The following is a 71,149-nucleotide window of genomic DNA, read 5'->3' on the forward strand; positions in this document are numbered from 1 at the left end:
ACTATTTAACTAACACGGGCCCCGCGTTGGGGGCCTAAAATGTCAAAAAATAAAAGTGCATAACCACTGAGAAGCATCTGCATTTGCTGGCGTTTTCATTTTTCTCCATCAAGATCCATGTGATCACTGTTTTGATGCCTCGTCCATTTTATCCAGAAAAATTTTATGCTTTCTCAGAGTAATACAATTTCCTACTAAATTCAAACTGCAACACAAAGTCCAGAGGAAGTACGGTGATAGGAATTGTTGAAAATACATAATATCAATAAAAAGTAAATTTGGATCCATAAAAATCTAATTCCAGTATATGCATATATTATTTTCAATAACTTAATTTTAAAAAATGGATACATTTTTATAGCATTATAAGTGATTCAGATAATGGATGGATTATCATCTCTTTGAATAACAAAAAATATTTTTAAGAATTTCAGTAAAATACAGTATGTTTTTAGTACATACTTAATATTTAACACAGAGTATGGATTACAATAGATTAAATCTATAAAAACATAGAAAAGAGTATAAAAAATATATATACATTATGACAACTGTACTCAACCACAACCAATGTCTGTTGGAAGCAGGGTGATTTATGAGACTAAAGAATTTATTTTTCAATCTCAAACTGTATCCTGTTCATAAAAGGTGCATTTACAGCACATTTTAGAATAGATTTTGATGATAAACATACAATAAATATTTTTTTAATTGATCTGTTTGTTTTTCGGATAATGAAATTAAATACAGTACTTACAAAAATTGGAGACTGAAACTTTTCATCTCATAGTGATTGACTAATTCTTTTCAACACCTACTTTAAAGTTAATACAGAGTGCAGCCAAACAATTGTGTTAGTGTTGTCAAGATACCTGAATCCTGACTTCAACTAGGCCTATTATTAGTATTAGATACCACAATACTGCCAGATACTGATACTACCGAAACTGCTACTACACACCCGTCGCCCTGGGCGGGCCATAGGAGCCCGTGCCCGCCCACCAAGATGATTGTGCCCCCCCCCAATTTGAGGCATGGATCTCTAAAATGGTTCTCCTTTTTTATTATTATATTTTTCATTAATTGTTTGGCTCTCTTATGTCCGAGTGTCATTAAACGCAACACAGGTGTCGCGGACGGTGGAGGAGGTACTTTACGTTAGTGTTGGCTGGCTGCATGTGTTCATTGCTGCTATACAGTTTTTTCTTTGTTACGCTGGCTTATACGCGACGGATACGTCAATGTTGGTGTGCAAGAGTCATGTACATTGGCAACTAAAGAGCCACTTAAAAAAAGAAACCACGGGAGCCGCATATCGTTTGGGCATCTAAAATGAGGTTGGATTTTGCTATCTTTTCTTTTTTTTAATTTTGTTATCTTTTCTTCTTTTTAATTTTGCTACAGACACCGTTCAAACAGGTGGCCTGTTTGAAGCGATATATCCGCCATATTGGATGTGGCAATTGTATTCGCCATTAAATCGGCAAATAATTAGTTATATTGAGTTAGAATGGGATAATACAATCAAAGGTAATGGTTCCTTATCAACACAATGAGTTGTGGCTTGATGATACATCTCCAAGGAAAAACAGAACGAGGAATCTTTACAAATAGCTTCACTTTGCCTCATCCAATATGGCTGCGGCATCAACATACGACGGCGTTGCCGTTTACTGTATGTGTATGTACTGTAAATGCTGTCTATGATAATACTGTCAGCGTACGCCATTTAATGGATAGATGGACGGCAGTGCTACGTGAATTTAATGCTGTCTGTAGGGTATTCATAATAATAGGGCCCTCCATGCATTTCATGTGACCCTGCCATAAATTCATAAAAAAAAAGGCAAGAGGCGATTCCAATTTTTTATTGTAATTAATCGCATGACTTCACTATTAGTCACGATTAATCACAATTTTACATCTGTTCTAAATGTACAATAAAAAAATTCTAGGTTTTCATACTCTTGTTAACAAAAGTGGGAAAAAATGTTAAACAAATAGAAATAGTTCAAATGAATTTTTGGCGTTTATAGCCGTCAATGGCAGTGAATGAATAAAAAAAGAAAAAGAAAAGATTATTAAAAATTCGGGGCGTCAGGCGATTAAAGTTTTTAATCGTAATTAATCACATGACTTCACTAGTTAACTCTGTTAAACTAATAGAAATAGTTGAAATAAATATTTGACGTTTATAGCCGTCAATGGCAGTGAATGAGTTAAGCCTGGGCTCTGTCGATAGGTCTGTACTACTACCGATACTGAAACAATATGATATCGATAAAAGCAGTGTAATCATAGCATCATAATGGTCAAATTTGGAACTTCAAATAATTTCTACTTTTAAAGTTCACAATAGTGTTGTAATGGGGGCTATTAAATGAAAATGAGTATTAAATAACTAATGGTGTGACATGCATTTGTTGCATGCTGAAGAGCTTTACGTTTTTACGTAAAAAAAAATGAATCAAATAAAACGGTTCTAAAAAGACGTGCCATTTTTAACAATAAACTATTGCTGCCACCTCTCTCAGGCTTTCAAAGAGAGTTTTCCTGCTATGGTGGTTGGCGCCTTAACATATTTCCCATATGAGAGCATTTTGAAGATGAAAACATTTGAACTCAAGCGGGAATGTTAACTCAGGGCTCTGATGTGGGAGGTCTGATCTTGCCCTGCGTCCTCAAAACCGCCTCCTCGTGTGGCGCGCACCCGCGGTCCCCCTTGTTCCACGGCGGCGAGCATGAGAACACGCATCGTTGCAACAGCAAACTTTGGTCTACCGCCGAAGACTAGTAATTATCTTTAAAAGCGGCCTGCTGCGCACATGTGACAGGCGGCTGTGTGGGAAGGATGCCGGGGGATTATTGTACAAATATCCTTCAGTTCATGAACTGGACACTGTAGTCTGGAGGAAACACCGGAGGGGCGGGGGGGAATAGCATTTTTCCATCAATGGAAAAGATCAAACTACATCTAGTTGCACATTTAACACTTGCCAATCTCATAACCCTCAAGGTTAAAAGTCACAAGCGTGTGCCCGATGCTCCCATGAGGGAAGAATTAAACGCTCGCTTCCTCGAAGCCACAAAGTAGCACGAGGACGCTTTCGTCGTGGCATAAAACAACTCACCCGTCAAGCGGCCGGGAGAATTTACAGCTAGCGTGTCAGAAATGATGTCTGCGTTAGACAAGACAAAAAGACTCCCGCGTTATCCACATTCCGCATTCCCTGCAAGGCAAAACGATTATGATTTGTGGTGGGAATGTTTGCGCCGCTCTAATGTTCTTCCATGCCTGAGTTTATTTTTACTGACTCATTCATTTCCTCTTTAGTACAAAGAAAGCTCACATCTACAGTAAAAATTCATGTCTGTGTGACTGCTGGGGATTTAAATGATATAAACAGCATGAAGTAGCATCGTTGTCTCTCAGTTGACTAAGCACAAAACATGCTTTTCACGACAGGTGAGCGATTGTTTTTCTTAGTCCAGAAAGATTTTTACCATTTCCAACATCTTGGGCATGTGGTACAATGCTACAATGCTAAAAGCTCATTCAAAGCCCGAACCATGGAGAGTGTGTTTTATTTAGTGCCATCTAGTGCTGTGCTATTAGCATGCAACGATTTTGAAGCACATACACTACGGTACCTCACAGAGACCACACTTAACAAGCCTACCACCAAACAATTATTTTTGGCATGAGCGAGCCAGCGAGCAGCCCAGCAAGCAAGAGTGGCTGGCAAGAATTCGCTGGAGTGGAGTGAACAAGAGCAGCTACCCAGAACTAGCTAGAGCCGCTAGCAAAAGCTAGTGAGAGCAAAGCAGAGAAGACAAGCGGCGGAACCCGAATTACGGGACTCAGCGACGAGGCCCCAGCTGTGGAAAGTAAGCGGTGGTCGATCGTTGGGTCTGACATGAGCTGTAACTACCACCAGAGGCTAACTACATTTGTGAAGTTCTTCTCCTTCGGGGAGGGCTGGGCGATTTTCCCTAAAAATAAAATCTAAGATTTTTTACCAATCACCCCCCCCCCCCCAGGTTTTATATTATTATTATTTTTTATTTTATTTATTTTTTTTACATAAACCAAGAACTTAAAAAGTTTTGCTTTTATTTGATCGGTAAGTAACCATATTTCTTTCTTTCCAAACCTCTACCTTGAATCAAATACTTCTGAAAATGTAAATATTTGTGTTGATAAAGAAGAAAATTAGATATTTTTTGGTCAACTTTGTTTTAAAAGCTAAACAGTGCTACTTGTGTCCCTCAATATGACACAAATAAACATCACATTTTGGCTTTAATGTAGGAACCGAGGTCTAAGCTTGTCATCGCCTCCAACTGTCTGCTGATTTTACAAGTACAACCACAAGTACTGTTATGTAAATTGAGTAGGCGTGGGAATCTTTAAATGTCTCACGATTCGATTGGATTATACGATTTTTTAATCAAAATGATTTGATTGACAGTGATTTTCAGTCTGACTCGCTAATGCTAATTAGTGCTCTACTCGCGGCACTTTTATCACGCAAAAGAATGGCTCCACGCTGCAAAAAAATACTTTTATTGGAATAACTTGACTTTTTCCTTCTACTCTCTAATGTGGCTACAACTTAACAGTGTATCAGACCGCGTGGAACCACACTGCCCCTAAGTGGCCAAATCCGGTACAACATGAACAGCGCTCCCAATAAAGGCGCACACAAACAAAGGGAAGACAGTATGAAATAATTTAAATAAAATCCATTTTGGGACATTTAAAATAGATTCTGAATCGTACTAAATGAGAATCGATTTTTTGGCACACCCCTAAAATTTGATCGGCCAGTCCCCGGAGTAAGAATGTCTTGGCATGCTGTACATCAGCTATTTTATTGTGATTAGTCCGCTTCACCAAGTTCACCCCCTTCTATAGATCTCCTTTCACTTTTCAATTTGTTTTGTCACTGAAAATAGGCTGTTATAAGCATTACCAGCCCACTTTTCATAAGGATTTTATGTCGCAGACGACGCAGAGGCTGATAAGCGTCAAGCGCACGGCGAGTGAAAGTAAGCTTGTCTTTCATACCGGTAAGTGCTTGCAAGGCGAGTCCGTCTTGACGAGATAGTGTACATGTTGCGACCACGCAGCGCCATCAATGTGCACATTTGTTCTAGTCACACAAGCTTGTAAATGTCTATAAGCAATCAGGATAAAATATCTCGTTTACAACAGGCTAAAGATTTCCTCGCTCCGGCGATTGACCAATATTGGAGCCGTTCAGAGCAAAAATATCGCTAGCATTTGAGTTGCCAGTCACGGCAAAATAACCACTGCCTAAACAAATGGCGTGGGGCAGCTTGAGCAATATTGTATACTTGCGGCTAGGTAGCAGTAGCACATACATGGCTTCTCCCTTTTCCAGCAAGTGGTGAATTTGAGTCTTATTAGCGTGGTGCAACGTGGTGATCGCTCTTATTGTGCACCTTTCTTGTCATACGCGCGTCCTTGTGCAAATGACTCCTGCACGGTACCATAGTAAACTAAAATATATTTTTTTTAGCGGGAGCTTGTTTGCTGTTGTTGAGTTCCTCCCATATGGAGTGTGTGAGGACACGACTGGCAGAGCTAAAGCTACGGAAGTCCAAGGCGCAAAAAAAGGGGGAAAAAAATTCGATGTTCTAATTTTTTTAATCGTCCACAACAAAACACTCAAATTAATTTAAAAAAAAATCAATTTATCGCCCATCCCTACCTTCGGGTATCCATAACAGAAAGATAGCAGTGTATGTAAGGTGTGGCGCGACTTATGTAATGTAATTAGCAATGACTACACCTACAATTACATATTTCTTAAAAATGTACATATTATAGATCCCATAAGGAGCTGCTAATCAAGAAGGAGAATGCTATTCTTCACGTGACATGCCTTCAGTTTATTTTGAAAGTCCAACACTTGATTGTTATCTTAAAAGCTCCAAATATGGAAAGACAACTGAACGCGAGTGTTATCACTTTGCACCTCGTTGATGGCAACGCAATCACGTAGGCGTGCTTCCTCGCACCTCCCATTCAGCAACCGCAAGGTACCTGTGAAGTTTGTCAGCTTTTTAACGGCACATTTACAACCGAATCAAAGAGCAAAAACTGTGGAGGTCATTTGGAGGGAGGGAGGTCGAACTTGTCAACAATGAGGGACATTCCTGCTATCGCAGGGGATTACGCCCATGGCGGTCGCTCGCTCCTCGTCTTTATGGCTTCCCTCCATGGCGTCCAAATGAGCGGCCGCATTGTCCGCCCGATCAGGCCGGGTGTCGGCCCTCGGCAGACATCGCACAGCAACTGGCAGAGGCCTTGATCCCTCTCGACAGGCAGCTCCACACACACACACAAGAGAGCATAATCCCCCGATCACGTGTCACCCCTGGAACTTGAACTTTGGAGAGGACACGCTCCAGCAGCAGCTTGGAGAGTGCTTGAAGCAAGAGTCGTTCTTCACGTTCAAATCAACTCCTGCTGGAAAGTTGTATGATGCACATTTTTTTTCATTTGGCCCATATCTGAATCCTCTTTTGAGATGGATGAGATACACTGTAGGCCATTTTTACTACTGCCTTATGTTCTTGTTGTAATGCCAATTGTGTGGGCTCGGACAATGCAAGTCAACTGGTGTGAAGCATCCGAGTGAACTGGAGATTCTCACTTTCTCTTTCTGGGGTAAGTGGACAGCGCCATAAATCCTTCATCGGACGATTGTGCTGTCTGACTGGTGTGGCTGACGGGTATAAAGGAGGAGCTGGGCTGTGAATAACGTGACACTCCCCAACCCCCTTTCCCAAAAAGTCATCCAGGACACAGCTGCTTCCTTGAGAACACACACCACACACTGCTACACTGAAGAAACAAAGCAGCAGGACTTAAATGTTACAATTACATTGACCTAATTGATTTTAGCCCGTCTATCACTTCCAACAAACATTAGTTGGGTTTACATCCACCTATTTTTATTCGAATTTTCAAGAATTACGAAAAAGAAACTGAATGGAAACGCCAGAAATTCGAAAAAAGGCCCAAAATTCGCGAAAAAGTTCATACGCCTGGAGGGGGGGATTGTTTAAGTGTATCGAAAAAAGGAAAATGTGCATTTTGGCGATGGAAACAGGTTTTGCGAATAAGCGACTACAAGACCGGATACGTTGCACAATTTGATCGATACTACGTCACACGCAGGTTTGTAGTCACAATAAATGGCGGATGATAAAGTAAGATATGTTTGGGGAGACGAAGAAACACGATTCTTTTTATAATCAATTAAAGAAAAAAAACATGAATGGAATTTCAGATGGCTTTATTAACTCTTTGACTGCCAGACGTTTTCAAAAACGGGTTGTCGCCAGTGCCAGCCGATTTAAGCATTTTGAGTGATCTTTCAAGGTCCACAGAAAATGTTGTGTTTGGACTATGGAAACACACATACTACCAAATGAAAGATTGGACTCTCAGCTTTCATCAGAAAAAAAAAGTTTGTTTCTACCTTATTCCGTTCTTCAGTAATCAACAATAGAAAATGGTTACTTTCACCGAAATTCTCTCTTTTGAAACAAAAAACGGAGAAAAAGAGCTTTTTGTGAAACGATGTTATTTCATGCACTCTAGTGAATTGTACACTTCTTTTTGTCCATGAATGATGCCACAAACACCTAAATAGTGCTTTACTTCTGTAAAACGCTTTCACCAACAATGAAAAAGTGTTTTTTGATTGCAAAATACGTTTATTTCCATTCAACAGTGTAACAATTTGACAAAACAATTTCGCAAACTATTTACAAATGTGTGCAACTGTGGTACTACTTACAATTATGTGGATGTTTCAAATACAGTTTTTCTTTTTGTAACGCTCTCCTGCGTACAAAGAGACGCCAGGACTCGCACACAGTTTACTTTCACTTTCACATTGGTCCGTTTTGCGTGCAAACGTTACACTTTCTTGACGGGCTTTTTTTCCGGGGAATAAAAAGCAAGTAGCAGACTGTACACACTTCCTCCGATGAATATGCATTGGACTCGGGGCACTCTCCGTCGTCCGATCGAACGTCCGCCTGTGCGTGCTCGGTTGCGCTCCGCGTTACGACACCGTCATAGCCGCCGCGTCAGCGGTTCCAATTTCGCCGTCAAGCTCGGATTCACCTTCATCATCATCGTCATCAATGTACTATTTTAGCGTTGGTCGATGCCTTTTGTCTTGTAAGTGTAGAGCTGCTTGCAAACGCTCGCCATTGCCCGTTCCCTCCTCCATCTAGCTCCATCTAACGTCTTCTACTGCCGCGTCAATGCTTTCCAACCACGGAGTCACCATCATCTTCATCATCGATGATGATTATCGTCATCAACAATGTGCTTTTTTAGCGATGCTTTTGGTCTTTGAAAAAAACGGCTCTGGCGTTAGCTCCTCGCGACCGGCCGCCATTTTTCCTTTGTTTTCCATTCTGATCTCCTGCTCAACGCTCTAGCTCCGCCTCTACTGACGCCCACCCGATCTTGTCAAAAGAGAGTCATCGCTGCCCTCTAGGGGCCAAAAATAGTCATTAGGCTCAAAAAACCTGCTTAAAACTTTCAGGAGAGCTCCGCAAGCCTTCACAGCACCCGTTTCAAAAAAAAATTAAAAAAAATGGGAGGACGTCTTTTAACGTCTTTGGCGCTCCTCCGTAGGTTTTTGCAGAACGTCATTTAACGTCTTTGGCAGTAAAAGAGTTAACATCAGCTCTCAACGTAACGACACACTTCACTTACATGCGGGAGGGAAGCCAACAAGACAAACTACTTCCGTTCAGTCCGTCAAAACCAACATTCCCACCTGGAACATTATCCCAAAGTTCCGTCACTACAACGTCATCTCGCGGCGCATATTCGCAAAAGAAGAGCGGATGGAAACGGGCATAAGTCGCATTTTCACAAAATATGCATAAAAATTTCAAAACATTTGGATGGAATAATTCTATAATTGGACGTCTACTTGCTTGCTTGACGAAAAAGCAATTGCCAGATTGATAATTGTGATTTCTCCACAATATCAATCTGGGACTGCTCCACCGTATTTTGCTCGGGAAAGGCGCGGCATTCTGTACAATACTTCCAGCTGATTGGACGATGCGGCACGTTTGTTTTGACCAATCACAGCCACCGATGAAAACGTCGTCTTCGTTCATGTCGAAAGGGGGGGAGCACAAAGCGCCTCTCGCTGTTCAACATTGAACGAGGAAACGGTGAGTAATTCTACTTGAACAGAATTAATTGTAGCATCCATTCGTCTATGCTAGGTTTGTTTGTTTGCTCCGGCGTCGGCGCTGGCTTCCTGGTTTTCTCACAGCTGCTCTGTGATTGGTCCAAACCAACAGTGGTTTGGATCGGTGGAAATCAACAGGCTCGGTACAAGATGTATTCTCCGGAGTTTGTGAACTCACAAATACCGCGAGAATTCTGCTTGCAGAGGTTAGAAAGATGGTACTGTAGTAAAAACAAAATGGTAGTTTGTGAGTGCATATTAACAACAACAAAAACACAGACTAAGGAAGAAAGTTCAAGAAACCGTTATTTTTGGTGGATAAAATATACTTTTTGTTGCCGCCTCAAACAAGTCAAGTAGGGCACTAAGGGCAGTGACACACCAGGTCAGTAGATGGCGCTGCGGTGGTTACAAATCAAATAAATTAGTAGGATTATGCACAATACAAACAACAACACAAGGTCAAATGAATAAGTCATTAAATGGTGTTGCAGTTTATACATTTGTGGATAGAGGATGATATATATATATATATTTTTTTTTTTGTCGTTACAGTCAACTCACATAGGGGCTTTTCCACCGCTGGAACTTTTGGAGAACTTTCCAATATACCTTGGTAAAATTCCGTTGACGCATTTTTCCACCACCAACAATTTCCGGGGTAATTAAATTCCCCAGGGGGCATCGGAGTACTATTTTAGCAGCGGGGTCTTGCTGAGCCAGGCTGGCACTGACCAAGGCTGATTGGTTGGTCACATTTGTGTGTGCGTTGTTTTTACAGCGGCTGGGCTCATCAAATTCATTTGAATAAATTACAAAGAACTCTAAGACGCTGTGGAAACACAATAACAAATTCCCTGCGGCACTTTTACAACCAAGAACTCCCTTTATTCAAAGATCCTGGGCTTGTTGGTGTAAAAGCAGCTATAGACCTTTTTCACAAAACCTGGAAGTTAAGTGATCGTTGTGCGCATCAATTTCCGGTGTCGTTCACAGTGACTGGAACAATTAGATTAAGAGATTTTTTTATATTTTCAGAGGTTGAACGGGACATACGACTCTAATTTAGGCCTACATTTATCTCTTAAAATAGCAATATGATCGGTTTGTTTACGATTGGTCGTAGTTTTCTGAATTTCTGAAATTCCCCCCACCGTCTCTATTAAGGTACGAAGGTAACCGCTAACTCTGTTGGCCTAATTCATAGTAAGGATTTAGTGGATCGTATTGAAGTATTAGTCTGTTCTCAATGATGATGATGGCAACGTGTGACGTGTGTTTGTGTTTTTGTACGTGTGTCATAATCCCAGTGTGTACTGACCAAGTTTCCGGTGAGGGCTCGTTTACTTGCAACAGCATCGATCAAAAACACAGATTCCCTCGTTGGAGGCGGCGTAAAGTTAATCCAAGGGAAAAGGCTTGGAACAGTGAAGAGGGATCTTAAAAATTATAAACTTTTACGTGTCCAATAAATCAAATGATGAGATTTCCGTGAACAGGGTTCCTTGCAAGGACATTTATTCAGGAGGCCTCCAGCCACATCATTGAATAGAACCAGAATCAGTTTCATTTAAGAGTGCCCCTCCTCCTTTGAGAGAGAGCTCTTTATTACAATCGAGTTTGAAAGCAAAACGCCTTTTTCTCCTCCCCTCATGAATAAGTAAAACAGATTGGTTCTCACACAATATGTTACATAACAGAAGAAAAACAGAGAACAAAACAGAATTTTCAGTACACAGTTCACACCTGTTTTCATCTTTTAGACAAAATCTACTCTCAGTGTACTTTTCGTACTTTTTCCCAAAACAAAATCTCACAAACAAATTGAACTTGACAGCTCCTAATGTAGTATAGTGGTGGGAACTGTGTGTGTGCTTTCTCTCTCACGAACAGAATATGTTTTCACGCAGGACACTGAGAAGGAATTTTAGACAAAACAAGGTACCAGCTAGGTTAAGGTCAAGTTATACTGAGTTCAACACTATTTCACTTGCTCTACACATCTATAACTAAATTCAACATAGTTAAAATATGAAATAAAGAATTAAAAATGTTAATAATGTTAACAACAGCCTCGGGTTTCGGGCATCTGACACTTTACACGAAATCCTCGGAGGTGAATGCCTTCTGCAGATGTGTGCTGCTTTTTCCTGATAATAAAATGTGGTCCTTTCTCCCGCCGAATCGCTCAAATCTATTTTTCTTTTAGTTCCGTGTCGCAGGGAAACGAATGAAATGAGGCTGCTTTAGCTCATTGAAACCCAAAAATGTATAAATAAGTTTTTTTTTTATACTTTGTCCTGTACTCCCAAAAACGTATTTATACTTTTAAAAAAATTGTTTTTATATGCTAGAGCATACAAAAGGCCTTGATACAGATTTTGACATGAATAGGTGGTTTAAAGCAATGTTAGTTATTACAAAAACTGCCAGCAGGTGGCAGCAGAGTATAAGAGATCAGCCTGGGCCACGTTGCAACAAGCTTTTTTTGCCAGTGTTTTCAACAGATTTGTAAATAATGATGAAACTTAGCTATATTCTAATGCTAATTGCTGCAAAACGTTAACAGATACAAATACACTTTTTTTTCTGATGAAAGAAGAGACTCTAATCTTTATTTTGGTAGGTTCCATGTTTTTATAGCAATAGAACACAATATTCTGTAGGCCTTGCAAAATCTGTCAAAATCCAGTAAAACAGCCAGGAGCGAAGGGGGTTGCTTCAGTGAAAATGACTGGGAGTCAATGAGTTAATAAAGTTTAAAACACAGGAAGAGGATCCCAGTAAGATACAGCGGCTTTTATTTTTCGTCTGTTAGCTTCCGCTTCGTCTGTTAGCTTCCGAGTTTTGTGAAAAAGGTCTATCGGAGACCGATGGGTCAGTGACCACCAGATCATGAACTTTATATTGTGCATTACACCACCTACTGGACTAGAGCGGAACGGCCTTGCATTGCTTGTCATGACAATAGATTCCTTTAGTACGCTTGTGCACAAAAATAAATAAATAAAACAGCAATACTTTGAGAAACCATTACATTTAAATTGGCAAATCCAGCATTTTTTTTTTTTTTAAACATTTCACCGCTACAGTCTGCTCGCATTGGGGTTTTGTGGGGTAGTGAGCAGATGGAGCTGATGGACCAAATTATCGCCCGATTTAATCAGCTAATAATTTTTTTTCTTATTAATCAGAGAAATTTGTTTCCCCCCCCACCTGATTTTTTTTTACACATTAAAACACTCTCTTTTTTTGCCTGTACTCCGTACTGTATCATTAGCATGTAAGTACTTTAGTAAAAATTAATCGGCCGATTAATTGCATATCATAATTTCATTCTGCCATATCTCAAGATAGGCCTAAAAAATAATCTTCCGGGCCAGTAGTCATGAATCAAATTTGAGTTGCTTATCAAAGACGACTCATCTTTAACTTTTCTCTGTTACAGTCCACTGGTACTTGGGACCGATGCTGGACTGGAGTGTCATGACTTGCCCAATAAAACAAGTTTCATACTGTCAGACTTTTATTCCACTTTGAATGGTGACGCTGCACTATGCAAAAGGGGGTCATGACCAGAGAGCTCAATTAGGATGAAACGGGGGTGATTTGACGCTCCAGAGGCAGTAGGACGGCGGCCATGTTGAATAGAAATAGACGCTGCCTTGTGTGTCTCAATGCTTTTCATGATGCAGCTGTCCAGTGTGGCGTCAGTCACAAGGAGCTCTGTGCTCCAAGCAGCTGGCAGAGAGCCCCAACAGACCAAGGAAGTGTCCGTGGGGGTGGGATGGGGGGTGGCAGTGGAGTGCTGGTGTCTACAACGCCCCCCACCCCTTCAAGCCATTCAGCGCCTCGCCTCAAAGCGATTAGTGACGCATTCCTCCAGTCAGGCAACAAGCAAAGTAATTTAATTTCTTCGATGGAGAGACCGTGTGAAATTTCATTTGCATCCCGACTCTCTGATAATAACCTCCCTCCCACCGTTTCACCCCCCACCGGCCCCCCTCCTCTTCCACCGCCATGCTTTGTTTGTTTACAGCCTTGTTGGGCACAACCAGAACAAGCAACAGCAGGGGAGATGATGTCATCGCTACTTCATGGCTTTCTTTCTCTTGGAGAGAAAACCATAAAAATGATTAGGCTTAAAAGGGGCGTGGAGAACAAATGAAAGCAAACATATTGTATGAGAAATTTGAAGTAAGTCAGTGTTAAGCTTTGGGTGAACAACAGTGCCTTCATTTGGTATTTTTTAGTTTTGTTTTTTTTTCATGCCAAATTGTATTTACGTAATTGGGGAGGCCTTTAAAAGTTTAAGTCACAGCAGTACCCTGATCAATCGGGTATAATTTGATGTGCTATGAATGTAAAGTACATAAAAATTTACTTGTGTGAGAAATTTTAAGTCAATTGGACAGAGAGGTTTGGCCTTGAACAAAATTCAATGTAATCATTTTTGTCAAATTGGACTTACTTTGTGAGGCGTAAAAAGGCGTGTTTGTGGCTTAACAGCACCCTCATCTGGCCAAATGGGCCTTACGCACGGCAGCTCATGACGTATCACGGAGGAATATACGGTTATATACTAGGGGTGGGAATCTTTTTCTTTTATCGCACAGTTCCTTAGACATCAATATTAGATTTGGCAGAGGCATTTTGTGCTGAATTACAGTTATAATTCTTTAATACAAACTATACAAGCTTCCTCCTGTAAACATCAGCAAGCAGATAATATATACATGTAGGCAAGTCGTAAAATGTCTGAAGTCTTCTTGTTTATGTTTAACAAATTTAAAACATCATAAATTATGCTGTTTCTACTAAGTACTGTCTCAAATGTTCTCCAATTTCAGTGATTCTAAGCACCGATCTGTATATATTACTGGATAGCCGATAGGCCAAGACTTTTGAAGCCGCGAGGCCGCCATATTACCACTCCCAAGAAACATTTCTGAACTGCGATTCTATACATTTACAGTATCAAGATTGGAGAACATTTGAGACAGTACTTAGTAGAAACATCATGACTTATGAATGTTTTAAATTTGTTAAACATAAGTAAGAGGACTTTTACAACCTGCCTTAAATACAAAGCAGCACAAGCCGTCCACTTGTTATACATAGTGATATGATTCTATAGTTAGTACTTTATACTTGTCATTTTTTTATTGGTTGTCTCTTATGTTTTCATAAGCTCAATTTTGTTGCATCCGCGCCATAGAATGTGACAATTAAGGCTTTCTATTCTATTTTGTGATTGTTTTTGTGCTCTATTTGACCTGCATGTACTGTGAAACAGCAAATAGACGACATGTAGCTCATCAGATATGGTGCTTTGATCGCTTCGCTAACATTTGGATAACTTGGAAAACTAAATAAAGCAGTGCGTTACTTACGGTAGCTTGATATTATTTCAGCGACTGTGAGTATATTTTAAAGAGTTTGATATCTCTGTGTGTTAGAATAGCAATCGGAAGTTAGCATGCCTCAGGCTGCAGGTCCGGCCAATCCCCTTTATTCCTATGCCCCATGAGCCTTTGCGTGGATTATGCCAAATTACAAATAACATTTACAACAGTGTAGCTGCTCGGGGGCTTTTCCGGTCTTTGTTGTAAATTTCACATTTATGTTGGCCGTTGATTTATCTGAAACCAGAGTACAGTACTCACACATACACTTTCCAAAAGAAGCCTGTCGATACAAAGCAGCGGTGTTCTGCTGCTACCTAGTGTCTAACAATGAATGAAAACACCAAGGAGAACAACAGTTTAAAAGTTGGTTTAATTATTTTTTCTTTTTTTTTAACACGGCAAACTCAATAGAACCACACAGTTCTTGTCTATTTTCTCCCATGTACATGTTGAAGATTTTATATAAAACAATTTGAGAGGATGAACCTGATTAAAAATGAAAATAGCTACCATATTCACATGAATGAAGCAGCACTACGCGTTGGCTTCACATTCTAAAAATAAAAAAGAAATCAAAGAGAAAATGTAAAAGTAAGCAATTTTTAAAAGCATTGTATGTTTTTCCTTTTACAATAAATGTTCATCATCCAACAAGGACACTCAAAGCGTTAAGAACATGACAGCCAAAGGAAAACAGTGTACATAGCATAAAACATGATGGGTGGGAAGAAAAAAAAAAAAAATCAAGCTCATTTAAGACATTTAAAAAGTTTGATTGGCACCCGCCTGGAAGTTCTCCTGCAAACAAAAAACGCTGAACAATGGGCGTAAACTCATCACCTGTATCTAATTGTTAGAAATGCTAAAACACATTTGAGAGACGCTGCATTGCCAACGCAAAAATGTTGGAAGGTGTACAAAAAAAAAAGAAGAAAAAAAAAGCATATTTTATTTCACATCAACTGTTAACGGCTGCATTGTGATGATAGCTGCCTTAGCTGTTGCCGGGCAGATTTGGAGAAGTCACAGTGGTGTTTTGTGTGACAGCTGAGAATCCAAAGTCCGGAGTGAAAAGTTTACCAGTAGTACGTTAACGTCTCAAGTATTTAATAATTTTCTCCCTTCTTTGACTGGCAGCAGCTTTTCCAGACGCCGTTTTGCCAGATCATGGAATCCTCCAAATTCACAGCTTGGCAGCTCACGAGTGCCGTAGGACTATTTCCAACAATATCAAATGCGCTGCTGTAAGCTCGCAAGACATGCAGTTGTGCATGACAACTGGTCCCAAACGCCAGTTAAGACAAAAGTAGCAAAGACACTATAGATAATGTAGTCTGTCAACATCGCCTGGGGTCAAGTATGAAACTGAGGCAGTGCTTAGTCTAAGGTGTTCACTTCAGGTAGGAAGAAGAAAAGAAAAGAAAAAAACCTTCTTCTGTTAGGTTTCCACAGTTTCAATGTGGGATTGTTTACACATGTCCAGTCTTCATCACGTCCAGTAAAATGATTCCTTATTTTGCAAGAACTTGGAATAACAGGTGAGCGCTAAGTGAGAGACTGAGTGATCCCAAAATCTTCCTGCAGGAAGCAACTAAAGGAAAGGAACAAAAAAAAGGTGGAATGACTTTAAAGATGCGGTGGCCATTTGGTTTCGCTTCTGGCTAATTCGACGCAGGGGTGTTGGGCTCTGGTGGCCTGTTGGCAAGGTACTTCGCCCGCATGCTGGAGGTGTACTGTTCAGGAGAAGCAGATAGAAAAACATCACCAATCGAACAGAACAGTAATCTGAAAGATGTTCCCAAGTATCACAGCTCTTTAAAATGAGTAGAAGTTATTCGATCGTGGGGTTAGGGTGGGGACACGGAGGTTGCACATGCACCGCCCATCATGGCTGCAAACTGCTCACTTTTCAAGCTAAACACCCGGGAGTGCAGTCGGCCAGTGATTCCCAACCAAGGTGACAGATCGTCAGGAAATGATCCAATTTCAAATCATGTTATTTCTTCATTTAAACAAGTTCATTCATTTACACCACTACGTTACAATAAACTTGTGTTACCATTCCTACCAAAAAAAAAGGCGTTATGGATTTCTGCTAGTAGATTAGACACAGATTTCACATGGTTTAAATTGATTTGGGAGTAAAGTGAGAGGAGATTGTCATTATTTCAGCATTCACTTTTTGGTGACATTTTAGTTGGGTGGAGTTTTTATATGTACAGAAAATGGAGGCCTGGCTCAATAAAGGTTGGGAAACACTGCAGGAAGTTACAGATCCAAACACAGAAGCGGCACAATTTAGGAAAAGGAAGTGCGTACAGTACATTCATTTTAAGGAGACATAATATGGCTTGCTTGCATCTCTGGTCTCGGTATGGTCCATCAATTGTGATATTAAACAAACGCGTTCATCTTGTTTTAAACACAGGAAAAAAAAAATCACAGTATGTCTCCTTTAACTCATTCACTGCCATTGACGGCTATAGACGTCAAATATTTATTTGAACTATTTCTATTAGTTTAACATTTTTTTCCATTCTTGTTAACAAGAGTGTGAAACCTAGATTTTTTTTATTGTTCATTTAGAACAGATATAACATTTGTGATTAATCGTGAGTTAACTAGTGAAGTCATGCGATTAATTTCAATTTAAAAAAATGTATCGCTTCTTGCCCCTAATTTTTAATAATATTTTTTAATGACTTTATGGCAGTGAATAAGTTAATAAAGCCATCTAAAATGTCATTCATGTTTTTTTCTTCAATGAATTATAAAAAGAATCGTGTTAATTACAATAAAAAAAATTAATCACCTGACATTCCTAATTTTTAAAAAATCTCTTCTTTTCTTTAATCACGTCAGGTGATTACATTTTTTAAAATTGTAATTAATCGTATGACTTCGTTAACTCACGATTAATCATAAATTTTATATCTGTTCTAAAGGTACAATAAAAATTTGAATAGGTTTTCATACTCTTGTTAACAAAAGTGGAAAAAATGTTAAACTAATTGAAATAGTAAAAATGAATTTTTGACGTTAATAGCCGTTTATGGCAGTGAATGAGTTAAAGATTATATTTTCATGTAAATCTTGGTACAGGATGTGTCATTCCTGAACAATTAGGATGCAAACATTCTTTAACGCCTAAATTCAGAGATACCCCAATTTACCTAAAGATGCATCTCAATCTCAAGACTTTTTTTTTTTGTCGCTCAATTCAAAAAGGGAAATTCAGATGCATGTAGATTCAGTTCATTTAGATTTTTAGCTATAAAATGGGCTTCACTATATAAATTGAACAACTGAGGTGAATTCACTTTTCACGGATGGTCTAAGATAGAGATGCACCCGATATACATAAGGAGTAAAAAAAAAAAAAAACAGGAAAAAAAACAAACAAACATATTTCAAGTCAGGTTTTAACTAGTGTTTTTTGGCCTCCAATACCGATTCCGATATCCAGTTTTGCAGTATCGGCCGATGCCGATACCTAGTTGTTTTTTTTTGCCAACATGTAAAAGCTGCCCCATGGTTCAGAGCATTCAGTGAAGACACAAGATGCTGCATCCAAAGTTGTATATTAGTGTTGGAAATAATGGTATCGGGTACTGTTTTGATGCAGTATCAGCGCCTCTCCCAAAACCGATATCGGTACAACACTAGTTTTAACGGTTCAGAAGAAATTAAGAGTGCGGTCATCTCCTACTGCATAACCTCAGTATGGATTCTATTGACTCCATTTTGTGACTTTCCTTCTCTGCCGAAATTTTGAAGTAACTTTATTGACGACATCTAGAATGTGGATAAAGAGATAATCCACAGAGACATTCCTCACATTGGGGAGGGAAAACATGCAGCCTGGGGGTCAGGGGCCACAGGCAACAAACATCAGGTGGGACACTGGAGTGGAGTTGGGTTCGGGGGTCAGGGCAGGGTTGTCCATGTGGGGTAGGGTTGGGGGTTGGCATATTGTGTACCTGTTCGCATAGCAGACGAGGTTACCAAAACGATCTGGAGCTGTCCGAAGGCTTTAGCTGCCAGCTGTGGCCACTGTTAGTGTGGGCGGGAGTCAAATACAACTGGACGGATTGACGAGGGTGGTGGGAGAAAAGATGACAAGAGTGTAGAGAAAAAATGTGAAGCGGTGTCCAGACCAGACACAGAGACATCGAGGGGAGGGGAGTGAGGACTTTTAGAGGTTTTAGATTGGATGTGCTGTTAGAAGGCGGATCACCTCACAGCTGCTTGAAATAATTCAGAATGACTGACGCTTCTTTTAGGTTGAGGTACTAAAAAGCCACATAAAGACCAAACAATATTGCTTAGGTCAGTATTTCTCCTACAAATATGTAAAAGGTAGCAAAATAAAAGACCTATCTGCCTTGAACCGGAGCACTTAGTGGAAACGTGGCTAAAGGTGCATCGGTATCAAGAGTCTATTTGCCGGTTCGAACTCACCGTGGGTGGAGGAGACTCTCGTCCGATCAAGGGTGTATTTTCAGCACGGGAGTTGGGGAAGTTGGCGTTCTGAGCCCTGTGGGAGGAAAAGTCAAAAGTGAGGAAGGATGCACTGTTGTGTAATCTACAGCCAAAGATTCATTTTCAGCATTTTTACGCAGAGATTAGTGTTAAGATCCCGCCCACTGACCCCGTCACTCAGAGTATTGGCTTTCACAGCAACAGCTGCATGTATTATTTTCACTCATGTGCATTTGCTTTGAACAAGGGATATTCAAACGACCAAAATGAGAAACGTTCGCAATCAAAACAACTAAATGCTGGAGGGACCCACAATTTTTCCACAACGCTCGCCGGGGGCCACATAGGACCATGGGCGGCTCAAATGCTTAACAGTAAAACAACATGAAATGCAAGAACTTATTTTGTGCATTAAAAATATAAACTCACTTAAACATTGATGATTGAGGTACTGTTTGTCCAGCATATCATTCCAAATCGGTCTACTCACATGTACAAGACGCTGTGTCAGTGCAACTAGACATGTCTGCCATCTAGTGGCGAATGGTGACATTACAACTTCAACTACCATTTTCTTAACCGCTTTTCCTCACAAGGGTCGCGGGGGGAGCTGGAGCCTATCCCAGCTAGCTTCAGGCAGTAGTAATATAGTGTATATATATATGTGTGTGTGTGTGTGTGAGTGCAAAATGTTAAATATATATATAACATTTTGCACACATAGAAAGATGGTGTCCCAGGCGGTAAGTGAACCCTCGCCAACCTGCATCGTAGGCAAGTGACGGTACCACTCCGCCACCTGGTGCCCCTTATCTATATTTTGGTTTGTTTCCCTATTACGTGTGTGTATGTGTTAATTGTTAAGTAAATTTTTTAAATCTATTTTGATTTCTTGGCATACAAGAAAAAAAAATTGACACCCATGCTTTCAACCCAAAGCACCACATACATGTATTCTGTCACAGGCGCGTTGCTGACGGTATGCGCGGCGGCGGGGATGGACGTCTCGCTGCCGTAGCTGCTGCCACAGCTGTACAGGCTGGGCATGTGAACGCGGTACAGGTTGTCTTGGTTCTGCCTCCCGCCCCGGCCCAGTGAGTCGCACTCGCTGTCCTCGTAGGCCCTGCCAAGACACGCCACCGACAATGTGAGTCACCACCAGAGGGAGCCGCTGCCCCATTTAAAAAAAATGACAAAGGAAACCAGAGAGGTGCCACGTGCTCACATTTGTTGTGTTTGGTGTTAAAAGTTTAACAGCATATGATTTGCACTTACTAGATTACAACACAAACAATTAGAATGTACAAGTGGGAGAAGCACAAGACTGTATTGAAGACAAAAAACTAAAGCTTAATTAAAAAGCTCCAATATAGAAGACCAATTTTCTACTACCTTAACAGGGACTACTGGGGAGAACAGGCTGCCTGTGCTCAAACAGGAAGCTCCAGCTGCGATCACACAGATGGACCCTCCATTGCTCGGAAGGGGTCTGTTAATTACATGGCCGACAGCTGTGCTTGTGAGAACGCTTTCCGGTGAAACGCGACTGCTAGGACAGAGACGTCAGAGTCTTTCCACCTTCCTGCTGTGGAAGATGACATCAACTCTGGCAGTGGCGGCGACAGATTTAGGCAGAGTCTTCACAATTTCAGAGTAGGGGGGAGTCGACTTCTTGAGGATGCAGCTGGCATATATTGGATGCTTGAAGGGTAAATTGTACACAAAAATATTCATGGTTCTCTTCGTTTATGTATCTGAGTGCTTCCCTGTGGCCACGCCAAACCAAGACCTTGGAATAAATGTTGTGAAGCCATGTTTAATTGATGGGCCCGTCCTCATAAATCATCCCTAAGTGTACACAGGAGCGTGCAGCCATAAAACCTCCGCTCAAAAGCTTTTATGTTATTTTGACAAACGCCGTTTTAGAGGTGTTGTTGGGAGGAGTTTTACCGCGTCTTGCGCCAGGTGTGAGGCAGGCTGCAAAGGATGGAGCTGAACATGAGCGCCGTCACGAAGGAGAAGAGCAGCAGGTAGATGACGCCCTCCAGTCCGTCGTAGCACAATCCCGTCAAACCCAGCACGTAGTCCTGCGGAGATTGAGCCACAGCCGTTTCACCAGAACGCAATCAAGACAACAACAAAAATCAGCTAATAATACGGATTGCTGCCGTTTGCTTTCAGACGTTGCATTTAAACTAGGTCAAAGCACTGAGCTCACAGTTGGCGCGCACGCACACACGGGAAGCAGTGCGTTTATGGATGGCTTGCTAATGTGGCAGGAGCGTGGAATGTCTGACTGTACGTGTGCGACTCATCATCGGGCTGCTTTCAGTTGGATTGTAAGTCCAGTGCAAAGAGACTTATTGGCACAAGGACAATCGTGATCAGCTGTGCAAGCATGGAAGAAAGGTGGCTCGATGTGACTTTAGCTGCCCTCCACTGATGTCACAAGTTAGCGCCGGCTGGGCCGCCATCCACAAGCAAGCAACCACCCACGCATGTCTGCAAGTCTCCGTTTTGCGCCTCCCTCACTCACTCACTCACTCACCAAATGCAGGCTGCGGCAGTCCACCAAAGCAGTGAGCTGATGAAGGTTGACTTCTGTGGTGTTCAGTACCCCTTGGATCTGCTCCAAATCTTTCTGGAAATGAATAAGGAAGGCGGGGAAACTCTAAATATGCAGCAATGGGCTTAAATGTGACTCACAACATACCGAATGCTCTGCCTACATCCAGCAGAATGTCATGCAGTTTGAGATAGTTTCATTTTTTTTTTTAAATCACCTTTAACTCTTTGACTGCCAGACGTTTTCAAAAACGGGTTGTCCCCAGTGCCAGCCGATTTAAGCATTTTGACTGATCTTTCAAGGTCCACAGAAAATGTTGTGTTTGGACTATGGAAACACACATACTACCAAATGAAAGATTGGACTCTCATCTTTCATCAGAAAAAAAAGTTTGTTTCTACCTTATTCCATTTTTCAGTAATCAACAATAGAAAATTAAAAAAAAAATTTGTTTCACCTCTGTTTTGAAACAAACGTCTTTTAACGTCTTTGGCACTCCTCCATAGGATTTTACTAAACGTTATTTAACGTTTTTGGCAGTCAAAGAGTTAACCATTTTGTGTTATTTTATACAGTGGTAAATGTTTAATTTATTCCTTGATCACACCTATAATATACTTTCTAATAACAAAGTAATGACATAATTAAATAGAATAAAAAATGATTTGTCACTTTTTCAAATTCCATTCAAGGCTCACTGTGCTGCTCATTCAGGTATGTAAACTTTGGCCACCTGGGGGCAGTATGAGACAACCACCCATCATCATGAGGGGCTCGGGAGTATTGGAGCCTAATCCAGCTGTTTATGGGTAGTGGGCGGGGTACAAATTGAACTGGTTGCCAGCCTATCACCGGGCAACAGATAAAGGCGGACGATATACAGTACATGGACGGCTATAAACGTCAAAAATTAATTTGAACCATTTCTATTAGTTTAACATTTTTTCCCCACTTTTGTTAACAAGAGTATGAAATTTGTTTTATTGTATATTTAGAACAGATACAAAATTTGTGATTAATCGTGAGTTAACTAGTGAAGTCATGCGATTCAAAATTTTAATCGCCTGACTAGATGATTGTTAAAAATTAGGGGCGTCGGGCGATAATTTTTTTTAAATCGTAATTAATTGCATGACTTCACTAGTTAACTCACGATTAATCACACATTTTATATCTGTTCTAAATATACAATAAAACAAATTCTAGGTTTTCTGTACAGTAAAAAAAATCTGTTTTCATACTCTTGTTAACAAAAGTACAACATTTTTTAAACTAATAGAAATAGTTAATGATTTTTTGACGTTTATAACCGTCAATGGCAGTAAATGAGTTAATATTAGACATTCTTCGCAGAAGATAAATAATACATGACTGCATACTGGTTCCTTTTGTCTGTGTACATGTCTTGCTTCAAATATCTCTTGTTTTTAAGGGTATCACATAATGCTAATGTCCTTGGTTGTTTCCTGTTATGTGCTAGCATCAACAGTAAGATAGACTAAAAGACAAAATCTGTGGTTGTTTTCGATACACATTGTGTAATTCTTTGTTTCAGTTTTTTTTTTTTAACAATTAAGTTCAACTAAGAGTCGCAAGTAACAGCTTGAAGGCTCTTTTTTTGATGAATATTTAGTAATTCTATCTGAAAAAAATGCCACTACTTAAATGAGTTGAGCCTCTGGCAAAATAAAGCACTCGTATCTCAAAGCACCACTCTACTTCTATTTTATTTACACATCTCACTGTCCTCGCCACTGTTCTAGTATAAATTATGTCCGTTTGCCTCACAAATGCCTCTACAAGCTCAGCACATTTCCATATGTGGGAATGCAGAGTGAAATGAGCTCCACTTTGTGCCCGTCAACACACAGACGGGACAATAACATGGCGTTGTATTGATCGAATGGCTAATGTAGCTAAATGGACATAATGCGAGGCCCCCAGGTGGGCAGGGCAGTCAGCAAGTGCACTGCACTCCACCGCCCGTCATCACAACTGACAACAATGAGCCACTGCTGTACAGCCAGGAGTACGACTGAGACGTACCCGACGTTGGATGGAATCACTGCTGGTCCGCTGCAGAAGCTTCAGCACGTTGTCCTGCATCCCAACAAGCGCTTTGTGGCTCCCGGAAAGCTTCTGAAAGAGAACATTAGTTTCATATTTATACTTTTACGCTTATGTGCTGCCTCCAATTTATAGTCATGTGAAAGCATGCCGAAACACACTATAGGCAATATAGCATTTTTTTCTTTGTTAACAATAGATGCTTACAAGCACTCAAAAGGCTTTCATTTATTCATGCAGTCAAGCTAGATTTGTGGCAGAACGGACGTCCAATTTTAGTCGATTCATCTTTGGCTTCCAACACAAACCCAGTGAAGCAAGTCTCAGGAAATGCTGCTGGGCAGGATTATTGTACTCATGCATCATGTCTGAGGCACTGGGAGTGACTCAATGTGCCCCTTTGCACCAAATTCCCACTTTGTGCAGAAAAATGTGTTTTTGAATAACGTCAGCAAAAAACATGGTACAAGATAGTGAGAAGCTTAAAAGCAACGTTTACTTGTGAGAAACAACAAACCTGCTGGAAGGGGTTTGTTTGCTCCAAACTGCAATTAAGGAAGTACTTGAGGGCTCCTGTGGATAAAACAGACAGATGAAACAGATCAGCATACTTAAAACTGATTCAGGCCACAAGTATGTGATAGTGCTTCAGATTCTTCCGTCGGTATAACAATTGAGGTCACTGTATGGTTTCATGCGCATCTTACACTGTGGCTCCTTAACTCATTCACTGCCACTGACACCTAATTTCTAATAATCTTTTGTTGTTTTTAATTGTGAATTAACGAGTGAAGTCACGCGATTAATTACAATTAATTTTAATCACCCGACGGCCCTAATTTTAAATCTTTTCTTCTTCTTTAAAAAAAAAAAAGAAAAGAAAAGAAAATACGTCAGGCGATTAGAATTTGTAATCGTAATTAATCGCATGACTTAAATAGTTAACGCACGATTATTCACAAATTGTATATCTATTCTAAATGTAACATAAAACAATTCTAGGTTTTCATACTCTTGTTAACAAAAATGAAAAAACTAATAGAAAGAGTTCAAATTAATTGTTGACGTCTATAGCCATCAATGGCAGTCAATGAGTTAAATTTGATGTCCCACCAAACCAAGATAGTCAAACACACGCTATCGTTAGAAGAGCTTGTTTCGTCTTGGAGGCTTGTTTTAGAACGCAACCACCTACAGTTGCAAAGACACTGAGCTATCACTCATAAGGACTGACTGGCACGACTGCACAGTGGGATTAAAGAAGAAGAGATAGGAGTGATCCTTAGCTCTATGTAATAAAGCCATCAAAAATAACGCACAATAAGTCAGTCAAAGTCACGGCAGAGAAAAAGATTACCGTTTGTCAGTCAAGTGTAGCCGTCGAAGGCCAAAGAGAAAAATACATGAATTTTTTCCCTAGTGTTGTTCTCATGGTAATCAACTATGACAATCCCTTCCGCAACACCATTCATCTTACTTGCCTCATTCACACTCTATAAAAATCACCTTTTTTTTTTTTACAACCATGCCATCATTTAGGCAATTACTAAAACGAGCTGTAGTATAAAAGCTTCCATTCAGCCTAAAACGGCAGCCCATTGCCCTGTGACACTGCAGGCAGACACTTTTAGAGGCTTTTTATACACGGCGAACAAGGCCTGCTCGTTAGAACAATGCCGTCTCACTGCTGCACAATAATCACAGCATTGAGAGCGGCGTAGGGGGCCGAGACTTGGCTCCACACTCACGTGAGCGTCCCCATTTAAAATCCGGGAGAGGGAACCAGTGAGTGACTAATACCTTTAGTGGTGTCTCCATACTTGTCGATCATTTGGATGAAGTATATGTTAGGAGCAACGCAGAAGTCGCTGGTGGCCTAAGGGAGAGATAGAATGTGTGTGTGTGTGTGTGTGTGTGTTAGGGGATTGTCAGACCAGTAGAAAACACGACGACACCATGTGATATTGACTTCATAGGCGGACGCTTACCACAGAGGCGGCCACCTCCAGACCCAGTGAGCCCCAGCTGACCACCACAGCCACAAGAGCAAACAAGCAGACCCTACGGAGTGCAAGGTCAACCAAAGCATTAATTATACTTGATCATGTAACAAACTGATTGTATAAAATATTTATTCCTATACAACTCTGTATAAATGTTGCAAGTAAGATTCATGTATTATTTCGTGGAAAATTTGAAGAAAAAAAAATGCAAAACAGACAACCCAAGTACTTTTTGATCTGCATTTGACTGAATGCATTAGAATGAATCGAATCATGGTCATTATTATAGCTGTAGTTTGTAGGGGTGCACCGATCACAATTTTCTGGCCGATCCCCGATCTCTTTAAAAGTCTGACCTGCCAATCCCGATTTTTCCCGATCTGGATTTTTTTCATAACAAGCAGCATACTCCTTCAGAGTCCAATCTTATTTTATTAGAAAACATTGAACAATATCTGTGAAATAATACAAACTGATTGTTTTAACTGCAAACTAAGTATTTCTCTGAAATAAAAATGAAAAGCTTATTAGTCATCTCAGCAGAAGAGGACAGTGGCTGGCTTTTTCAGACCTCTGTGGAGGGAGATGAGATTGGTGGAAAAGATCGGTTTATATTTAAGGGATTGGCCGATCCCCAAAACTAAGGAAATCGGGGCCGATCGATCGGTGCACCCCGAGTAGTGTGCAGTGGTGTAGATTGACTGCATTATATCGGAAACATCTTAACAGTTTAATCATGTGCAAATCAAAAATACTGCAAACAAGAACCACAAAACTAAATATGTTTATTAATTGACTGCCAAAAACGTTAAATAACGTTTAGTAAAATCCTATGGAGGAGTGCCAAAGACGTTAAAAGACGTTTGTTTCAAAACAGAGGTGAAACTAACCATTTTCTATTGTTGATTACTGAAAAACGGAATAAGGTACAAACAAACTTTTGAAAACTGATGAAAGATGAGAGTCCAATCTTTCATTTGGTAGTATGTGTGTTTCCATAGTCCAAACACATAATTTTCTATGGACCTTGAAAGATCAGTCAAAATGCTTAAAATCGGCTGGCACCCACGGCATCCCTTTTCTGAAAACGTCTGTCAGTCAAAGAGTTAATAGCACTTTGTCAGTGTCAGCCAAAACAAAGCATTTTTATCTTTGTGAGAGGACAGAATTTGTGCGGTGTATTTATACCTAATATTGTGGCCAATGAGTGAAATGGACAGAGCAATAAGTACCTTCAATGTTTCAATAAATCAGTGAGTTCATAATTACACAGCTGTTCAAAATATCAAAAGTGGCAGTGGAGTATGTGCGCCACAAAGTAACTCGGTTTACCAGCTGGTAACATCAAGGAAGGAAGGCGGCATCAAGTTTATAGAGCATTAAATCATCTGGTCTTTGCTAAATTGACATGGTGAGTCGGCTACTTTTATGTAGCGTCGTTACAAGTCTTTCTGTGCCAGTGGCTACAAATCACTTGCAGTGACATACTCGTTGTGTCTCTTGTGCACTTCAGCTTGCGACTCGACTCACCCGATGAGCGTCCCCTTGGAGTTGCGAATGAGGCCGAACAGCACCAGCAGACAAATGAGGACGTCAAACAGCAGCAGACCGAGATAGCCCAGCCACCTGTAAGGACAAAACAAATAAAGGGCATGCTAATACGGTTTGTCAACAACCAGAAAAAACAGGCCCCTTGACCCTTCAGTTCGTCTCACACAAATTTTGTTTCCCGCCCCCTAACAATGTTGTTAACAAATGGAACACACGGCCATAAGGTAAACTAACGTTCTAATTTGGCTTGATACTCATCTGCCATTGTTGCCCCTTTCCTTCATCAGTGTCAAAGGAAAGATAATACCTACGCAAACGAGAAAATGGGATGAACAGATGTGAATGACGATTTGCCGAGTGACCGTTGGGGTGAAAAGGCAAGAGAGAACGAGACCGAGATAAACTTCTCTGCTCATTACCTCGAGCGCCATAACAGCTTGACACTCACACAAGTTAAGCTAATTAGATCCTATATAAGAGAGACCTTTCCAGTGTTGGGAAATTAACTTGTGCCATACTGAGAGATGGGTTAATATCACTATAGAGTGCCTTAGATATCCTTATCAGAATCAATCAGTCTTCAACAAAGCCCTGAGAAAAGATTGTGCTGTCCACCCTGTCACGACAGGGTAACCGCTGGTTTAAGAAACTCTCGTGTTTTCAGGTATTATTACTGACAGCATTTTGTCAGTCTCCAATGGGGCTGAAGAGTTGCACAATATTTTTTACACTTATGTTTTTATAACTGCAATCGTGTGTAGTCAGATGTCAAGCTTCACATGTCCACTGTGTCACAGTGAAATACCAAATGATATTTAAAAAAAAAAAAACTTTTCAAATATTTGTTAAACAGCATACAGTTAATTCACTAACAGAATCGTGTTGCTAAATGAAGGTTTACCAAGAGCGTATTAAATTTTTAATATTTAACTCATTCGCTGCCATTGACGGCTATAGACGTCACAAATTCATTTTAACTATTTCTATTAGTTGAACTTTTTTCCCCCCATTTTGTTAACAAGAGAATGAAAACCTAGAATTTTTTTTAGAACAGACGTAAAATTTGTGATTAATCGTGAGTTAACAAGTGAAGTCAAATTTTAATCGCCTGATGCCCCTAATTTACCCCAATTTTTTTTTAAAGAAAATATTTTTTATTTATTTATCGTAAATCGTAATTAATCATATGACTTCCCTAGTTAACTCACAATTAATCCCAATTTTTATATCTGTTCTAATACAATTTAAAAAAATCTTAAGTTTTCAAACTCGTTAACACAAGTGGAAACATATGTTTTACTTCAAATGAATTTTGGACGTTTATTGCCGTCAATGGCAGTGAATGAGTTAAAAACAAAGTCTACCCTGTCATTGCCGACTGATATTTAATGGTAAATCTCAACTTTTTGGGTGTTGAAATGGGAGAAAATACCTGTTCTAACTACATAAAGTCACACCACAGTATGATGCCGTATAATAATAGTATAAAGGATGCCGTAATGCAGACCTCTCAATAATCTTTGAAAATGCAGATTTGTTTATTGAATCTCGTTGGCTGCAAGTGTCTATTGCGTCATACGTGTACTGTACAGTGTGTACACTGGAGTATTGTTTTCCATAATGTGTGGTCCCCTTTGTTACTGATGGGCTCACCTGTACCAATCATACAGCTCGACCTTAACAGCCACCTCCTCCAGAGAGACGTCGTGTTTTTCCCAGAAGGGGATCGACGCCATCTGTCTGACCAGCTCGCCCAGCTGATTCTGTAGCTTTTGGATGACGGGCAGGGAGCCACCGATGGTTGAGGCCTGATCCTTAAGTTTCTTCAGAGTGCTATCTACCGCCCCGGTCAGTGAGGACGTGCTGTCAGAAACCTGCAGCCGACCAGGGGACAATCAAGGGAATGAGGGAATATTCGCACAACATGTCTTGTGGCAGAAGCGGGAAAACAACGATGGATGAATATTGTTAATATTCCGTCTCACCAGACTCTCCACACCAGTGATTGTGCGATTTGCGTGGCGCAGGGAATAAGACACCCGGTTCACTCCGTCGCAGGTCTCGCCGTTCCCATAGAAACCCACAGCAATGCCGGTGCTGACAAAGGGAATGAGAAAAGGGAGGAGAAATGTGGTGGTGAGAAAGGCTCAGCGTGGGGATTCAACTTAAAAAGACAAACGGAGGTGACGAGCCAGGAAGGTGGCGAGGCAGTGAGAGGTGGCGTGTGAACTCCACATTAACCCTGTCAGTTCAGACGCCTGAAACACCTCCCACACAACCATGGCAACATGGCAGAAAAGACACCTTATGGATGGGAGCCCTGAAGGCCCGAGTCCTGACAAAGGCGGCACTCCGGCTGCGTTATCAGATGGTATTTGGAATGAGAGGCCTCGGGTTGAAGAAAAGCAGCTCTGGAGGATGGACTGGGATGCGATTTTCTGTATTTGAATGTTCGTTTATGGGTGGATTTGCTGGAGTCAAAGAGGCGGGCAGAATCTCTTAAGTTAATGATAAGTAGTAGGGGTGTGCCAAAAAAGTAACCCATTCTCATAAGAATCCCGATTCTCATTTAGTACGATTCAGAATCGATTTTAAATGTCCCCAAATCAATTTTATTTAAATTATTTTAGACTGTCTTGCCTTTGTTTATTTGGAGCGCTGTTTGTTGTACCCGGTTTGGCCAATGAGGGGCAGTGTGGTTCCACACAGTCTAATACACTGTTAAGTTGTGGCCACATTAGAGAGTAGAAGGAAAAAGTCATGATCAAGTTATTCCAATAAAAGTTTTTTTTTTTTTTTTTTTCAGCGTGGAGCCGTTCTTTTCAGTGATAAAAGTGCCGCGAGTAGCGCTAATTAGAATTAGCGTGTCAGACTGGAGTAGATCATTTCAATTCCTTGCACATCTATAGATTGGAGCAAAAATCATTGTCATTCAAATCATTTTGAATCAAAAATCGGTTTTAATCGAATCGCAGACCCAAAAATCGGAATCCAATCGTGAGACATTCAAATATTCCCACCCCTAATAAGTAGCCTCAACAAGGGATGGTGAGCGTTTAATTGTTTTATGCTCCAATATCGTTAGCCGAATAGCATCATGGACCAAGTCATTTTTTCACTCGCTGCCACAAAATACCAATAAAAATTTTAAATGTGCTTGTTAAAAAAATGTTTTTTTCTTCATGGTTGTGTAGATTTCTTAGTCATCCAGGGATAGAATCCAGCTCACCTGTGACCCCAAAGAGTACAAGTGCAATGGTATTGTGGTTAACACTGCTAAAAATTTAAAAGCATTTATAATGACGGTGACAATTTGACTTTAGAAAAGGGTACTTCTATTACCATATTTCAAGTCAAAAATAAATGTTTAGGAATCAACATATCGAAGGTGGACAAAAAGAAAAAAAAATCTTGACCACAGAGGAGCAGTTTAAAGAGCTTGCAATTATATCCCAATTCCGACATTTTAGTGACACCCATCCAGAGCATAGTGGGTTTTCTAATCAAAAGGGGTGATGACATGAGCACCGTTTCATGCTGCAGTCAGAATAGTCTAGTAGTGTTCAGCCGACAGTGCATCACTGTGTTTTTCCCTCTTCCTGGGCCGCTAATCTCTTCCTCTCATGCTCTGCGGTGTGAAAAGGCTGGACAAGAGACATGTCAAAGCAAAAACAAACAACTGGGATGGAAGTATGGAAAATATACATAGCTTTTCTAATTTGGGGGTAAGCTGTGTTTCTAAAATAGTCCCTAACTGTCGGCTTTGACAGGCAAGCACAAATGCTTCCTCTGTGCATCTTGTTTACTATTAATGAGAAGAAGAAAAAAACGCCTTTGGTAGCAAGCGGACGCAGAGACCGAATGATTGTGATGCAGTTGATGTCCTCATCAGGGCCCTGCAGCTCCGAATCAACTGCAATGAGTCTCTAGCGGCCCATCAACATATGGAGGAAAACAGGAAACAAATGCTCAATAACAAGTCCAGATGGTCAGGCCCACAATTTGGCCAAAATGAAATGAAATGCAGCAGAAAAAAATAATTGGAATCCATTGTGCGTGTCATATAACAACACAGGTTACGCTTCACTGATTTGTGTGACGTGACAAAAGGGCGTCCTGTGCTCACCTGCACACAAGCGTTGCGATGATGACGCACCACACGGTGCAGCAGCAGTCGGCCGAGGGTTGCTCCGGGTTTTTGTTGCGCCGGCAGCACAGCCAAATGGAGTAGAAGAGCAGGAACAGCAGGTCCAGAGCCAGACAGACCAGCGCCACACCTCCCAGTAACAGGATGGACTAAAGTGAAGAGAGTAATGGAGCTTTAATGGATATCGACAATGTGAGGATAACGGACTAGCTAAAAGATCGGGAGAGAAGACGACGCCACTTAGCCTGTTTGAATTGCCCCAAAGTCCGAAAATGTTGTGCTGTTAATGGCACATGCCACATACTAAAAATAATTTTGGAGTTTCCCTTTACCAAATAATTACTAAAGAAAGGATAGGTATTAAAAATAAAAAAAACTACTCTCAAACTAAGTAACTGGGAATTTTCTTTTTTTCCAGTCAGAATGAAAGTCAAAATAGAAAAAAACAAATATGGCACAAGAATATGCAAATACAGACACAGCCCAACATGATTCTACTGTAACAAAAAATAATAGAATCTTACGAAGGGTGATTGAGCCACAAGAAATGGTTTTCAACTTCCTTTTACACTTGTGAAACAGCACAATTTGTTCACCAAAAAGATTAGCGAGCGGTTGTGTGGGGTGGCAGAGACTTTGTCAATGTAATGGAATAAAAGTTATGTTCCTTATTTAAAAAAAATAATCAAGTCCTGCACATGTAAAATATATGTTGCATTAAAACTAAACCACAAGTACAACCTAAGTAAATGTAACAGAAACAAAAGTAAATGTAGCTATTACTACTTATCCCAACATTTAGGATGCTAAACTGGCAATGATTTAATTTAAATGACGCCTCGGGAGTTGGACAATGAAGACAAAAGGTGCCAACGCAGGAAAATGTGACTTCAAACACTACTTCCCGTTTGAAACTGGCAAAAGTGCGAAGCTACACAAAAGCTTTCAGTGTACTCTTCTTTTTAGTATGCCTCTGAGATTACTTACTTTATGATTGTCAATACAAAGACAAGAAGATGACGCATGTGTGCGTAGTGGTTTCCTGTTTCAAACAAATTGGAATCAAGATCTGAATCACACTTAAAAAAAAAAAAATAGACGGGAAGCATGGTCATGGGCAAAGGAAGACTAAATGTTAAGAAACAAAATAGGATAGTGCTCCTAAATATCTTCTTTAAATGCCTGAATGTTGTCGAAATATTATTCCCTAAAAAGTACCTAATTGTCCATATTGTTGAAAATCTAAACATTCTTTTTCTACTCAAAATTGTACAAAAAATGTTTATCAGGGAAAATGTGGAGAAGGAAAAGGAACGGTCTGTGACCCTTTGGTTTTGTCTGCTACTCGGGGAAGTCCTTCGCTGATTGACTGACATATTTCAGTTAAAAATATTTACCAATAATACATTCATGAGAGATCTCTAACTTCTCCAAGTACTTGTCTAGTGAATAGAGATGGGCGATATCACCATATTAAACCATGTTCAGTAGGGGTGGGAATCTTTGAATGTCTTACGATTCGATTCCGACTTTTGGGTCTGCGATGCGATTCAGAATTGATTTTTGATTAAAAAACATTTTTGATTGACAATGATTTTTGCTTCAATCTATAGATGTGCAAGGAATTGTAATGATCTACTCCAGTCTGACTCGCTAATGCTAATTAGCGCGCAACTCGCGGCACTTTTATCACTCAAAAGAACGGCTCCACGCTGAAAAAAAAACAAACTTTTATTGGAATAACTTGATCGTGACTTTTTCCTTCTACTCTCTAAAGTGGCTACAACTTAACAGTGTATTAGACCGCGTGGAACCACACTGCCCCTAAGTGGCCAAATTGGGTACAACAAGAACAGTGCTCCAAATAAAGGCACAGACGGACAAAGGCAAGACAGTAAAAAACAATTTCAATAAAATCGATACTGAATCGTACTAAATGAGAATCGCGATTCTTATGATAATTGATTTTTTGGCACACCCCTAATGTTCAGATAGTGCTGACAATCTATCATTTCTGTCTATTTCAGCAATTTACCATTACTGTCAAATGTTTTTTTCACGAATCGATGCAAAGCATTTCAGCACAGTGTGAATGTCAGCTCATTTTCTGCTACTGACTGAAGGACAGCCATGCATCTGCTGCTACTGCCTTGGGAGTGACATGATCTAGATGACGACCAATCGGTGTGATCAACCATAGGACGCAGTTGGCACACCCACCCCGCCTCTTGTTGTTCCCAAACACGTGTCAGACATGGCGGAGGAGGCTGAAAGTGAGTTTATTCCGAAGAGAAATACATTGTACATAATATGGAACGGTTTTGGCTTCAGCCAGACGAAAATCATATACAAAGTGTGCAAGGAGAGCGTGAAGGCAAGTGGTGGCAACACTGCAGTGCAAACGTATTCAGTCACCTGAAACGACAGCATCCCATACAGTACAATGAGCGCCAAATGGCGATAGCTAAACACTCAAAAGCAGCGACATCTCCAAAACAGCAAACATTCACTTAGCATTTATCAAATTCACGCCGTATGTCAGAGGCAGTAAACGATGGAATCCCGACAGATAAGGTAACTTCATCACTTGGTGAAAGATTTATGGTCCAATCAAATTGTTGAAGGCAAAGGATTTAAAAAAAATGATTATCAAGTTTTGGATCGGTGTGATAGCTGTGAAGTTTTTCTTTCTTTCGAACAACGCCATAGAAGATAGTAGAGAAAAATGAGCACCCAAAAAATGTGTGTGTTTTTTTTTTTTTTTTTGCAACAAGTGACCTCTGGTCGTAATTCATGTTGTGATCACAATATATAAAAGATGTTTTTTTACTTTAGCTACCAGCAGCGTTTTAGTTTTCAATTTTGTGTATACATTTTTATTTTACCATGACCTTTATACCAGCTGAGTTTTTTGCACTTTGATAAAATCGAAATCATGTCTTAAAAAAAATAATGATATTCTATTTTTGCAATATCGATAACCCCTATACGTGTTAGAATTATTGTTTCAAACAGTGATGCTTGCCCTAAAAACTCGAATAGCGTGAATATAACATGATTGGTGAGAAGAGCAGTGTGAGCAGTACAATAGGTTGCATACTTTCATAATTGTTCAGTCATGAACTCAAAGCCTGACTTTCACCACTGCCATAACATTTGTGACCTTTACAGCTACATAATATTGTCAAATCGCTTTTGAGGCCCGGAAGGTGGATGATTGTTCAAATTCTGGACCTTATAAGTTTATGCAACAAATGCAAAGGAGACCCCCGCCCAAGTCAAGGGTGGCTTTGCCCTGGATTAGACAATGCCAGCTGGTCTCAAAGCTGGAATAGGCCAAGCTACGGATATAGTAGGTCAACAGATGGTGACTAGATTCAAAGGTGCAGCGGAAGAACAGGTGTTAAATTCGCTAACATGCCATTTGTCGCCAAGGAATCCCTTTAATCCTGATAGTTACAACTAAAAGACCAATCCTAGTCTACCAAACCGTGATAGATGGTGGATCATGGATGTGTAGTGTACCTGTTGATACGTCCAATCCTCTGGCTGGAAGTCACTGCTGGTTTGCTCAAAATTGAAGTTAAAATGTGGAAGTTGGTGCAGCAGGTTGACCCACCACGGTGGCGTGTAACCAACCACAGCTGCCATGGCCAGCCAACAGTCAATCCAGTTCGGCTTTGGGCAGACGAGGAAGCAACTGGGCCCTTCAGAAAAAGTCTGTTGCGGAAAATGAGGAAGTTAAAAACATCATCCGCATCAAAGCGTGCTGACGTTTAAAAAGGAGAATTAACCGGCTACTACCTAGTATAAGTACTTGCGAGTGATTTCCTCAAACCACTCAAAATGGCATCCCGCACAGAGTATTCATGCATAATATTGCAGCTGATGTTATTGTTCTCTCACGGTTGTGTAGTGGATGACTAGTTCATAGCTTTGAGCTAGTTAGCATCACCAAGTAAGCTGGTCGTCACTATAGACCAGTTAACCAGTTCGCTTTACACTTATGTTTAGCTTCTAAGTCACGTCAACTACAGCATGTTTGTTTGTCGTCACACAAAAAAATGCATCTTTAAAGTGTTCGTACCCAGTCTCAATTTGGTCCCTTTACGTCGGCTTATGCTAGCCGGTTTAGCTGCTGGTTAGTTGAAGACAACAAGTCTCTTTTGTTCCTCTCGTCTTCATTGTGCGGCGTTGTTTGTTTACATCCTGAGTCGAAGAGAGGTCTCTCCGCGGTTAGTCCCTCGCAGTTGTAACTCCAGTGCAATGGGTTCGCCTTGACAAGCAAGCGAGCGGAGTCTCCATACATCCGGACCGGACTGGAGTCGCACACAAACGCGGCGTGTTGACGACAGTCGGCCAGCTGACAAACCCCCACGAGCTACGCTGGCTGGCTGGCTGGCTGGCTGGCTCACACCCGTCCTCCTCCCTTCATTTATCGAACCCTAACGCATTAGCGCCATCCAGAGGTATTCTTTCGCCTTGCGGGGTGATGATTGATTCATGAACCGTCGGAAAAATGACAACTTCGCCTAAAATGTGCATTTGACTATTTATGGTGACAAGTTCAGCTAATTTTCGTCAGCCGGTTCTTTGAGGTGGCCCTTAAAAAGAGCCGGCGTTCTGTCAGATCAGCATAAACATCTGCTACTGTTTCCTTTTAACCGCTCCCATTAATTTATGACCAACATATGTTTACGGAATGACTAATTTAAACAATACATTCCATTGCATATATGGATGATTTTATTGCTTTATTAATTAATGTACCGTACGCGAGTGTTACAAAACAAACTGTAGAATAAAAACACAAAGGACCATTATGAAGGTGTACTCTGTATTGCTGAACAGTTGCACTAGTAGGGTTTGTGGAAGGAAGTTTTTGCCTCTCCATTGTCTGATCGGTTTATATTCTTCTGTCGGATGCCCCTTCCTATTGTTTGATACCACTTCATAACGATTGTCGACGTGGGGTTTGTGTAGATGCGCGGTTTTTCTGGTTGTCATATGCTTATAGGGTACCTAGGGTCTTGGGTGCTCGCCATATCAGAATTCTGTGTAGCCCCAGAAGCCACTCCATCATTTTCATAAAATATCTTCTTAATGTACAGATATGAACTGCCTTGGTGAATACAAACAGGGACGAACTTTGTGGTGTGGAATTATTTGCTAGGAACGAACACTTACATAGGCTATATGACCATTGCCATCGGCACGCCAGTATAGATGAGCCACAAGCTGCAGGAAATTATCCAATTTCACATTAAATTCTAAAATTGTTTTATTTATTTATTTACCAATAATCTAGTCTTGTTTATCTATCTACATTATGGTTTAAACTTGTTTTAGTTACTAATTTACTACAAATAATGTCGTTTTGTAATAGAACAATTAAATGTTCCTCCGCTAGATGGCAGGAGGATCAACAAATCTGTATCCACCTGTTGCCATTCATGCAAAATAAGACAGTAGATTTGTGTTCTCACATCAGGCCCAGATTTGGGAGAACATTGAAATGATTTTGTAACAAGTTTTTTTTAATTTTATTTATTTACTTACTGCCATATCATTAAAAAACAAATATGCCGGCTAAAAATCGTAAGTCATCTTTAATTTACTGTTACAAAATCAATAATAAGTACTGTGCTTGCTAAAAATAAAATGTCTTCAAGGTAATGATAATCTAGAAAGGTTTATTCGAGGCAACTGGACTCTTGTTTGTGGAATTTCGTTTTGTGTGTGTGGTTTTCTTTCCATCTTTCTGTCTTGCTTTTTTGTTTGTTTGTTTTATGAAAAAAATGGCTTGGTCAATTACTTTCAGGATGTTTTCTTTATATCCGAGTAGATTTCAGTCCTACTAATCCACAAAGATTGAATTAAGACATAATGGACACTTCTTGTCTGATGAAATTTGTTTTGTTTTATTTGTGTTTGTCTTCTTTTCTGAAAACGAAAATGAAGGCCAATATTTATGAGCTTTGTGACAACATTTTAGTTTGGTGCAGGTGTGTTGTGAGATTTTTTCCATCTAAAACATTTGCTTTGGCTCAATAAAAGTAGGTGAATTGCATGGCATAAATGAAACATCAAAATACAGTTGTGGAAATAGAGATATAAATCTTAACAACAAACGCTCAAGAACAATAAATACATTTATGAAAAAGACAGAAATAAAGTCACCTAACATCCACCATTAAAAACGATGGGCAATTGCAAAGATGGTTCACATGAATGCAATACGTTTAAAACGTCATAAAACGATTGTCACGTTATAGCTGACAGTCTTCCACTTTATAGTGCCCATTAGTCCCAAGGACTTTACACCAGAAGCTGCCTACTACAACTTTAAGAAATAAATGACTTGTTTTTTCGCTTCTGCAGGAAATCACATGGAGGTGCTCTTGCGCTCACATGACAATCCGGGCCATGGCTGAAGAGATCAATGAAGGTACAGTATGTGCATTTCTCAGTCACATCTTTCTCTTCTGCGCTACTTTGATAGTTCTAAACTCATTATTTACTTTGCTGCGTGTGGAGAAGCAGCGTAAAGTTAGCTAAAACGATTCGGTAGGGCGTGTGGTCCACTCGGTTGAAGTCCCGACGAGAACTCGGTGTTTTAAACTTGTATTTTTGTTTCACCTGCATGTTACAAAACCGTGTGTAAACCGATGGGGTTTTGATGCAATGTTCGTAAACGTTGACATTGATTGGTGTGCTGTTACAGCCTACGAACATTTAAATTGTCCTAATCATTCCAATGCACATGGAAAGCTATTTTATATTATAAAGAAAAAAACGGTTCGCTTCATAGGCTACATTTAAGTGTAAAAAGGCAGAAGAGAGGTATGCTAACCTGACATGGTTGATCATAAGCCACAACTGTCACATGCAAAGGTCAAGTCGTGATGTGATTTCTGATGATAAGGCAGATTGTGGGCAACATGATGATGGGAATTGGTTAGCAAGTCCGCCTCTCAGGACTGAGCTCTCGGTTCGAATATGGGTTCCAGCCTTCCTGTGTGGAATTTGCATGTTCTCCTCGTTCTTGGGTGGACTTTATCCGGATATGCAGGCTTCCTCCCACATTCCAAAAGCATGCTTGTTTGGTTGATTGAAGACTAAATTGTCTTTAGGTGTGAATGTGTGGTTTGTGTACTGTGATTGGCTGGCGACTAATAAAAAAAAAAAAATAGATGGAAGGGCAGATTGTTAAATTGTTTTATTTGATTAATATTTTTTCCTTTCCAGGCTCAGTTCCTGCCTATTACAGAGAAGTGTACGAGGCCGTCAGCTGCCAGAACGATGAGAAGGTCCAGGTTGAAGTGTTTCAAAGGTTGCTTGAAAGCACAAAACTGTCCAAGGCTGTTCAAGCCCAGGTGAGGTGCTATACAATGTTATTATTATATGAATCTTGGGCCATTTACAGCTAGCTATTCTTGTTTAGATTGCATGGCAATGGTCTTAATCCCATCAGTCTATAAAGCTGTTTGCTCACCTGTGTACTTTTCATTAGATTCTGGCTTTCATATTCTTCTCACTAATGAGTGTTATGCGTCCTCTAATGTAGCGTCAGTACTTTTGTTCATGTTAAAGTTAAAATTAAAGTACCACTGATTGTCACACCCACCTCATGACGTTCCTTTAATTTATGTAATCTGAAAATTGTTGTCACTGTCAATACAAGGTGTTTTAAGGTTGGTTCTTTACCAATGTTTGTCATCAAATGCCGCTTTTTCTTTTGTCTACCTGTTTGACATATGTTACTTAGTACACCAGTGGTTTATTCAACACAGATTTTTTTATTCTCTTTGTTTATTTTTTCTTTTGGACATGATGTTAACATCCGAAAAGAAAAAAGGGCTGACGGGTTAAAGCCTTGATTTATTAGACTCCGTCCCCAAAATTAATCCCGTATATATATATATATATATGGTAATGCAGAGGTGTTCATCAAGGGCCGGAGTCCTGCAGGTTTTGCATGTTGCCCTTCTCCAACACAGCTGTTATACGATTAGCTCATCAGCAAGCTCTGTCTAAGCCTGATAACGATCCTGTTGATTGGAATCAGCTTGTGTTGGAAAAGCGAAACCTCCAAAACCTGCAGGACTCCGGCTCTCGAGGACCGAGATTGCCCACCTCTGTGGTAATGTGATCGATCCTCATTTTATGTCACTCATCACAACAAGTAGATGGTTTTCCTCCTCGCTCCAAAAGTGAGTTGCTGCGCTCTGTCCACGTTTTGCCTATTTTGTTTATCTCTGCTTGTGTATTTACGGTGGGTAGCATGCGAGACGTTGCACATACAAGTACTTCCTGTACTCAGTAGACCAAGATTGAGACTCCTTGTAGATAGAGCATGTGCAGAACACAAATCAATGCCCCGTTCAAAGTAGGATTCTCAATCACATTTGTGTGACCAAATTTTCGGGTTGGAAAAGGGGTAATCCAGGGGTCTTCTTGTTTTCTGCATGGCATTTCAAAACCCGAATACTGCCAGTATCTGGGTTTTAAAAGTGTCATTGACTGCATGTAAACATAGTGTTTGAAAGGTATCAAAACATGAACAAAGAAAAAAATGTTTGTGACCATTAAAACTGTCAACGTCTTTGCAACCTTTTGCAGTCGTGAACGGACCCTGATGAAAACACAACATTCACTACATGCCGCACACCGTCAGTGAGATTCAGGCTGAAGGGGCAGGAAAAATGACCATCTGAGGTTCAAGAACCGGAAAGTCAAGTGGGAGGTGCAGTGTCAAAAATGACTTAAATGGTGTATTTGATGAACAAGTGATGTCGCAGGTTTTGTTTGTGATGTAATGTCAGATGAGTCAAGCATAAAATATGTAATCATCCTTATTAATACTGTAGCTATCCAAGTTGGAAAAGACAGGAGATGGATCATGCATCCATCACTTATCCTCACTGCAGTTGATTAGGGCGAAAGGGAAGAAGCTCGGCGACGCTTCTGCTATGTTATCTGGTATATTATATTGTATTTGAGTCATGTAGACAAGCTGTGCTGTTGGATGGAAATACTAATTATTAGGAGTGGGAATCTTTGAATGTCTCACGATTCGATTCCGATTTTTGGGTGTGCGATTCGATTCAGAATCGATTTTTGATTAAGAGTGATTTTTGATTCAAAATGATTTGATTGACAGTGATTTTTGCTTTAATTTATAGATGTTCAAGGAATCGTAATGATCTACTCCAGTCTGACTCGCTATTGCTAATAAGTGCGCAACTCGCGGCACTTTTATCACTCAAAAGAACGGCTCCACGCTGCAAAAAAACAACTTTTATTGGAATAAATTGATTGTGACTTTTTCCCTCTCTCTAATGTGGCTACAACTTAACAGCGTATCAGACCGCGTGAAGATGATGAAGGTGATGAACAGCGCTCCCAATAAAGGCACACACAAACAACGGGAAGACAGTATAAAATAATTAAAATAAAATCGATTTTGGGACATTTAAAATCGAGTCGTACTAAATGAGAATTTTTTTTTGGGGCACACCCCTACTAATTATATACTGAGCTTTGGACAATGTTTCGTCACTGTAATATATAAAGTGCTGCCTCCACGAGTAAAAATGCTTTTGTTGTCATTATGGGCACTTGCTTTTCACTCCACTTTCTGGGCACTGCTACTGATAGCAGTAACTTCTCAAGTAGCAAAAATTGGATTGCCGGTAACAAAAGCTGAATTCACCATTGGGCCAGGCCCAGAAGTATATGGGTTGTGCGGTATAGTTGCTCACTTGCGTGAGACTTACAATGGACTGATTTCAAGCCAAAAGTGTGCTACAGTATATATAATTCTTCTTCACTTTTGGGGTGTTTTGATGAAAGCATATTACATGATGTTTGCTCAACCATTACATTAATATTGCATCATCAAAGAGAGCAATCCATTTCAATCATCAATAATTTGTAAAAATAACACACGTGTGGACTGATTAATAGTACGGATTTTTGAAAACGTATTCACCATAGGAAGTTTTGTGCCTGTGGCTGTGATACATAACGTACATACACGCGTACATACGCAGATAGACATACTTACATTGGATATAAAGTCTTCACACCGCTGTTCAAATGTCAGTTTTTTGTGATAAAAAAAGATGATTCATAAATCATTTGAAAACTTCTTCCACCATTTGTGACATATATATAAACCAATGCATATATATATATATATATACTGTATATATAACCTGCACAACTCAGTTGTAAACTTTTTTTTTTTTTAATTCTCTCGAGATGAGAAGTAAAAATAAATAACTGAGATAATGTTTTATGCATATAATATATAAAACAATCTTATACCTGGGATATGGCAATATGACATTCAAACAAACAATAAAATCTCCCAGACCAATGTGGGTAAAAATGTGTTATAGTTTGATGAAACCAAGTGTGAATTTTATGGCCATAATTCAAGTACAGTTTTTCCTCAGCTAGAACTGGGTGCCTTAAGACAGATGGAGGGAATTATAATTAAAAAAAAAAAAAGACAAAAAGGGGGAAATAGTAGTCATGTCATCCTTTAGGCCTCTGCTAGAAGCAACAACAACAACAACAGCAAAATCGGGAAATGCCAGCTAGACCACCTGAAATGTATTTGGGCTTAATCAGGGGCACTTGAATGTTGACTCACATTTAATGAGTTTGAATGTGATTGGTTTATTCCGCAGACAGATCAAGCCCAGTTATTAGGGTGTGTGGACTTTTGCAACCACATTATTTCAGGTTTTTATATATATAAAAAATATATATATATTTCACCTTTATTTAAATGGAATTGTACAGGATATAGGTTACATTAATGATGGATAAAGCTTTGAACATTATATAAAAACATGGTATTTAAACAGGGGTGTGTAGACTTTATATATCCACTGTATATGTTGATAAATACAACAGAATGAAAGTAAGTGAAGCATTTATCTTCGCAGCATTACAGAAGCTTTGTGGCTTTTGCCTCCAGTGAGCACTTTTCCTGCACAGAAGGAATGCAAACCACATAGTAGCATTTAGATTGGCGGACTCATGGGACGGTGACGTGTTTGTCACTGACCATCTTTGTTTCCCCCCCCCGCAGATCGGCGAACACGTTGATGCGGCCGCCAACGGATTCCTGAGCAAGTTGTCGCTCTACAAAGCGCTCGCTTTAATCGCCATCGCCCAGCAAGGAAAGCAGCCGAGTTCCAAAGCACTGGAGAACTGCATACAAGGTGAAACGGGAATGTTTTGCTTAATGAGTAGTTTGGTCACGCAGGGTGTCAAAGGTTCGTCTGAGCCATCCGCTGTAAAGCTCATCTCTCGGCTACATACTGCGGATATAAAAAGAGAATTCCCTGATAACTCTTTTTAAAAAAAAATATATATATATATATTTTTTATTTTTATAAAGCACTTTGAAAACACCATCTCTGCATACAAAGTGCTGTACATGTATTTCAACAAAGACAAATTGTCCACTTACTATATTTCCTGTACATTTCAAACAAAGCTGTAGATGCATTTTTCTACTACACACATGGTGGAAGGATGATGGGGGGGGAGTGTATTGTTTTCATAAACTTTAGGTAGCCATTTGCGTCAAGTCTTTTGTGGTAATATTTAGGGACCTGTATGTTATTTCAGGTGCGGCTTGTAACCGCATGAAACTTCCCCAAGTTTTCTGAATTTGTCGCAGGAGATTACATTCAATTCGTAGCCATATTGGAATGTACGGGCATGTGGTGAATGAAAGCTCACGGTCCCTCGGCACGTATTCTGTCAAAAATATGAGATAGCTGGCATTCCTCACATGCGAGACATTGCTTCACGACAGCTAAATAGCGTAGCGTGTAGTAGCGCTCATGTGTAAATATTAGATTTCGGGGTGGGGGGGGGTTTGGCTGTGTGCGTTCCAGAGTTTCCGAAGCCTCAGCTGCGGGAGCTGAATGAGTTGCGCGCACTGAAGATGCAGCCGGCTCAGCAGGACGCGCTGACGCTGTCCCTGGACCTGGACAGGCTGCTGAACAGAGACGCAGTCAAGGTGGAGCTCATACCGGAGAAGAAAGGCCTGTTCCTCAAGCATGTGGAGTACCAGGTCACCACACTGGTAAGGAAGTGATTGATCGACAGGAAATTAATAGCTACAACTTTTTGACAGATGCATTCATTGTTTTAGTGTGTGGAAATACACATTCTGTGCCAGTCTGGATCCATCTCTGGCTTTGTTTGTTTTTAAGCTAGCATGGGTGAAATTGAACCATTTTTAAGTTAAGCGCCATCATTCATTTTAAAAAACGACAGTTTATGTCAATAGTATGGGGAAAAAAATGGTTGTATCGCATAAACTAAGATCATTAAAAAAATATATATATATGTATAACCGTAAGTCTAGTAATCACTAATTAGATTCCATGGCTGTAGTCTCACCTTACTAGAACTGCCATTTTTCGCCGCCATCTTCCTGCTACAGATGCCCAAAGGACAACTTTGCGAATGTAGTTAGCTTGGGTGGTGCTTATATCGAGTGTCGGACCCAACGGGTCGACCGTCGCTTACCTTCCACAGCTGGGGCCTGCAGGTGGTCGTCACTGACTCCCATGATTCGGGCTCTCGTCACGTGTCACCTTCTTTGCTCTCGGAAGCTTTTACTAGCTCCTCCCGCTAGCCGCTCTTGTTAGCCACTCCAGCCTATGGCTCCGACTAACTCCCGCTAGTCGCTCTTGTTAGCTGCTCCGGCTAATTCCGGCTTGTTCTTTTTTTGGTCACCGTTACTCGCAGAAAATAAGAATTGATGGTAGGCTTGCAAAATGTGGTCCCCCTGAGCCACCGTAGTGTGCGTGCTTCTAAATGCTTTTCTTTGACCACTAGATGGTGCTAAGGACTACACACGTGCTTTAAAATCCAAGAAAATATGTTTAAAGTGTATGTAAATATCCTTTACTGAAATTAACTTCACCACAGACAATCACATTTCATCCAATCTGACATTTTGATTTGTTTTCTTTTCATTCAGCGTTACAAAATGTCAGTTTATCGACGCTACAGTGACTTTGACGTCTTCCACGAGATCCTGCTTCAGAGATTCGCTTACAGAGTTGTGCCTTCGCTTCCTCCCAAAAGAATGTTAAAAGGAGGTACGGTGTGTCAACTCTACACATTGCTCCTTCAACAAAACAGGATGTAGATCTTGACAGTTTGATTGCAATGTAACCCATTTCCTTTTCATATCCGTAACTGCTTTGGCCACACAGTCCAAGCACGTATTAACTACTTGCTGATACTTGAAATGTAATATAACGACTTTTGCCACAGTTCTGACGTCCTTTTCTGAGCGGGACTTCATCGAGGCAAGGCGGCGTGCGCTGGGCAGATTCCTCAACTTGGTGGCGCAGCACCCTTTCTTCTCAGAGGATGAGCTGGTCAAGACCTTCTTCACATTCAGCGGCTCTGTATGTTTTCCTTTCTCCAAACCTGCTGGCTCTGCAAACCAAGGAGTGATATAGCCATGGCGACTTCCAGTTATTCATTGTCCTTTATCCCCCCCAACTTGAACCCACTTCGCAAACAGGATGTCCAGATTAGGCTGCGTGACGCTTACAAAAAGACAGGCGACGAGTTCATGACGAACAGAAATGCAACTATTGCAAAGGTTTGCAAATTTATCAAACTACCTCGAAACTTCCAGTCAAATCTTGAGAGTGGCTGATGGGATATTTGGCGTCTTTCCTCAGGACTACCTCCCCGCTGACATCCAGACTCAGTTCTCTGTGAGCAGAGAGCTGATCAAGAGCATCCACAACACCTTCTGGAAGCTGCGTGAGCAGGCCGAGAGGATCGCCGAGCGTTCCAAGGGGAACGCCAGCGACCTCCTCATGTTTGGCAGGGAGCTCAGGTATTTTGTTATTGCACTAGTGTAATTCCGGAGGCCTGGAAAAACAAATGGGATGATGAATCCCAACCCCCCACAAAGCATGTTCATGTTCAACTAATCTAATGGGAACACGATTGTCATAGAGAGATGCTAGTCTGACCAATACTGTATGTTTAGGAATTTATCATGGTGACCTAGTGGTTAGCACAACTGCCTCACCGTTCTCATGTTCAGGCTTCAAATCATTGCATGTTCTCCCCCATGCTCATGTTGTTTCTCCGGCTTCCTCCTAAATTCCCAAAACATGCATTAGGTCCGAATGTTTTGCTCCCATGGGGTCGCTGTTCTTCTTAACATAATAATAACTGAAAATAAATGGCTTTCCTATTATTGGTAGTTGCGGACACGTAGGCTGCTTGTGGCTGTCATGTCTCTTCATTGTGCTGGCGCCGGCAGCGGAATAGTGGCCGGTCACTGTGCGGTCTGAGGCGGCCACGGCAGAGCGATGCCCAACCTCCCTCCCCCAAGTCAAACGTATTTTTAGCGTACATGAATGCTTAGGTTGACACTTGGGTTGACTTCCTCCATTAAATGTACCAGAACAGAGCACAATTTTGCTTCCAAAAAGTTACTCGATCACAAAATAATATGAAACAGTTTAAATCTCAGCTCAGCAGAGGTTGAAGTCTTATTGAACATGGAATACATTTGACTCAAATATAAAACTCATAGGCACGGAATAATCCTGTTCCACTTGCTCGAGAGATATAGCCTACTGTTGTTCGTGCCTTTGGCCTCCAACAAGCCAGTGTGGTGCACACATGCTGATAACAAACGTTGCAGCAAAGCTACATATAACTAGCAACTATAACTAGAAAGAATATATAACTTATTGTATTGTATCATTTTTCTGTTAATGTTGCTGGGTTCTAATGTCTATATTAAAAGGTTTGTACTGTGACAATGCTATTCATTAGCCCGTCTTTCGCATTATTATGTTAGCATTAAGCTAGCAGACAGGCTGTTTTTGTAATTTGTTACTGTATACTTGAGCTGGGAGGGTCAATCAACCGCTTGATGCACCTTTTTGTTGACAGGCTGGTAAAGTCATCAAGGTATCTTCTCATAAGGCCACCCTGCTAGCAACTCTTATCAAACATCTCCAATACACAGTTAAATGACAAAGGAAATACTCTGGTGTTTTTACTGTGTTTATTAGGGTAATATATGAAGTAGTAGCCACAACAATCATGATATACAACAAAATATAAATGTGCTCATTCAGAAACGGTCTTTGCATGTATTGAAGTAATTTTGTTGACGAGATTATGTTTAAACCGCAGCATGCTGAGCTCAGAGACGTCATCTCTGCCGTCGTTGGCCTCGTCACAGAGTACATGGAGCCATCTGTGTCAGTGTGTCAAAAGTCTATCGGTGGAGTTTGCCGTGCTCTCGGACAAAGCCGCTAAGCAGGTGCAATGCGCACGTCTGCCCCCAACCTCAAAGTGGCAATAGGAAGTAAACATGTTTTTTTCTTCACGTTCCTCAGGGCAAGCGGGAAGAGGATGACGTTGTGGAAAGACTGAATCTTTTCCTGGATTTGCTGCAGTCTTACAGAGTGAGTGCCTCTCGTGTTGCCGACTAGGCTTCTTCAAGGTGTGAAAAGAAACGCAATTTTTTCGCTCTTTGTCTCCAGGACCTGTGCGAGCGCCACGAGAAGGGCGTGCTCCACGAGCATCAGCGGGCGCTACACAAGTACAGCATGATGAAGAGGCAGACGTTGGGCACCGCTGTGCACTCCAAAGAGCAAACATCCATGGAGCAGCTCGAATCGCGGATTATTCAGGTAAGACTCGTACGTTATCCACTGAGAAATGATGCTTATAAAGGACGCTCATGTTTTTCTGTTCTTGTCCTTTTGATTCTATTCCTAGCAAGAGAATGCCATACAGATCATGGAGTTGCGTAACTACTTTTCGCTGTTCTGCCTCCACCAAGAGACACAGCTCATCTTCACCTACCTGCCCATCACGTCCCACATCCTGGGAGCCTTTGTCAACTCCCAGGTGCAAGGACATCGAGAGGTAATGCTGTACTTTCTGTTTATAATATTCTTCATGTGCAGAAATCCCCTCGATATTTGTGGTTCACCTTTCACACATACAGTGTATTGTTTTGTTCTTTGGAAGTTTTTTTTTTTTTTTGGGTGGTAGGGTGGCGGACTTTTAGCATTTTTTGTTTGCTTTTTTAAACACCCTAAAATGCCACAAGATGGCGCCACATCCTCTTTTGATCAGAAAAGTAGTACAGCAGTAGGTCTGGTATGTTGAGTTGATGTATGTGGATTGAGAGATGAGCTCTTTGTGATGTGGAGGAAGTCAGGAGTCTTTTCAACACCTTAACTGTATGTTTCTTTTGAAAGCAGCACTAAGGAACTTTCAGTTTATATTGATTATGGCAGCGCCATATGGACAAAAACAATATTGTTATGTGTGAAGGAAGACCACATTTCCTATGAGGACAAGCCTATTGCGTCCTTTTTTTTAGCTCACGCCAGCGAGTGAAATCCGTGCCAATGTTGATCCTTGACTGACCTTTTTAACCGGATTGCTTTCCTTTTTCTTTTTTTCTTTTTTGTCTCCTTAGACAAAACTTTTCAGTTGTTTTGCAGCTTCCACCAGGAAAGCAGTAATCATGTGTCAACATTCAAATTGACTTCCGTCTTTGTAATGAATGAGGAAAAGGGGAAGTAACGTACGCCTTAAAGCATTCAGCACTTTTGTAGTTTTTTGTGTGGCTGTGTTCCCACCATCCTGCTCAAAGTTGCTCAGTGCCAGTAAAAATGATACAGACCCCCCGAGGCCATGGCAAAGGTACCATTTAGCTAGTTTTAAGTCAATGTTTTCATCAGAAAAGTTACAAAAATATTTTATTAAGGTTGAAAAGTTCCTTAGTGCTACTTTAAGGCTGATGTTGTAAGATGGAAAAATTCCAGGGAACATGAGGGGGATAGTGACCGAGGCCTGCATGAGTTTCTCGACTTTTCGGCCCATAGCTGCCAATGATGCAGAGGTATTTCTTGCCGCATGAGATTGTTCACTGATGTGCGTCAGACAACCGTGGATGGTTAATTTATTTACTGCCATTGACGGCTATAGACGTCAAAAATTAATTTGAACTATTTCTATTAGTTTAACATTTTCTCTTCCTTTAATCGCCTGATACTCCAAAATTGTTATCTTTTCTTTTTCTTTTTAATTCATTCGCTGCCTTTGACGGCTATAAATGTCAAAAATTCATTTGAACTATTTCTATTAGTTTAACATTTTTTCCCCATTTTTGTTAACAAGAGTGTGAAAACCTAGAATTTATTTTATGTACATTTAGAACAGATAAAAATTTTGTGATTAATCGTGAGTTAACTAGTAAAGTCATGCGATTAAAAACGATTACAAATTTTAATCGCCTGACGCCCCAAATTTTTAAATCTTTTCTTTTTTTAATTGTGAGTTAACGAGTGAAGTCACGCGATTAGTTACAATTAAAAAAAATTATCACCTGACGCTTCTTTTTTTTTTTAAAGAAAAGATGAAATAAAAGGATTATAAAAAATTAGGGGCATCAGGCGATTAGAATTCGTAATCGTAATTAATCGCATGACTTCACTAGTTAACTCACAATTAATCATCTGTTCTGAATGTACAATAAAACAATTTCTAAGTTTTTATACTCTTGTTAACAAAAGTGGAAAAAAATGTTAAACTAACGGAAATAGTTTAAGATGAATTTTTGACGTTTATGGTCATCAATGGCAGTGAATGAATTAAAAAGAAAAGATTAAAAATTCAGGTGTCAGGCGATTAAAATTTTAATTGGAATTAATCGCATGACTTCAATACTTAACTCATGATTAATCACACATTTTATATCTGTTCTAAATGTACAATACAAAAATCCTAGGTTTTCATACTCTTGTTAACAAAAGTGGAAAAAAATGTTTAACTAAAAGAAATAGTTAAACTGAATTTTTGAAGTCTATAGCCGTCAATGGCAGTGAATGAGTTAAGATGGATGCAATAGTGTGTGGTTGTCGGATGGCTACCATGTTCCAACAAGGCTGCAACGTCAGCAGGGAAGTAGCGGAGTCATGTTTGGAGCTGGGATCATGGGCAGACAGCTGCTTGGCCCTTTTCGGGTCCCTGAAGGTGTTAAAATAACCTCTGAAAACAATGTGGAGTTTCTGAAAACCCCCCAAACAAAATTAAGAACAGAACTTTGCCGAACAGCATCATCTTTATGCAAGACAATGCACAAGTTTAATGGATGCAAGAATTGCCAAGCTGCTATAAGTGGTCCTACGGTCAAATATAACATGAGCTGTTAAAATTTTTTGATTGAAATAATAGCTTTTCATTCCCGCAAATTCAACAAATTATAATTATCAGTTCTTTACAATTTATAAAATGTCTTGCATATTAATTTCACTTATTTGGAATAGTGCATTTGAACAAAAACTGTTTTTTATTTTTTGAAAAAAATATATACTGTTATCATTGGGAGGGTTGTTCTAACTACTCTCAATATTGAAGCTGAACGTCATTTGCAAAGACTAGTTAGAAAAATGAGAGAAAAACATTTGCATAATAATTTGGAACACAGTATAATCGGAAATCTCCAACCCCCCCATTTACAATGTTTTTTTTTTGTATTTCTATTTGTACATTTCAAGCTTCATAACAATTGATGGAGAAATAAATGTTCCTTTCTTTCCAGATGGGCGTGGTGTGGAATGAACTCCAGCCAAAACTCAGCTGTCTCTTCAGTGAAAGCAATGGCTTGAAACCCACCCCCTAGTACCATAAATTGTGATGCAAGGGGTGGGGTCCTGGGGGGGCTTTCCTACTGCACTGTCCACATTGCATTTAATACAAGTGGATTTTCCTCACTCACTGTTTGGGTTCATCAGGTTTGGCCTTTTGACGTTTTGGTTGTCGGCAAACGCTCAAAAATCCAAATTAACTTTTACTGCCAACGAGGAGGGAAATTCTCCAGGTCGTAAGCGACCAGTTAGTACAGTGGACATTCCTGCCCTTTCTGTTCATAAGTTATTGCGTAAGAAGTGAGGGAAAAAACAAATCTAGTGTTTTACTTATTTAAATCCAGGGAATGCGGTTTAGTTTGACTATTGGAGTTCAGATTTTTGACACAGATGATACACGTCTTTATATGTGCGTCCTATTTTGCCGTCTTGTTTTATGCAGTCGTTTATTGTTGACATGACTAAATGTACTTTGGTTCATAAGATAATTCAAAGTGCCTAAGCTCAAATATGCACAATACAGTTATTGACGAGCTGACAGTATACACGCCTCACTCCAGATGTGCAATATGTAGCGTTGGAATCCGACAAACCAGGTGACTCCAGTTTAAAAGCTGTTTTGGAATACTTTTATTATATATATTTAAAAACAAAAAAAAAGAGAGACATATTTAGAAAAGGAACACTTGGTCTGATTTGCACAGCTTACAAACAATACTGCACAAACGTTTATTTTTGATGGCATTTTATAGGAAATCATTCAGAGATGACTGATGAATCTGTTGAAATATTTGCTTTGCTGAACAATAAAAAGAATGATAATGCTCATTTTGTGTTTAATCGTGCAACTTTGTCAACATTTTTTGTTTTATTGCACTTCAAAGCCGCCCCACCATTGGGCTACTACCAGCCAGTAATGGACTTTTGATATCAACGCCAGTGCTTCACTGGGAGATCATCCTACTACATACTAGTCATCCAAATCCAAATACGCTTATGCCGCGCACAGCCATTATAGAGGGCATATTTCCATGCCGTTAGGGACATTATATTCAGCATAAGACAATCCACAAGTGACACGCAAAAAGGTGTCGTTACCACAAGATAGCATCGTAGTACTTTATTGGACAAAGCTACCGTATGAAACAAAGCTCTTGAGTTCAGCATGCTTATGAACAAATCTCAAACCGCAAATATGAAAGGGTGAACAAAAATGACAATTGACAGATAAATTAATTGATCATTATGCCCAACCCTAATTGCTGTTCATGGCTATTTTGGTCCAATGGTTGGCAATGGCAATTCCTGGCACAGAATATCTTTCGCATCAATACCGCCGAGTCTTCTCTGAACAGCAGCCACTGAGGAATGTGAGAATTCTCACACAGCTTCATCTCACAGTTCTTCCACCTCGTCCAGCTTGTAGCTCAGGATGACGTCGTGGCCTCGGAAGTGAAAGAAGCCCACAAATTTCCTGTTCTGCAGCAGCAGCGGGAACCACAGCTTGTCGTCGGGCCACATTTGGTCAAAAGGGATTTTGTTACGGTCGAACCACTGAGGTCTCATTTCTACAGCATGAGAGATGTGAACAATTGAATCCTGTTCGTGACTATGTGCTTCATAAAACTGCTGCTATGGAAACTACCTTCGGTCTCCGTTGGCGCTCCGTTGTATGAGTCGGCTCTAAAAATATGGACATCAAGCAGCTCCTTGTCACTCTCCATTTCAAATTGTATGTTTCCCACCTTTTCCAGCGTGTCCACTGTGAGGCCACTTTCTTCAAGGAGTTCCCTGACCAAAAGAAAAAAAAATACAGTTGTGTCTTGGTTTACAAGTTTAATTTGCTACGTGAAATGAATGGAAATGTGTTTGATCCTTCTGGCGTGCTCACCGACGCCACAATTGCAGTGTAACACAGAAATACAGACACATGAGGAAAGTTTCACAAGAAGTAAGCTGTAGTAATATGCCATTTTTCGCAGAAGATAAAGAATGTATGCCTTTGATTAAGGATGTTCAATACCACTTTTTGTCAGACCGATACCAGACACTGATGTCACTACTTTGGCTATATAACAACACCCCCCCCCCTAAAATTATATGAAATTAATGACAATATTCTATCCTTCTCATTAAAATTAAAATGGCCACAAGAGGGCAGCCAATAACGGTATTTATCAGCTACCCTCACGACTACCGATACCTAGGGAAAAAAAGCCTGGTTATGGTGATACCTAGCATTGGCAACGTCCATCCCTACCTGTGATTGTAGTTATGTCTTTTCTACATGTGTTGCTGAAATATTGCCAGACATCAGGTTAATTCAATCGCGTTCACGTGTAGTGGTTACGATAAAGACAAAGTTGAAGGCAGATGCTGCCGGTGGTGGCCATTTAGCACTGAATGAAATAAAAACGTGAAGGTATGTATAACAAATGTGCCCAAGATAAGAGTTTTCTATTGTTTTTGATATATCGTGTGATGATTTTGGCGTATTCTCTTACATGTATATGGTCATCACGGCCCATCCTCTGAGGGAAACCATGGTTACATAGTGGCCCAAGACCAAAGCAAGTTTGACACCCTTGTAAAGTTTCACGTTTATTTTTCACATATAACTAGTTATAAAGGTATTACCAGTAGTGAAATTATAAAACCTTTTTATACCATTTTAATCAGTAAAAAACTGAAATTTACAATTGAAAACAATGTTTTTTCGTAAAATATACACGACTATAAAAAAAAGCTATATATATAATCTAGCATGTGACATTTGCTCTTTGACCTCTCCCCATCAAAAATAAACAGACCTTCTTGCTCCTTCCTCAACAGTTTCTCCACTTTCGACTTTGCCCCCGAAACCATTCCACTTCCCAGCCCCGAATCCTCGTTTCTTCATACCCAGTAGCACCCTGCCAGGCTCGACCACCAGAACCAGAGTCAACAGCTTTGTACTCAGCATCCCACCTGTCTTATGAGAGCAATCGACAAGAATTACATTGACCGAAAAAAAACGTAAAACTGTTTCACCTCGAGAATCATCATCACGTGTTTATTTCCAGTACAGTACAGTAAAAGGATTCCCGCTTGGGATGTGTAACACTGAAGTACAATCCACTAGAAACAAATGTGATGGGTTACTGCACATATAAAAACATAACCTAAATTATATCTGACACAAGTAGAAAAATGAACCACCACTTATATATTATACTGATGGAAAACACAAAAGCGATTTAAACACGCAAATTGTGTTTCAATCAAACAAGTTCAATGTGAGCAAATTTGTTGTTTTATTGTTTTAGGGGACATATTTAGTTAATGCACACCATCCAATAGAAAGTTGAATTTTCACGCATGCGCAGTTCATCACACTTCCTTGCTACTCTCCTTGCCCTCCAAATTTGGCCCAATAACATGATTTGTCTCCTACACCAGAGATTTTTCTTTTCTTCGTGTCGCCTACCGAAGAAGAAAAGCAACGCGGAGCACAGGTGGATCGCGCGGCAGGTGAACGACCCTTACGTCAAAGCTTCGCACGCCCAAAACTTCCGCTGCAGAAGCGCCTTCAAGTTGCTGGAGATCGACGACAAGTTCCGCTTCCTGCAGCCGGGATGCGGCGTGGTGGACTGCGGGGCTGCACCCGGAGCCTGGAGCCAGGTGGCCGTGCACCGGGTCAACTCGGCGGGGACCGGTGAGTGTATATTCAGATATTTTAAAATTAAGCCACCGTTTTTTGAAGAAATAATTTCACTAGTATGCTACTGCTAAATCCTATAAACTGTACATCAAAACTTCCCAATGGTTTTATAAAGTTAAAACAGACCCGGAAAACTGCATTGTGTATGATGATGATGATGATGATGATGATGATGATAATGATGATGATAATGATGATGATGATGAGTTTAGTTATCCACCTATCGCACAGTTTGAACAATACCGTTGCGCTTATAGGAACAAAAGTAAAAAAAAAAAAAAAAACAATAAACAAAAAAAACAATACCGTTCTGTCCATGAAAATAGTTGATATAGGAATTGGATGGTTAGTTTAGCAAGATGATATATTAATATTGTCATGTCCTTTACTGCTGTCCATTGCATGTATGAATATATACACTTAAAGATAGCTGAATTAACATTAGTGTGTTTTGAACTGAAGATCCAACATTACCCCGGGGTACAGTCATCGGCATTGACCTCTTAAACATGCTACCTCTGGATGGCGCCCACTTTCTGTCCAACCACGACGTTGCTGACCCCGCCACCCACGCCAAGCTGCCCGAGTTCCTCCCTGGCGGCAGGGCTCATGTCCTCCTTAGTGACATGGCACCCAATGCCAGTGGCTTCCGGGAACTGGATCACGAGAGGCTCATCTGCTTGTGCTCGTCACTGTTGGACTTGGCAGGAAAGATTTTGCGCCCTGGAGGCTCTCTGCTATGCAAATACTGGGACGGCATCCTGGCCCGTCAGCTCCAGGATAAACTCTGTCTGGTGTTTGGGAGCGTTCAGAGTTTGAAGCCAGATGCAAGCCGCAAAGACTCTGCTGAGAGGTATTTCCTTGCCAGAAACTACAGGAAAGCGGTCAATGGATGAAGTTACCTTTACCAAGGACAATATCTATTTTGTTTGGGTTGAGCCAATTTTTACAACCTTAATTTTTGTACGAATATTTTGTCCCAGGGAATTCTTTTTCAGGGGTGTGCTGTGTTTACATGGTCATCTCAAACCATGTGTCAATCTACATTTGAACTATATTTGACACTAATTGCAATCTTCCAGATTTTCAAAAATGTTAATTGAACATGTTCATATTTTTATATTATTTTGTCAAACCACATGAGATCAGCTTGTCATTTAAATGTATATCAAAATTCTGTAAGATATTTATTAGTTACCAAAACGGACAGTTTGCCTCACTGTCTCAGGAGAACAATGTGATTTCTCTTGGTCAGTTAGCGGACAATGATAATATTAAAAGTTCTGACAACTAAAACGTACTCATTGGTTGTTTGTGTAATTATTTATAATATAATGACTTAAGTGCAGTATTTTGAAATGGTTACTGATTGTTTATGTATGTGCTGTAATTTGTTTCCCCCCACGGATCAGGATAAAACTTTACCCTCTGTAAGTCATCAATAAATAGTATTGCATCTAATATATATATATATATATATAAATACATACTGTGTGTATGTATCCTATATGAAGTAGCTACACAAATTTCTACTAAACTAAAAAAATAAATGGCAGTGATAATTTATAAAATTATTGAATTGAATAAAGTGAAATGGGTGATGAAGTAAACAAAATCTTTTAAAAAATGTACTCCATTGGAAAAAGAAATACAGTAATAATTTGAGCGAAGAAAAATAAAATTCCAAATTTTGGTAAGTGTTGACCGAAACGTGTTGCTTTTGAATAAAAAGTAGATGCACTTTGCCACCGTCATCAATAGATGGCACTGTTGAGGTGTTAATGAGAGGCTGCTATTGCATCCCTGCAAAGCAAACAGTGTTGCAGCACTGGCTTAGTAAAATGTGACGCTTTACAAGAAGCATATGCCCGGAGAGCTCCACTGAACCTCCTCGTTGGCCCACAGTGTTTGTCCTACACACTCACTTTGCTGTTTGCCTTGCGAGGAAGAGGAAAGACATTTACCGGCACCGCTCATGCTAATAATTAGCACCGGCGGCCATGTAGAAATATCTCACTCTGTCATTGAGAACAAGTGATGAGGAACCCTCACATATTGCATGACTAATGGGAAGGAAGGAAGGAGCACAGTGGAGGGAGCTTGGCACACAGAGAGTGTCGCTGCAGTCAGGCAAAGAGAAAATATTAGCAGTCCGGTGCACACGTTGCCTTGAGGCCCGGCTCAACTATACATGGAAGTTATTCTCATGCAGTGGCTCTCAGTTTTGCTTGCTTTTCTATTTGGATCCCCCCCACCCACTGGAAACAATATAAATTGTCCGTTCAAGGATCACACTAATCACTTTGTAACATTTCTATCCATCATGCCAAGTGTACTTTGTATTTAGTGGATAACTAACAATCAATACCTTTAAAAGGAATGTAATGACAAGTTTGCTCTATACTATTTATTTGGTTATTAGCATAACGAGATTCATTTTTCAAAAATAATTTCCAGTTTAACAGATTTTGTAGAAACTTTATTTGGGCGTGCGCCGCCATTGTTATTTACGTCGCAACGAATTCAGTGCGTAGGCGACTGGCTATCTGCCGAGCAATGTGAAACGCTTCTAAAGAAAGCAAGGTAAGTCTCCGTAGCGTTCCTAAAGGGACGATCAAAACTCTTGAATGCGTTTGGTGAATGACGAGAGCAAGGCAGGGGGGAGGGTGACTCTCCCGATCGTATGTTGTTTCTTTAGGAACATTATGAGACTTACCTTAATTTCTTAATAATACGATACGATACGATACGATATACTTTTATTTTCCCGTGGGGAACTTTTTCCTGGCGTTAAGCGTTTCACATTGCTTGGTAGAAAGCCAGACACCATTCTACGTCGCTAAGCACGGAATGCGTTGCGACGTAAATAACAATGTACGTCCAAATAAAGTTTTTTTAAAATGTATTTAACTGGAAAGGGTTTTTGAAAAATGAATCTCATAGTTATGCTAGTAGCAACCAAATAAATAACCTAGAGCAAACTTATTACAGTCGGGGTTCCTTTTTAAGAAAAATATTTTTTCTACTTGCTGTCAACTGAAGATGACATCATCTGTGCTGAGGAAATATGTAACGACCAATCATGGCTCAGTTCGCTGACCAAGCCAAAAACAGGTCAGCCATGACTGGTCGTGACCAACTTCCTCGGCACAGGTGATGTAATCTTCAGTCGACAGCAGGTGGAAAAAAATGTTTTTAAAGGTATTGATTGTTTATGAAAAATAATGAAGTTATTAAATTCATTCTGAACAAAATATTAACTTTTTACTGCTAAAAATTGCTCAATGAGTCAAGTATCCCTTTAAAGCTGCTCAGTGCAGCTGTTATCCAACCTTTTCACCGGCTCCCACTTGCACCGCGTGATGACATCACAGCAGAGCTACAAAAACTCCTTGACACTGGTATCATTGAGCAGATTGACGCATCCCCTTGGATTATGTAGCATATGACTGTACGCCATACTGCTAAACATTGTCACAGCAGTGTCGCAAAGTATCGCAAAGCGGATGTTTGAGGAACGGATGTACACGTGACGGCAGTTGAATAAATAAAGCAGACTTGGCACTCACAGTTGTGTCGTACTCACGTTCTTGGACATAACAGAGGGTACTGCTAATATAGTTACATAAAAATGTGGCTTCACATTTTTTGTTATCTATAAAATAATAAACGAGTGAACACTGTATTAAGCGCACGTATTTAGCACGTATGCACAAATTTCGTCCATAGCATTTTTGTCATACATCTGGTTTGGAAATGCATGGTCCTATGTGGCCTCCAGTAGCACTGATGAACAATTGTGGCCCCTTCCAGTATTTAAAGTGCCCATCCTTGCTCTATATATACAAACTGTATACTGTACGATGTTGAGATTCTTGCTCATATTAGAGATCGGCTTGACTACCGTATTTTTCGCACTATAAGGCACAACGGATTATAAGGCGCACCTTCAATGAATGGCCTATTTAAAAACCTTTTCCACATATAAGGCGCACCGCATTATAAGGCACAGAGAATAGAAGCTACTGTAGTGGCTGGGGTTGCGTTAAGCATCCACTAGATGGAGCTTACGTAACCAATAGTGATCCACATATAAGGTGCATCGGATTATAAGGCGCACTGTCGTTTTTGGAGAATAATAAAGGCTTTTAGGTGCGCCTTATAGTGCGGAAAATACAGTAATTAAGGTTTTTTAAAAAAATATATTTTTGTTGCTCACCAAAGCTGTAAATCATACTCCCCGTAAGTTGTATACTTAAGTTTTAAGTTGATTTGCCATTTGTCACTGTCTGTGGACAAACATTGTTTCTGGTCAGCTGAATGCGAAGCCAGTGCTGCCTCATTCACAACTCGGCCCCATTTCGACATATGCTGCAGACACATGCTGCAGACAAAACCTAAAAAACTAACCAAAAAAAACCACGAAACTCTGGAGTTTGACGAGCTTTAAATTAAGCAGGCTGTTGTGTTTGTTGTGCCACAAATGTGCGTGACTGCCTACAAAAGGGAAAGCCGACATTTGAGAGCGGCTTTTCATGTCCTCGGCGAGGGAGTGAATGGAGCTTTGTCAGTGGCAGAATAATGCAGAGTCATAGCATTGTTGCCTGTGTGTTCATAATTTTAATGTACTTTTTACTGTACGTGTATTTGCACTTCCCTAAGTACCACAAGTAATGTACGCATTATGCTATCATAATCACTAAATGTATGGGCCTTTGCAGCACATCAACCTAAAGTTAATGTATTCCTTTTCTATAGCACTGGTCCTCACTTAGGATTGTGACGCTTGAGGTTATCCCAACTGACCACGGGACTGGTTGCCAGTTAATCGCAGGCAGGGCACACAATATGGACAAGCATTCACACTCATATTCACAGCGATGGAAAATTCTCAATCTTCAGTGACCCTAACATGCGTAATGTCTAATGTCCTCAAGGGCTGGAGTCCTGCAGGTTTTAGATGTCGCCCTCCTCTAACACAGGTGAGGATCATTATCAGGCTTCACCGATGAGCTGATCATATGAAGAAGGGAGAAGGGAAACATCAAAAACCTGCAGGACTTCGGCCCCCCTTAAGCACCGAGTTTGCCCACACTGGAAGACTGTGTATATCTTCCTCTAACAACCCAGGCTAAACTTGAGATCAACATGTAGTGTAATGCTTCCTTGACACCAATTCCGACATTCCTATTAGCCAGGCTTAGCTTTGGGTGTTACAGAAAGAGTACAAAATGGGGACATTTTCAGGAAACAGCTGAGGATTGGTACAAAGGGGGGGAGCGAATGAGTAAATTTATCAATAGTGAAATGCTAAAAGTACTGTACCATGAAATCAAAGTGTAACAAAAATAATTTCGATGTAACTTCCATTTGTGCGAGTTTGCCATTGAGGTGACACACGGCGATGGGTGTTCGCCACACATTTAGCTAAGTAATAAAAACGAAAATTAAAAACTGAAAATCAGGTTTAAAATAATAACATAAATAAAATTGTTAAAACTAAACAATTAGCAAGAAAATAAAAAAAAACTGTAAAACAAAAAATATTAAGAAGAAAATGAAAATCCCACTAATCCAAATAATAATAATAATAATATAGACCGAAATTATACCAGTGTGGTATCTTTGTCCAAAGTGTGTAATTTGCTGCTTTACTCCCTCGTAATAATCCCCTCTGAGACGACTGGATTTTGCCATTGTTTGATGTGTAGCGCATTACTTTTGCGGTTTATATGGATTACAAGGCTTTCTTGTGTCTTAGTTTCTTGTGTCAAACATTCTCGCAGGTCTCAGCAGTTGATGGTGACATATTTGAATCATCTGTCTCCCGATTGATTTTCAAAGCATCACAATGTTGTTTGAGTTGTCCCTTGAACTGTACAGCGTGCTAAAGTCCAGTTTTAAGAAGCATCGGCAGCTTTGTAGTATATTTTGCCTCCATGCTGAAGGCTAATGGTAAGTAGGAAGCCGCGGCATGGCTAAAATATACGCCTCATATTTACAAGAGGTCAATAATATTGACGCGCTGTCTGCAACTTGCTCCGTTGATTAACTCACTTCATTCAGATCTACTCTCAGGGGCTTGTTTCCGTCGCGACTGCAATCGATGGCTTTTCTGTTTGTTAAGCAGTCACGTGACCTCCACTTCCTCCCATGCAGCAACATCATCATATGCTCCATCGCCACACTCGGGCTACAATTATAGCAAAAATGATATCAAGTCACTTAAAAATATACAAACTTCGAAAAGTGCCTGGCTTTGATTACCAAGCATTCAAAACGTTTGTTTTCATACAGACGATGTTAATCCGAGTCTAGTTTCTCTCTCTGCCGTATGACTGGTGCTCCTTGCTTCTGGAAATGCACCTTCACATTTATCTGCTTGTTTTCGGCAGTGATGTTGTCGCTGATGTTATAATGGAACTATTACTGTTGTTAATACGGCTGTTGTTGTGCCTATTGTTTTGTTCTCGTCCCTCTGCTCAACCCTTCTGTCCTAACCCGTTTTATCTATCTATCTATCTATCTATCTATCTATCTATCTATCTATCTATCTATCTATCTATCTATCTATCTATCTATCTATCTATCTATCTATCTATCTATCTATCTATCTATCTATCTATCTATCTATCTATCTATCTATCCATCTATCCCAAACTAAACTGAGTTAAACTGTTTCCCACCAATTCAATTTTCCTGTTTTCTTTCTTTCATTTTTTTTTTTTGGGGGGGGGGGGGGGTAAAAAGCGGTCAGGTGACGCACTTGGGCCCCTGTATGAGCCCTCCCCACCCTGCTACATGACAACTTGAGGACTTAAGTTTGCCTCTGCAGATATCTAGTGCAACTTCGACACGCAGTTAGCCAGCTAGCTTGCCTACACACTGATAATGCTTCTTTCCTTCGGATAATCTGCTGAAGTGAGCACTTTAGAGCGCCTCGTTGTCAGTCCATAAGTGTGCGCATCTCACAGACACCCCAGTGGGATTCATTAAAGCCAAGGCTTTAGGCAGAGATGTTTTTTCATGTTTTTTTTTTTTATGTGTAACCATAAGAAAGATGCTAGCAACTATTTTCCAGTGTAAATGATATTTGATTGACAGTTAACACTTGAGTGGGGTGCGGTTTCAGTGAACACGCCTACTATGACTAGTACTACTATGATTTTTTTGGGGGGTACTTGTCGATTTCTATTTATTTATTTATAGTCATTCAAATTTGGGAGTGTTTGTAACAACACCCTTCTCTGTGGTGTTACCAGAAATTTATTTTCACTTAAAGAGTGAGGTTAAACCTCCTAAATTGGACACTTTGGAGACGGGGTTGTATTTCAGTAATACTATAGGGTAGTGCCATTTTGAATTTTTTTGTTGTCATTTTTCCGAGCCAAGTGTCCTTTAATAGATGCTTGGGGATGAGGGTAAGTAAGGACGAGCAACGTTGTGGTGTTTTATTTAAATGCAATGTGTGCAATGTTTGTTTATAACAATTGTATGCAATGTGTTAGTGCTGTCAAAGTTAAAGTGTTAACTAATTAATTAACCACAAAAAAATATCGCAGTAATCATGTATTAACGCAGGTTAAAAACACTATTAATTTTGACCGCAGATGATCGTTTAGCTGACAGCGGATGGTTACGTTAAAGGTAGCACAGGTTGTGTTTGAGTAATAAAACATAACTACATGCATTAAAGTAAAGCATTTAATAAATGTTTATGTATGACATTCAGAATATTTGTCAAAATATTGAGGCCATTTTAAATTATGCAAGTAATTAACTGATCAGAAAAAGAAGAGTATGCGAGAATGCAGTGGATCAAAAAATGTTGAAAACGTCCTCATAACATTAAATGTCTAAATAATAAACTCAACAGGTGCTTTTCAAATTTGGCGGACACATTATTTTTGATAAAAAAGCCTTTTTAATTAAGCGATTAATCGGGATTAATTAATCTGATAAAAAAATATAATTGCTTGACAGCTCTAGTAACGTTTGATGTTTGTTGGCTGGCTAAACAATAAAATACAAATGTAAGTGTCTGGAGTGGTGGCGGGTCCATTGTACGATTCTTTTTCAGCTTCATTGTTGTCGCTTAGCTCCTTATTTTTCATCTTGCACTCATGTCCATGCCACAACACAAGGACTATTACTTTGAGAAGTAAGACATGCTATTCCCATGACTTTTATAATGATGCTGTTCTTTTCTGGTGACCGGCCGGTCCTTGCGGGGACTCTTGAGAAGCCGTATTGACAGTGATTGTCAGTTACAGTTGACTTGAAAGACGGATGTCTGAGACGCGGGCCCGGCCATTGCTCGGCTCCCCTCCAGCAGTTACCGTCATTTGATTTGGACCCCAGATAATAAACACAGTCTTATCTCGGTCTCAAAATGTGAACCTGAATGGCTTGGGCGCCGTGGGAATACAGAGAAAAGAAGGATAGAGACAAATTGGACCGCACATGTCAGCAAAGACGGATTCGCCAGGCCCTGCAATTGGATTAAACTTTTCAACGGCCTGACTAGACATTGACGTCCTGGCCTCCAGCGGCACACCATGGAGTCTATTTGCTGTGGCTGGCCAGAATGCGGCATTGATCTCTCTGAGCTCCTCTCGGCGGAGGTCCGACTACCGGTATTTGCCTCATTTGTCTTTCATATTTTATCTAATGCACGACATGGACATAAACATGCCTCCTGTTGAGCATTATTAACAATTACAGTGCAGCCGCTAAAGCTGAAGGTCCAAATTCAATGAACTTTTCAGCTTTTTCTTGCGATGAAAACGTGCAAAGACTGGGAGCTATTTAACACTCAGTTGTGGAGCTACAGCGTTACACTGCTTTTCACCATTTCAGTGTGCTTTTTTCTCTTTTTCATTTTTTTATTATTTATTTTTTGGTGCCTTAAAAACGTAACCGATGACACACTTAGGCATCTGATAGGAGTGACACCTCCCACACTATGCCTTCTTTGGCTTTAACGCTTATTGGCACAGTAGCTGTATATTTTTAGCTAGTTGTGTGAAGGCTGAACGCGACGTCTTTTTTGTTCCAAATATTTACGGCTTACCCACAATTCCCGATTTCGTACCCTAATTTTTCCCATGCTTTTCCAATGGCATATTCAACATTTCACATTTACTTCCACATTTTTCATCTGATTCACTTCATTCCCACTTCAATAAATACCACCAATTCACGCCATGAGCTCTTCCAGCTTTTTCAGTTCCAAATTTCACGCCTTACCCACGATTCCCTATTTTGTACCCTACTATTCCACATCCATTCTTAATGGGAGATTCTACATTTCACATTTACCTCCACATTTTCAATTTGATTAACTTTATTCTAACTCCAATATATTCCACCAATTCACGCCATGAGCTCTTCCATTTCTTTCAGTTCCATAATTCATGCCTTACCCACAAGTCCCCATTTTGTACCCTACCATTTCCTATTTATTACCAATGATTCGACATTACCATCTACTTTCACATTTTTCATCCGGTTCACTTCATTCACACTTCAATATATTCCACCAATTCACGCCATCAGCGGTTCCATCTTCTTCAGTTCCAAAATTCACCTCTTACCCACGAATCCCCGTTTTGTACCCTACTTTTCACCACTCATTCTTAATGGGGGATTCTACATTTCACATTTACTTTCACATTTTTCATCTGCTTCACTTTGTTCCAACCTCAATATATTCCACCAATTCACGCGATGAGCTAGCTACACCGAGGATTCTCACAGCCCCGCCCGCCCACCTGGGGCGGCGGCCATCTTGGCCAATTGAATAGGTACGCCTGGCATTAGCTTAGCATGCTAACACGTGATTTATGACATCAGCATGGCCCCAGGATATGGATAGTAGTCATTAGCCACTTCCTGGCTATTAGCATTAGATTAGCATGCTAAGCTAGCACGCGATATATGACATAAGCATGGATATGGATAGTAGGGTCATTAGCCACTTCCTGGGTATAAGCATTAGCTTAGCATGTTAAGCTAACACGTGATAAATGACATCAGCATGACACCAGGACATACCCAGTAGGGGTTATTAGCCACTTCCTGGCTAGAAGCATTAGCTTAGCATTATCTTAGCATGCTAAGCTAACACGTGATTTATGACATCAGCATGGTCCCAGGATATGGAAAATAGGGTCATTAGCCACTTCTTGGCTATTAGCATCACCTTAGCATTAGCTTAGCATGTTAAGCTAACACGTTATAAATGACTTCAGCATGACCCCAGGATATACCCAGTGAACTTATTACTAGTTAAGCATCAGCATTTCCCCCCATTCATTCTTAATGGGAGATTCTACATTTCACATTTACTTCCACAATTTTCATCCGTCCATGGGTTGGCTGTCTACACCTGCCCTGTGATTGGCTGATGATGACTAACAAGGACGAACCCTGTAGAAAATGGATGAATGGTGCATGGCCCATTTACAATGACAATACAATACCTATGACTTATTTTTTGTCATAGGCAAACTTTCTCCATGTGCACTTTATCTCCTATGGGTGAGTTGTGCATTTCAGCTTCATTGGATCATTGCTATGGCAGAGGAGAAATAATTACAAACATAATGTAGGGAATCTAATGTATGTCATGCAGAGCGTACCTGAGTTGATAAACTCAGCGCAGCCTACTAAGTAGCACGCCAACTAAAGCTTGGAGGACGAACTGAGCCTCTCCTTTCCGACGTGTGCCCCGCATTGCAGAACGTTATTAAAAGGAGAGAAATTGCATTCATAAATTTGATGTTTTGGTCGTGACTGGAGGCCACAGAAGATCTTTTTTTTTTTGCCCGGAAGATGAGACGCTTGTGTTACTCGCCTTCTTCTTCAAATTATTGTCAAAGTGGCGGCGGTAATTTGCAGTCACACAACAAGAAACGTTCAATCAGGGTGGGAGAAAGCATGGAGAGCATACAGACAGATGCGAACTAATTTTATTTAAATGGAAGGAGACATTTTTTAACAAAATAGGCAATATGCATTGATCAAACAAATGGTAACTTACTTCTCACACAAACCAAACATGTTGGATGTAAAGATAACTGAAAACTCAACATTGTCCATACTGTAGGTGTGAATTTAAGTTTGAATGTTTTTTTGTTTTTTTTTAATGTGCATTGTGACTGCCTGGCAACAAGTCAAGCTCACCTGTGACACAAATGAGGGCAAACAGAAAATAGATGGATAGACAGACAATTGTGCTTTATTTTATTTATTTAGTTATTTATTTAGCAGTTTTGATGACATTTTAGTTGATGGTAGACCTCCATTTTGGAACCTGAGGGACTTGGTTGCTGCTAATAAGTGCGCCATGAATATGTAATGTCCAATTTAAACTGAACATTTTAAGCAGGCTAAATTATTGATTATCATCAATCTTGAAGAAGTTTTGCTTGGAAAATCCAGTAAATTCGCTTTTGCCTCTGCAAACAATGTCGGCTTGTCTCGGTCACGTGAAAAGTAGTAAAAAAGTTAAGCCCACAAACTAGCAAAAATAAGTAACAAACATCTTTGGAAAGCTTCTTAAAAAAGGTGTAATAACGATACAGAAGAAAAGAAGAGCCTACAACTTCCAAGAAAAAGAAGCTGCATTTAAGAGACAATAACTTAAAATAACTTGAAATATGTGTAATATGCTGTCACAGGCTCACAAATGAGGCAATGAAGCCTTCAAAATTGCTTTGGCACATGGACACCAAACACCCAACATTAAAAGACGACAAGACTTTGGAGTTCGTTTTAAAGGTAAAACAGCGGACAAGAAGGACAGAAGCAATTACTGATGGCCTCCACATCAATAGATACGAGTACACTTGACAGTATCATAATTGGTAGCAAAATACACAAAGTTACAGACACTGGCTACATGTCACATTTGTATGAACATGATCTATCTGATTTTTTTTTAAATTTAAAAAATTTTTGCACATCAGTATGAACAGTTCAATTCAGATTTTGTTTTCCAAAAGTGATCCAGGTGTGTTTTGAGTGTGAATATAATTCATATACAGTATGTATCCAGTCTGGACGCTAAGGTCGCCCTTGTCTGACCTATACGTCACAATTGTTCAACAAAACAAGCGGCGTTGAAAGAAATGGCAGACAAAGGACTCAAACAGTCAGTGGCTATAAGAGGTGTATGCTTTAGAACTGATAAATATATCATTTATTATATTTATATGGTAGTAGTACAGTAGTAGATAGCTGCGATAGGCTCCAGCACATTTGCGACCCTCGTGAGGATAAGCAGTTTGGAAAACGGATAGATGGATGGATGGACGAATCTATGGTGTGACTGGTCAGTTCAAGTCATTCACCACATGATATGATTTTTTAAATATGCGTGCCACTTTACAGACACATTCCTATCACATTAGAAATCACATTTGTTTTTGCAATGTGAATGACAAATGTTAAAAATCTGAGTTAAAAAACAACAACAAAACATTTGAAGTGGTCATCATGCCCTGCATTGTGAACGTTGCCACAAGCAACACACATTGGGTGTCACTAATACAGTTGTGCTTGAAAGTTTACACACCCTTGGGTTATGTAAACGTACTCAAGTAAGGTGTGGATACCTGAAAATCTTATACTTACGTAGAGTAGCAAAGTATACACTTTCTTGCTTCACAGCATTGTTTCATCATAAACCCGTGTCTATGAGAGGTCCGATTATCAGTACTGTATGCTTGTGGCTAAAAGAGATCTTGCAACGATTGGTCTGTTCAAATGTTCCATCATTGAAGTGAGACGATTGGGAGCTGAAAAGGCAACCTTACCCCACATAGCCTTGTCCATTTGTGTCGGACATCCTTCAAAATCGATAGCGTGCAGAAAGAGCCTTTGCTTTGGCATGTGTTGGCATCATCCCTCAGCCCTTTTTGCCCTGAGCATACAATGACAAATGTATTTTGCTTTCCCCTAAACCGCACAAGTGTGACAAGGAAAATGTTCAATCATCCCCAAGCAAGCTGGAGGGGGGAAATTCATGATTGCGAGACAAGTTGGCCACTGTAACGCTGGAAAGAAGCGGAGTGAGGCGCGACAGCTCATTAAAAAAAGCGACACAGTGACTCGAGACTTGACCTGAGGACACGTGAAGAGCAGGCCTGCAGCAATAGACTATATTTCATTGAATTAAACACCCCCGCCTAAAGATTAAACCACATGGGCCGGTGGCTAAGAACAGAATGTGACCAGGAACACAAGCAAAAAATCCTCCATAGTCGAACTACAGTATTGCCTGGTGCTGATTTTTGACTTTCAAGTTGCTCCAAGTTAACTGTAGGGAATCATGTATATTGAACTCATCCACTCTGGGGGTTATACTGTGGCCATCTTAAAACCTTTAACAGTTCAGTACAGCCATTGTTTAAAGACACATTGTTATACAAGTATAAAGAAAACACTAGAATATAATACAACCTGAAGATGACTAGAAGACAATGGAGAGAGAGAACAGGAAGGTGTTTAGACTCTATTAACCCATTCACTGCTGTGTTCATTCATATCCATCAATTGGAATACAGCTGTTCTGTCCTAACGACATGTATACTGTACTTTTGCAAGTACTTTTTGCAATGAGTCTATGTGAAAGATGGTTTCGTCTTGCTTGTCTGTGAAATTCTAGTTTGGAAACCACTGTAATGACCAAAAGATCAACACAGCTTCTGAGTTGAAGACAAAGATTAGGAAGGGATTCTCAGCTTATTATGTTGATTATGAGAATGTACAACTAAATGTTTTTTTAACCCGAAAAACAGGACAAAAAAAAAAAGTGGGATGGGGGGAATCCCGGAATAGGTGAAACCAGAGGTATGCAGGAGTCCACTAACGTAGCTCTGCAAGCTGAATTCTTGCGGTATTTGTGAGTTCACAAACTCCAGAGAATACATCTTGTACCAAGCCATTTGATTTCCACTGATCCGAACCACTGGTTGTTGGGACCAATCACAGAGCGACATTGTGTTTGGGGCATGATTTGCAGCTGTGACGAAACCGGGAAGCCGACGCCGGGGCAAACAAACAAACCTAACATGGTCGAATGGATGCTGCAATTAATTCTGTTCTTGCAGAATTACTCAACGTTTCCTCGTTGAATGTTGAACAGTGAGAAGCGCTTCGTGCATTTTTAGCTGATAAAGATGTTCGTGCCCCTCCCCCTTCGACATGAACAAAGACAACATTTTCATCCATGGTTGGTCAAAACAAATGTGTGCAATGCCGCATCGTCCAATCAGCTCGAAGTATTGTACAGAATGTCACGCCTTTCCCGAGCAAATCACCGTTGATCAGTACCAGATTGATATTGTGGAGAACTCCCTTGAGTGAATCACAATTATCAATCTGGCTCTTGCCAGGTTAGGAGTCTACTGTAGTAGAAACAGTATTTGCCGCAGTAGATAGTAGAAAATGTGTGTTGTGGTTGTGTAAATGTGTACATAAATTATTAATTTGATATCAAATCCTTTTTTTGTCTTGTCGTTGTTGTTTTACAGTTTGAGGTGTCGCAAGAGGAAACGCTGTTAGTGTCTGCTTGACATGTTTGAAAAAATAAAAACAAGCCTTTTTTCCTGTTGAAAGAAGAGACTCTGCTAGCGAATAGGTTAAAATCTGCATGGGCAAATGAATTCGTGCAAAGCAGACAGAACCTTTTCTATCGCAAAATTCTCTTTTTCCGGTTCTGTAGTCATCATCACACTTCTTCTTTTCCATCATGAGTATCCTCACAAATAATCAATGAGTTCAGCCTTATGCGATTTCATCTGATGAAAGATGGATGGGTGATTCTCCCCCGCCCATAGAAATATGGTTGAACCCCAATCTGTTCCACTTTAGGAGCAGTCCGCAGTTGAGTAGTTTTAAAATTCCTATGAGCGTCTCCTTCACAGATTCCTAGTTCCCTTCAAAGACTGTTTTGCAAGCTCCCACGGCAATTACAGCAGACGAGAAACATCTCCGGGCAATTACTGTACACATAGCGAATTATTTTATGATGCCACCCCCACAAGAGACAAGATCCTGGATTGATTTTAATATCGAGAGCAGAAAGCAGCACAAGCAGTTACAGTCTATATGCACACTGGATGTGAGAAATTCAAATGATGTCAATTATTTTAAATGGCGTGAATATTTACAGTCGCAGCTTGAGTCCCGCAATCGTCACCCCCGATCGGTGATGAGTTCGATTCCAGTGTGGAGGACACAGTTCGATCTCCGCCTGGTTCATTAGCTTCCGGTGGCGCTTTGCTCCGAGACCATGTCGGACGTTTTGCCAAACGGCCGCCAGAAGGACGACTCCCCTTGCTTGGCCAGATCGTTCCTTCCAGTGTAGCGGTGGTTACGAATGCAGCAGGGCCCCCCGTTGTGCCGCAGGGAGAAAAAGCCCCAGTGCAACTTGGCCATCAAGCCGTGCCTTCAGTATCTCTACAAAGATGAATGGCGCTCCTGCCTTTTTATCTTTTCCACAAGATTTTCATGATCAACATGCATGTCGTACAATTACAGCCTTTGTTGAATGATGCAAAGAGTGGAAACATAGATGAACGTTTCCCCGGTGACTTTGACATTTCCGACATTTAAAGGGTGGGCCAAATGAAGTGACGTATGCAAGGCGCAAACCTGGAGCCACTTTGGCACATTAACGTCAGAATGTGGATAATGGTACGTTTCTTTGTTACGTGGAAGGAAGACGGCAATTAGTCCATAGCTTCGTTATCGTTTGGCACATTCGGACCACGCAATCCTTCCATCCAACAGGCAACCGGACACGAGAGAATAACTGCAGCGGCAAATGACAACTTAATTAAATGGACAAAAGAAAGCACGGCAATTAAAAGCGGGCCTTCATTACTGTAGATCTCTGCACACTTAAAATAATGACTGCTTACTGCAGACAGGCTGCAGCAAGTGACCACAGAGCTTCATGTTGCCACTGCTTTCGCAAAACAAAACAAATATTGATTGGTTAACTATTTCTAACAAGTAAAATGGTCATAATTTTACTCCCGCTCGTCTTTGCACACAGTGAGGGGATGAGGGAAGTTTAAATTGTGTATAAATCGTTGTTTATGATGGGCACTTTCCCCACTGCACCCAAAACTTCTCAATACTATGTCAACTTTTTAGTCCTCATTTAAGGATTTCTGATGAGATTGGAAAATGTATACCTTTTTTTTTAATTTAAAAAATATATATATATATATTTTTTAGAACTCAGTATTGTTCAATCGATTTTCTCCTTTTTTATTTATTTAAATTAAAAAAAAAAATATATATATATATATATATATATATATATATATATATATATATATATATAAAATATAATAATACAATAATAAAATGTATACCTAACAGCGGTGACAGCAACTGATTGGGATCATAGAAAGCAAAACAAAAATGAACACGAGTACAACTATGATTCTCTCTTTTTCAATAATGGTATTATCCGGGTTTTGAAAGGCCATTTAAACACACCCAAAAAAATCAAGTAAGACCCCTGGTTTACTCCTAATCGAAATACCTAGATTGAATTGATTTGTCTTCTGCGCATGCTATTTGCAAGGAGTATTGTTCTTTCAAGTATAGGAACTACTACTTTTTTTTTTCTCAACGGCAAAAAACCCACAGTCTGTATCGATACACACATACACTAATGTATATAAAAGTCTCTGCTTCTGATGCACAAACCATCGGAAATACTCAAGCAACGGTAAACAAATGACGACGCAGCAAAAAAAGGGAGGACTAAACTGACTACCTTTAATTAGTGTGTTGTGTGACATGAATATAATGTCTTTTATTGCCCCTTGAAAGTAAAAAACTGAAATGACGTCTTATGGATGTGAATGGATTATCTCGAATGTTTCAGAAACCGGAATTTTGACCTTAACCCGAATATTGACTGTAAACATAGTCAGTGACAACTTTTACGTGTAATCAGTGGATCCTAGAAATGCAGACACCATATTGATTTTACACAAAGAGGACACAATGAACAAAGTACAACTGAAATTGCTTGCAAATGCAAAGAACGAGAAGAACAGAAAGCGCACATCAAAACGCGGAAGTCTACATAAACAAAAGGTGCTTGCACCAAACAAGAAGGGCAGCAAGAAACGGTGATCAACAAGTGAAAGTGCTTACTGAAAAACACGGGAGCAAGATCAAGAACGGGCGAGGCTAAACGTGATCAAGGAACAGGATCAGGAAGTCGA

At 40.2% G+C, this 71,149-nt stretch overlaps 5 protein-coding genes across 13 annotated transcripts in view; 3 read left to right on the forward strand and 2 right to left on the reverse strand.

Moving 5' to 3' along the window:
• lfng (LFNG O-fucosylpeptide 3-beta-N-acetylglucosaminyltransferase) overlaps window positions 1-76 on the forward strand; it is a 10,080-nt gene extending 10,004 nt beyond the window's left edge. The window contains exon 8 of the mRNA XM_077559584.1: window positions 1-76. This exon is cut by the window's left edge and continues 1,180 nt beyond it. The gene's annotated coding sequence lies outside the window, so the exon portion shown is untranslated.
• Window positions 77-15,025: 14,949 nt separating this feature from the next.
• Window positions 15,026-38,508, reverse strand: ttyh3a (tweety family member 3a). Of its 3 annotated transcripts, none has more exons than XM_077556146.1 (16): window positions 38,344-38,508; window positions 35,016-35,210; window positions 31,470-31,639; window positions 29,329-29,440; window positions 28,997-29,217; window positions 27,323-27,418; window positions 25,778-25,850; window positions 25,590-25,665; window positions 24,307-24,362; window positions 23,769-23,861; window positions 21,705-21,797; window positions 21,107-21,243; window positions 20,106-20,279; window positions 19,136-19,211; window positions 18,655-18,756; window positions 15,026-16,407 (listed from the first exon to the last, which is right to left on the reverse strand). In XM_077556146.1, the coding sequence occupies exons 2-15, from the start codon at window positions 35,139-35,141 to the stop codon at window positions 18,676-18,678; spliced, it is 1,584 nt and encodes a 527-aa protein (XP_077412272.1). In that variant the 5' UTR covers window positions 35,142-35,210; window positions 38,344-38,508; the 3' UTR covers window positions 15,026-16,407; window positions 18,655-18,675. The 3 variants fall into 3 exon arrangements, with proteins under 3 accessions (XP_077412272.1, XP_077412271.1, XP_077412273.1); XM_077556145.1 differs by lacking the exon at window positions 38,344-38,508 and adding an exon at window positions 35,578-35,725; XM_077556147.1 differs by lacking the exons at window positions 18,655-18,756; window positions 38,344-38,508 and adding an exon at window positions 35,578-35,725.
• snx8a (sorting nexin 8a) lies at window positions 35,807-51,016 on the forward strand. 5 transcript variants are annotated; one of them, XM_077556150.1, is made up of 14 exons: window positions 35,807-35,959; window positions 37,872-37,938; window positions 38,739-38,866; window positions 42,598-42,730; window positions 43,415-43,605; window positions 44,512-44,632; window positions 44,811-44,947; window positions 45,067-45,147; window positions 45,230-45,390; window positions 46,713-46,842; window positions 46,919-46,987; window positions 47,066-47,215; window positions 47,304-47,453; window positions 50,143-51,016. In XM_077556150.1, exons 2-14 carry the CDS (start codon window positions 37,902-37,904, stop codon window positions 50,221-50,223), a joined length of 1,569 nt encoding a protein of 522 aa, XP_077412276.1. In that variant the 5' UTR covers window positions 35,807-35,959; window positions 37,872-37,901; the 3' UTR covers window positions 50,224-51,016. The 5 variants fall into 5 exon arrangements, with proteins under 5 accessions (XP_077412276.1, XP_077412275.1, XP_077412279.1 ...); XM_077556149.1 differs by lacking the exon at window positions 35,807-35,959 and adding an exon at window positions 36,957-37,088; XM_077556153.1 differs by lacking the exons at window positions 35,807-35,959; window positions 37,872-37,938; window positions 38,739-38,866 and adding an exon at window positions 39,573-39,633.
• A 263-nt stretch (window positions 51,017-51,279) lies between these two features.
• Window positions 51,280-53,845, reverse strand: nudt1 (nudix (nucleoside diphosphate linked moiety X)-type motif 1). 3 transcript variants are annotated; one of them, XM_077556157.1, is made up of 4 exons: window positions 53,714-53,845; window positions 52,999-53,155; window positions 51,834-51,979; window positions 51,280-51,756 (listed from the first exon to the last, which is right to left on the reverse strand). In XM_077556157.1, the coding sequence occupies exons 2-4, from the start codon at window positions 53,148-53,150 to the stop codon at window positions 51,584-51,586; spliced, it is 471 nt and encodes a 156-aa protein (XP_077412283.1). In that variant the 5' UTR covers window positions 53,151-53,155; window positions 53,714-53,845; the 3' UTR covers window positions 51,280-51,583. The 3 variants fall into 3 exon arrangements, with proteins under 3 accessions (XP_077412283.1, XP_077412281.1, XP_077412282.1); XM_077556155.1 differs by lacking the exon at window positions 53,714-53,845 and adding an exon at window positions 53,219-53,289 and having other exon boundaries at window positions 52,999-53,159; XM_077556156.1 differs by lacking the exon at window positions 53,714-53,845 and adding an exon at window positions 53,219-53,286.
• Window positions 53,542-55,188, forward strand: mrm2 (mitochondrial rRNA methyltransferase 2). The gene is made up of 2 exons (XM_077556154.1): window positions 53,542-53,882; window positions 54,351-55,188. The coding sequence occupies exons 1-2, from the start codon at window positions 53,546-53,548 to the stop codon at window positions 54,782-54,784; spliced, it is 771 nt and encodes a 256-aa protein (XP_077412280.1). The 5' UTR covers window positions 53,542-53,545; the 3' UTR covers window positions 54,785-55,188.
• The last annotated feature ends 15,961 nt before the right edge of the window (window positions 55,189-71,149 follow it).

This window comes from Vanacampus margaritifer, chromosome 2 (genome assembly GCF_051991255.1).
Source record: "Vanacampus margaritifer isolate UIUO_Vmar chromosome 2, RoL_Vmar_1.0, whole genome shotgun sequence".
Lineage (NCBI taxonomy): Eukaryota > Metazoa > Chordata > Actinopteri > Syngnathiformes > Syngnathidae > Vanacampus > Vanacampus margaritifer.

Bases quoted from the DNA above. Each gene is read 5' to 3' on its own strand.
- ttyh3a (XM_077556146.1), bottom strand. From the start codon at position 35,141: ATGGCAGCTGTGGTTGGTTACACGCCACCGTGGTGGGTCAACCTGCTG. The intron at 25,851-27,322 runs GTGAGTCGAGTC...TGCACTCCGTAG, and splicing joins TCCAAGGGGACGCTCATCGG to GGTCTGCTTGTTTGCTCTTG. The intron at 21,244-21,704 runs GTGAGTGAGTGA...CAATCTCCGCAG, and splicing joins ACTGCCGCAGCCTGCATTTG to GACTACGTGCTGGGTTTGAC.
- snx8a (XM_077556150.1), top strand. From the start codon at position 37,902: ATGACAATCCGGGCCATGGCTGAAGAGATCAATGAAG. The intron at 43,606-44,511 runs GTAAGGAAGTGA...CTTTTCATTCAG, and splicing joins AGTACCAGGTCACCACACTG to CGTTACAAAATGTCAGTTTA. The intron at 46,843-46,918 runs GTGCAATGCGCA...CACGTTCCTCAG, and splicing joins CGGACAAAGCCGCTAAGCAG to GGCAAGCGGGAAGAGGATGA.
- nudt1 (XM_077556155.1), bottom strand. The intron at 51,980-52,998 runs GTCTGTTTATTT...TCTTTTGGTCAG, and splicing joins GTTGAGGAAGGAGCAAGAAG to GGAACTCCTTGAAGAAAGTG. The intron at 51,757-51,833 runs GTAGTTTCCATA...CTCATGCTGTAG, and splicing joins AGCGCCAACGGAGACCGAAG to AAATGAGACCTCAGTGGTTC.
- mrm2 (XM_077556154.1), top strand. From the start codon at position 53,546: ATGCGCAGTTCATCACACTTCCTTGCTACTCTCCTTGCCCTCCAAATT. The intron at 53,883-54,350 runs GTGAGTGTATAT...TTTGAACTGAAG, and splicing joins GGTCAACTCGGCGGGGACCG to ATCCAACATTACCCCGGGGT.